The sequence below is a fragment of the Oryzias latipes genome, chromosome 14 (assembly GCF_053564925.1).
Source record: "Oryzias latipes strain Hd-rR chromosome 14, Olatipes_Hd-rR_3.1".
Taxonomy (NCBI): Eukaryota; Metazoa; Chordata; class Actinopteri; order Beloniformes; family Adrianichthyidae; genus Oryzias; species Oryzias latipes.
The window spans coordinates 15,707,864-15,770,228 of NC_136250.1; the positions used below are offsets into that span (position 1 = coordinate 15,707,864).

General features: G+C 39.8%; 2 protein-coding genes across 7 annotated transcripts; one reads left to right on the forward strand and one right to left on the reverse strand.

Annotated features, from left to right (window-relative positions):
• The first annotated feature begins 2,843 nt into the window (after window positions 1-2,843).
• On the forward strand, window positions 2,844-48,342 carry LOC101162700 (serine/threonine-protein kinase PAK 3). Of its 6 annotated transcripts, none has more exons than XM_004076343.5 (16): window positions 2,844-2,979; window positions 3,407-3,714; window positions 33,399-33,592; window positions 33,733-33,833; window positions 35,955-36,108; window positions 36,183-36,220; window positions 40,159-40,317; window positions 40,390-40,564; window positions 41,437-41,500; window positions 42,814-42,862; window positions 42,945-43,057; window positions 43,790-43,907; window positions 44,040-44,139; window positions 44,223-44,419; window positions 44,827-44,964; window positions 45,698-48,342. In XM_004076343.5, the coding sequence occupies exons 3-16, from the start codon at window positions 33,421-33,423 to the stop codon at window positions 45,785-45,787; spliced, it is 1,668 nt and encodes a 555-aa protein (XP_004076391.1). In that variant the 5' UTR covers window positions 2,844-2,979; window positions 3,407-3,714; window positions 33,399-33,420; the 3' UTR covers window positions 45,788-48,342. The 6 variants fall into 6 exon arrangements, with proteins under 6 accessions (XP_004076391.1, XP_078786774.1, XP_011481749.1 ...); XM_078930648.1 differs by lacking the exon at window positions 2,844-2,979 and adding an exon at window positions 3,005-3,092; XM_011483447.4 differs by lacking the exon at window positions 2,844-2,979 and adding an exon at window positions 38,891-38,953 and having other exon boundaries at window positions 3,490-3,714; window positions 41,431-41,500.
• On the reverse strand, window positions 48,223-60,428 carry LOC101158220 (calpain-5). Its single transcript, XM_004076410.5, has 13 exons — window positions 60,283-60,428; window positions 56,760-56,948; window positions 56,543-56,674; window positions 55,173-55,381; window positions 54,837-55,029; window positions 54,566-54,756; window positions 52,738-52,815; window positions 52,467-52,659; window positions 52,254-52,376; window positions 50,705-50,907; window positions 50,183-50,304; window positions 49,965-50,101; window positions 48,223-48,968 (listed from the first exon to the last, which is right to left on the reverse strand). Exons 2-13 carry the CDS (start codon window positions 56,922-56,924, stop codon window positions 48,786-48,788), a joined length of 1,929 nt encoding a protein of 642 aa, XP_004076458.1. The 5' UTR covers window positions 56,925-56,948; window positions 60,283-60,428; the 3' UTR covers window positions 48,223-48,785.
• Window positions 60,429-62,365: the final 1,937 nt, after the last annotated feature.

Below are 62,365 nucleotides of genomic sequence, written 5' to 3' on the forward strand. Positions count from 1 at the left end.
CTTTATATCAATACTATTAACAACACAGATCAGTTGTATTAGCACCATAATAGATGCATTTCAATTAAATTAGATACATTTGTTTAACATACAAAAAAGGTGAGAAATAAAAATTAAGAAGGTAAGTTGAATATGACTAAAATTGGCAATAAAAGAATTCTGCTAATGAATGGATGTTAGCTTGCAATAGCTGAACAGACATTGTGTTGTGTCTTTAAAGTTTTTTCTTTTGATACACTTATTTATCCCAAAAGTGGGTTAAACAGATATTTTTCATATGTCCAAGAAAACAAATATCCTCATTAACCAGGATCCAATGCAAAGGATTGCCTGACTAGGATAGCTGAACAAAGAATATAACATTTGAAAGGAGTTTCTAGGAGTTTGTGCATTCCTCAGTTTTCCCTTTTGATAGTTTGTTTTCCATTTTCTGTGATCAATTTCTATTTCTCCTTTGGGATAACACCATTGTAGTATTTTCATCACGTAGTTTAAAATCCTTTTTGTCGCAAAAAATGAAATAAAAGCCACACTTTGTGATTTGTGGTTATGAACAATCTTCAGTATTTTATTCTAAGTTTATCACCTTTGCAGTTTTAATTATTTAACCATTTTCACTTTTTCTGAAGTTAATTCTAAATAAAGAATCAACCCTGGTTTTCTAGCGTAATCATTAAATTGTTGATCAGGGGACAAATCTTAGCTCATATATGTATATATATTTTTTTACAAGAACAGTTTCTCAACACAGTCGTAAATTCCAAACAGAGCTCATTATTAAATGTTGGTGCAGATTTGTGCTTTGCCTCCAAGGAAATTTACAGGATTCATGATAAAAGCTTGATCACTGACTGCAGTAAATCATGCTGCTTTAAGATGCAGCAGCAAGATGTCCTGTCAGCGTTTACGGCCTTACAGTAGCAAAGGGTGGATGTAACTTGGCTTCTTTTGACTGCACCAGTTAGCAGAATCCTTCACGTTTTTTTTTCTTTAAGACGCTGGATGGAAAGATAATAATGATATGCATTTATGAATGCATTTCAGAGTTACTTTGTCTTCTGCATTTTCTCGCATGCCTCCCTTTAACAAGTACATACTTTTCACCATCACCAAAAGTGTGAAAATACACTTTTTTAGGTTGCGTAAAAACATTATGAAAATAGGTTTTTGACCAAATCTGAGAAAGAGAAGTACTGTCTATGGTATAATGCATCACTTATGTCAAAATCCTATTTTATATATAAAGGATTATAAAATTGTAGCATTGAATTAATCAGACATGCCTATCCAATATGGATCCCATAATTCAAAGTAGGGCCAATGTGGAGAGAAAGGGTTTCTTCCAAGGAGACAAAGATGGTGCAGTTCTGTGCCCAGATGCGTTTGGTTTTGTAAAACCATGTTGCATTGTGGCTTTGATCAAAGTTCTTTTGGTCCCACCTGTTCAAAGATCTATGGAACAAGTGCATGTACTCTTAGAAGTTACAAAAGCAGTATTTTGTTTCTTATTCATTCCCAAACTGCCTTTGCTTTCTCTTTCTGTTTTTTTTTTCTTTAAGATTGTCCATATTACATGTAATGTGTCCACATTCACTTGTGATTCTCCTCACCCTAATTTAGAACAGGTGTGGGACCAGATTTGAAATGATCCTGTGATACGTTTCAGTCTAAAACATGGAATTTAGGTTCTACTTTCATGTATGCCTGGATGGATGCTGGCTCACAGTAATGGAGCAGGATGAGCTTCAGGGCTGGTAAAGGGAGCAGCCAGCATGTCTGCTTGAGTTGACTGTGCGCCCTTTTAAAACCTGTTACCATCACAGTTTCTGCCTTTCAGGTCACAAAACAAATGCCCTTCCACATAAACCAAACTGAAGGGGTTTATTCAAATGAAAATATGCTTTTTCATTGGATTTATCCAACGAAACAAAGGAAAAGACATAGGTTTTTACACTGTTTGCTCTCTGGTGTCTCATTAGTAATGTGGGTTATTTCAGGGCAAGGACTCATAAATGTTGCAGGCAAACTTTGTAACTGCAGAACATTTCATTTGGTCATGGGTGCCATCCAGCCATACAGTTTTGAAGCAGATGTCAGCTTGAATGAGGAAAACAGAGTCTTGCGTGGATTTATTTGTCTGCAAGCAGATGCATTAAAATGGAGTGAAGCAGGGTATGAAGAAATACAATACAATGCGATTTTAAGGATAATTTTCTTTATACATGTCCTCTATCAGGAGGAAAATGCCGGAAGAACCTGTTAAAACACCAAACACGATTTTCATGGGAGAGGGTCTATATTGAGATAACAAAGCAGATGTTTTAAAGTTGTTTCTTTCTCGTTCTGCCATGGATCTCCCGTACAGTTTTTATAATTAATTTGCTGTCAAATGTAGGTCTTTATATAGGGAAGGAAAACATAGTTGTTGTTGTTATCTTTAACTTTTAAAGGAGTAGTAGGAATTATTATCTTAAAAAACAGTCTAGGAGAGACAAAGCAACTCCTTTTCTTTAAAGAAGTACCATGCTTGTCTGGCTTTCTGAGACACGTGAGCTTTCAATCTGCTTAAAAAAGGTCTTTAATTCTAAAGATAAACATTAGCAAAGCAAAAATAAAATAATACATTAATTAAAAATACAAAGTTTTAATGAAAAATACATTGATTTTTGGTGCTAACACCTAAGACTTATTTTAAAAATAAGGCTTGTTATCACATAGAATTTTAGAAACAATATTTTTAAAAAGCCACCATATTTTGTTAATAAACGCATCGTAAAGGACGTTTTTTTTCTCATATTCATGTTTTCCATCGGATTCATTGAGCTCTATCATAGAACAGAAATGTTTCTCTCGAGCAAAGAAATCGACATCACAAGGGTTGTCAGGACAACCAGCCCCAAATCAGGGAGCCTCAGAAAGACCACCTTGAAGCCCCAGCCGTGAGCCTTTGCAGGTGCTGCCGCAGGCAGCCAATCACAGGTGAGATACGGGTAAAAGATGACATCATAGGCAAATGAGGGCACATGCAGAAAATGTTTGGGTTGCTGTGTCCGAACGGGAGCCCTTTTGTATGAGGTAAACGGGGGAGAAAGGTAATAATAAATTTATGAAAGACACTAAACATTTAATAGAAAATTGCATTATGACTGTAGAATCTATGTGGTTCTATAATTATGATTATGTTTTTTTAATTAGGTGAAACTATAGAGAATGAAACGAAACAGTTTGAACACAATAATTCGTTTTTGTTAACAAATGCCATTTTTTTGTATTTTTACACGTGGCATAGTTATATAGAATTGTTTTCGTCAATCAAGTGCTCCCATGTTCAAAAAAATCTCTAAATCAACCTTTAATATCACTCTTCCAGTTAGTTTTTTCCCTGCATGTTTGGTCTGTGAAACAGAAAACCAACCGCTTCTGCCCGTTGGCTGTCCCCGCCCCTCGAGCGGCCGCCTGCATGAATATTCAGCCGCTCAGCCAATCAGCGGTGAAGGGTGGATGACATCACGGGCTAGGGAACAGTGAGCAGCCAGTGAAGCATCCAGCCTGCCGAACAAGCTTGCTTTTAGGGTCAGGAACTGGTCTGACAGGAGAATGGCAGTCCTGCCTTTAAACTGTCAGTAGGACTTTTACGGCTGACGATGAATCTACCAGGACTCCAGATCCACAGGAGAAAGCCCGCGCAAGAGAATGTGAAGATATATATTTCAGGTAATTCCCTCTCTGTAATGTTAAAAGGGATGTGGAAAGGGGAGGCAGAGGAAGGAGGAGAGGAGAGAAGAGGAGGAGGAGGAGGGGGGCTGTAAATGTAGGGGTGCTTTGTAGCCTTTCATTTTTTTTCTTCCTCCACTCTGCATTCTGCCCTTCTAAGGAGGCATCTGTTTCATCAGCAGTCTGCTCATGGGGGGAGGAATGGAAATGGATGCCTGCATCAGGCGGCTGCTTTATATCATCATATACCATCCTCTGTATCAGGCTGCATACACCCACTTGTGCTTCACAAATAGCCCCCTTATCAAATAAGGGGTGGGGGGTTGCAATCAATGATGACATTTGAATGGGATTCATGCGTAAATAGGAGAGCTGCAGTTTCACATCTGAAATACACACAATAAAAGGAGCTATTCTGAGGCTGTATATCCAGAGGTGGATTGAAGCCGTAGTCGCTGTGGATGTGGGAGGGTGATGGAGGAGCAATATGCCTGTAGATGCTCTTTTGTTATCTGTGCACCGCCTCATGGATGGCCTCCCTTGAGGTGGACTTCATAAGGGAAGGGCCAGCAGGGATCATGCAGGCTTCCTCGCCCACAGCAGGGACGTGCCTCTGTATCCTGGCACTGACATGGCTGTGCAGCCTCTTCATGGCGGTTGGAATGACAGGGAGATATACAACATCTGGTCACCTGACTTCACTGGGAATCAGAGTGGGGGTGGGGACCGGTTCTAGTGAAAGCTGAGCTACCTCCAATTCCTCCTACAGCCCTCAAGAACTGACTGCAGCAAAAGCTGATTTTTTTTTTTTAACTACTTGTGCTGGTTTCACCCGTGTCAGATCCAGCAGGGAGATCCCTCTCCCAGGAAGTGCAGTTATCCTGTAGAGTGCAAGGCCTGTTGGAAAACCTGTTGTCTGGCACAAAGGAGGGATTTTAGGGAGTCATGTCAACGACGGAGAGTGAAAAGGTTGACAACAGGGACTGGGGGATGGGTTACCAAAGATATAAACATTGTTCCGATGCAGATAGGATCAGTTTCCTCCTCCTCGTCACTCATACCTAAGGATCTGTCACAACCATGTCCTCTGAGGACCTTACGTATCAGTCATACTCAAAAAACAACCAAAACGTTCCTCGAGACTTCAGCACCACAAATTTCTGATCTAATCAAGTTCAAGTAAAGCTCATTATCCAGCTCTGGGCTTGACAGAACAGAGACCAGGGCTACAGCAGCTAATCCAACACGGCAACACAGTCAGGTGTTGGAGATAGAACCGCCCAGGGAAGCACGGTGACACTTGTCAAGAGTAGAGGCATTTGGTTCTTGAACATCTCACTATTCATCAAATCTGTGATGCTGACTGCTTCCCAGCTTCACACAGAATGCTAACATGCCTGGAAAGCTAAAAATATAAAAAATCCAACACACCTTTATCTACAAAGAGCTGTCGCAGGAATATGGGCTTGTTGTAGCTCTGTTTTTCTTAGTCTCTGCACACACTGATGTTCAGTTTCTTCAGTAAGCTGTCTGTGCTTCCTAATTGAGGCTCCTATAAAGCTAGTCATAATACACTTCTAACCACAGATACAAAAACTCTGCTAGCGTTAGGTTGTTTAGACAGCTAGCTCTGGCTTTATTTGTACTCAAAAAGCTACGGCAAATTTTGACTGACAGAAAGAATAAACAACTTGCATTACTTCCGTTTTATTTATTTCGGAATTTTAAAGATGTTTTATTTTGAAAAATTGCCCGATTCTCTGTTACATCCGTCTATGTCACTCTAGACGCAGGCCAAGGCGCTCTTCTCGGTCACATAATAGGTTACCGCTAAAATAAAACCCAGGAGCTAGCAAAATGACTAACAAACAAACGTCTTTGGAAAGTTTCTTGGGTAAGGGGAAAACGCCCAGCCAGGAGACGGAAGAGGAGCCTTCGACTTCCAAAAAAAGAAAGCTACGTTTAATAGACAGTACTTCTTTTTTGCATCATGAGTGTGAGAAGGGGAGAGGATGATGATACCTGTGCGATGTACAATGCTAAGCTAGTCAAAATAAAAGCCCAGGGTTCGTCCTGTCACGTCTCTGTTCCTATCAGCGTAGTATTACTATAATATTCATCCTACATTTGAAAGACCGGTTCGTGGAAGTTTTGTGTGACGTCATACCGGTCCGTGGCGTTTGAAAAGTTGGGGACCATTGCTTTACAGAACTGAAGTGTTTACACAATCAACGTAAATTAGCTGATGTCGTTGCGGAGAAAAGCGACTAACGTAAAGTGTTGCATTCCCTGCCAGCAAGGCCAAGTGTCTGCTGTTTCCGTGTTGGGACCCACCTGTTGGCCACCTTGGAAACTGTGGACAAACCCACTCAGAGCCCACATTTTCTGCCCACTTTTAAGCCATATGGGGCCCACATGGCCTTGCTGGCTGGGTTACGGCGCAAAGCCGATATAAAACAACGCTTTTTTCTGCGTCACAATCAACTGATTCACGTTGATGGCATGAATGGCTGAGGAGTTACGGTATGTCATAAAGCACGTTATTTAAGTGTTAAAGGGTTAAATTAGTCCCAGTTAGTGTGTTAGATTATTAGGTAAAACCATTATGACTAAATGTTTTAAGAAAATGGTTGTAATAGGATTTAAAACGGTTAAACATTGAAGAAAGTGACAGCATTTACTGTCCATGCTCTGCTAAGACATTGTGGTGTTTGTTTAAATCATAAATAATGTATCTCTAGCTTTGTTTGTGCAGTAGTGAAGTGACAGGACTTAATATGTGCTTTGTCGGTATCTTAAATAAATATAACAAATGATATAAGACCATTTCTTTCTTTCTTCTTTTTCATTTTTCTTATAATCCCAACTAAGTATTGGAGTGTGTTTCTGGGCTTCCCCCAGTTTTCCACTGGTGAGTGTAACCCAACACACGCAGCTTCTCTTACCTCGCCTCAGCCAACAAAAGCAGTAGACACAGAGGCTCATCTTGGCCCACAGCCTGCTAACCGGCCCGTCTGAAATATGATAGTAGGACACACAAAACACATAGAAAGAGGCCTCCTTCCATCTGTTGAGGACTTGGTTTGGGTAAGTTATGCTGCTTTTGTGAAGTGAAGTTATCGCGCTGGACCTATGTTGACAGACACTCATGACAGGGATGACCCCCCACCACCACCACCACCACATCTTAGCTTGTTTGCTGGAGGACCCTGAGCAAAAGCAGCAGTCTAGCAGTAGGTATGTCACAGCTACAATGTGTGTGTGTTGGGGATTAGCATTCAGGATTGGAAGCCATCTGGCCATTTTGTCTCAGATAGGGGAGGGGAGTGAGCGAGAGATGGATGGAGGAAGACAGAGGAAAGACTCACACACTGACACATTGACACAGCTCCCTCTCGTAATCTTCCTACTTGCTGTGTTGCTGCTTAGAGTAGGTTTACCTGCACGTGTGGGTAGATGTGTTTTGGTGTCGTCTGTGCACGCTAAAAATATTGTCGGCCCTCTTGACTTGTGTCGGGAGCAGCCCTTCAGAGTGTGACGGGGTGGTGGTGTCTTTGCAGGACAGAAGGCCGAAATGTTGCACAACAAAAAAGAGAGTGGGAATGAAAGAAGTCTCTTGCAGCCAAGAGTTGGTCTCAGGGAGGCGAGCTGGAGCTGTGAAAGGAAAACTGAAGAATGTCAAAATTTGAAGGTCACCGAGCAGGACGGGTTCCAGAAAATGAAAAGACTGCAGATGACTTGCAGATTTATAACGCTGTGTGTTTTACTGTACTGTACACGGCAGAATTCTCTCAGAAAATGTTGATCCTTTTACCAATCATGTTGCTTTTTTCCTTTTAAATTTGACACATGTAAAAATGAATTGCATTATCGTCTCCATTAAAAATAAATGTTGTTTTGTGTCTGAAATCAACATTTTATCAAACAGCCCAATCAAAGATATCCCAGTTGAAATGTGCAGACTCATAGAACAGCTGCTGATAGAAGTAACGCCTCTGGTGGTAAGATTAATCATTTGACAACGGTCAACACCTTCAAACTGGAGGTCAGTGTTGTGGCTCTTGGGTGACTGACAGTTGCTGGTACTGATATTTCAGATCGACAAGCTGTTTGCACTTTTGGTCTGATCTATGGCGGTGTCCCTTTAACCCTTTCAACTGGAGACTGAGCAGGTGCAACAGATGGCCTGGCAGAGGAGAATCCACTTCCCTCTCTGCTAGCAGCTGCTCTCAACCTTCCCCACTCTCGTAACTCCCCATTAGAAAAGATACGCTGTGAAACCTGTCAACTCAAAACTCGCAGTGGCAAAAAAGTTTAACCCCATTGGAAGAAACAGGTGTAGCTCAGTTGACCATATTTTCCGCACGGTGAAGTGCAAAGTTGGAAAAGACTTTGCGAATCTTGCTCCAGGCTTTTTCTTTCACACCTCTATTCGGATATATGAAAGTCTTAGTGTCATGTAAGCCCGGCCGAGCACAAACCGCAATTATTAATGATCACTTCACTTCATGATCACTTTTCAAGCGGTTGGCACTTCTGCGTTTTAAAAAAGGACGCTGCCCATACATCACTACCAAATCTGACTCCCTGATTGGTCACACTTCAACTAGTTTAACTTTTGATTCGCGTTCAACATGCATTTAGCTTAGTGCCCAAAAATGGACTTAAAAACGTGAGTATCGATGCGTGAACACAGAAGCCACTTTGGGAAGTGGCCGCTGGTACGCAAGTTTCCAAGCCCAGTATGAACATAGCATGAGAGGTACACAATGATCTGTCAAAATGTTTGTTTTTTTACGAGTTGCAAACAAGGTTGGGTGTTATTGTAAATACGCTACCTAATGTGTAGCAGTGTTGGACTGTTGTTGTTTTTTTTTACGTTACTAACAAGGTTGGGAGTTAGCATAGTCACAGTAACTTTTGTTTTAGCGATATCAGTCTGTTTTTCAGTTGGCTTGGTGGAAGACTGCCATGCAGGAAACCTTGGTTCGATCCACAGGGCGTGTGCAATGAGCCTAAAATTCCAGCTGCCTAGCTGGGTCTTCCTGTGCCTTGAAAATACAGGGCTGAGTCAGGACGGGCATCCAACGTAATAACTCTCTTCCAAACCACCTGTGCAGATTAGTGAAAGCCGATTTTCCATGGCAACCCCTAACAGCCAAAACATGAACAACAAGAAGTATGGTTTTTTTTACATGTTGTAAACATGGAGGGAAGTTTCAGGTATTGTGAATACTCCAACAAGGCTAACGTTTAGCGTGAACAAAATTAATCAAGTCTGACGACTTTATCTCTGAATATTCTGTCTGTCTTAATGCGCATTATAGTTGGGTGTGCCTTATATGACAAAATTTCAAAACTAATTTAGGGTTCGCCTTATACTGTGGAAAATATGTAACCTGTTGACTTCTGTTTGGAATAAATTGTGATTGCCCAAAATTTCGCGTTTATTTAGTTTGTTTTAGTTTATCTAATTCAACAGGCTGCATCTGAATTAGGACTTGCTGGTGAGGGCATTGACCTCTTTAAAGTTAATTAAATGTGACTTTTACTGTGGCGACCCCGGTAGGGATATGCTGAAAGGTGAAGAAAAACTTTTGAATACACCAATTTGTTAGTGAATATGAAGACAGAGGTTATTTTAGTTGACTGAATATAATTAAAGTGACCCTAATGACCCAAGTCTATGTTAGATCCTAAAAAATAAAATAAAAAAGAAATATTGTGTTCTGAATGTAATTCATCTTCTCTGCCCTCTTGTAGAGATTGAGTGATGACCATTCTTGGTAGCATCTTTGCATGGCACCTCCTGCGCTCATTTTTGCACAGACACAGGAAATGTCTTATTCATGATTTCAGCTGCTCTGTCTGCAGCTGCTCTCGCCATTTACCCCATTAAATACAGTTCCAGCTATATTAAGAAGAGTGTAGAAGTCAAACTTTTAGCAAGTCACAACATTTGCATAACAAAAAATAATTTCAGCTAAAACTAGGCTTTAAAATACAGACGGGCATCATGTCAGGGCTTGAAATGCATTAAATGAAGCTTCTGGCAGCTGAGCTAACAAATCTGGATAATGTGATTGGTTGAATGAAACCTCTGTATCTAACCAAACCCAACCTAGTTAAGGAGCTCTGGCAGGGGTCAATACTTTTGTTTGTGGAAATTTACCCAGAAAAAGACTATGAGCAACAAAAACATTGCATAATTCAGTCAAATTCACCAATATCCATTGTATCAGTTGTCTGTAAAAGTGTATTTATACATAAACTGCTTTGAAAAAGCAAACCAATTCAATCCTTGCTATGCTATTATACCAAATAGTAAGTCATCCAAATTCATATTTGGGATTTTTTTTCATTTTGTGCATCTAAAGTATCAGTTTAAAGATGAATTTATTTTGGAAGAGTGAAATTAGGACGTTTACTTCATGATGTCAGGAATCTGAAATGTATTTGTCACAAAGAAAGAATCTCTCCACATTCAGCAGGCGACACGCTATTGTTCTAGTTCTACTCTACTGATGTAAGTGAACGCTGGTCACTTCGGATGCACTCTGCAGCATTGCAACGTTGACACAAAAATCTGGATTTAAGAAATGAGAATGTGTGTGTGCGTGTGCACATAAAAGCGCATTAGCAAGCAGCAATGGAGCAGGTTGGCCAGAACTAAATATTAAATGACAGAGCGAGCTCTCAGGCTTCCCCCGGTGGGGGACTATCGGAAGGGATGATGCCTGATAAAATGAGAGTCACTGCTGAGTGCAGGCAGCAGGGATTAAATAGGTCTCCATTGTAGCATAACCTGCTTTTATTTGGCTTTGAATAGTAGAGAATGTTAGCACACACTGTGTATGAGCTGATTTTGATATTTGATAGAATTCAGTCAGGGAAATGAGTGACAGAAACAGTTCTGCAAAAGCGAGTAAGAAATTAGCCATCAGTGAGAAATCAAAGCAGGTAATTATGCCTCCATAATCTCTTGCTGATTAATTAGCTTTGGAATTAAGAATCAGGTTTAAAATCTAAACAAGCAAACATAAAAGAGCAATGCAGCAACCTAACTGATTTATATAAATGAATAAATTTTTAAAAAGTGCTTTGGGACCCTCTATAAAAAGTTGTTCATTGCTTATAAAATTAGGGTAATCGCGTGAAAACCGCCTATTTTTATCAGGGGTTCTTTGTAAAATATTCAAATTAAAAGGAATATACGTGGCACACTTGATATTTGTCAGCAAATGACTTACCTTTATAATACACAATAAACCCATAAGGGATCTGCGTTTCAATCTGTAACACTTTTTGGAAAACCTGTCATGCAAGACAAACCATGAAGAAGGTGGAAAAGTCTAAACTCTAACTATGAAATTCACTTAAACATAACTGAAAATAAATAGCATTTAGGAAAAAAAAGCTTCTCTGACTGGTTTGATTAGAAAAAGAGGAAAAAAACAATGCTATAATTTAATGAAATCAACAGATTGTTGTTTTTAAAAAAAACAGCCGTAATAGGACAATAATTAGTAGATTTATTCTTACAGTGTTTTTATAGGGCCGCCCCCCCATGGTTGAATGAAACCTCTGTATCTAACCAAACCTAACCTAGTTAAGGAGCTCTGGCAGGGGTCAATACTTTTGTTTGTGAATGGAAATTTACCCAGAAAAAAACCACGAGCAACAAAAACATTGCATGATTCAGTCAAATTCACCAATATCAAAACAGCTCAGTGTTTCGATTAAAAGCAGAACAAGGTCTTGCTTCGTTTTGCCTTTATTATGATGTAATCATGTTCTAGTTGGCATCCTGGGAATGGGTGTGAGGCTTTTAAATCAGTGTGATTACAAGACATTCTTGGTTTTCCCATAAGGGATAGCAATCATCTAAAAATACCAAAAAAGGTTTTTTCTTAATTCTTTTTTTTTAGATACATAATCTAAAAGACGTTAAGCAATGAAAGGGGCATGATTATTAAAGTAACACATGTGAATTATGATTTTTAATGTTTCTGTTTTCCTCAGTATTTACATACATGTGATGTGTGCTTTACTAGTGTTTAAAAACACAGATAATCATTGTGTGTGTGTTTCTCTCTTCCTTCTCCCAACTGTTGCAGGTGTACTGACAACACAATGCTTTGAATTTTCCATTTTCATTACCCAAACAGTATCAGCTCTTTTGCAAAAGGGAAAACTAACTGGTGGAGCTTTTTTTAGAAGTTGCTGCAACAGAAACCTACAGTCTTCCAGCAGAGATCCAGCTAGTTTTATGCAAAGTTAGCAGCTGTGTGATTGGATCAGCTTCATAATATTGACTGTTTGGTATAGCTACCAAAGGAAATATAATATGACCCGCTGTTACCCTTTGAAAAGGGATATTGTGTAAATACAGGTACCTGTCCACTGAAACGGCTGAACATCTTCATTGCTTGTGCAGCTAAATAAATGACATAGTTATTATTTCAGACATGGAGACCAACCACGGCGATTTTATGGAATAAAAGTAGCAAACAGTTTAGTGAGACTGAGACAAGGATGAGACCTAACGATTAGCAATATAAGGCAATACCTAATCAACATGTCTATTGTTAAAGTGGGACAGTTGAATTTAGGTCAGAACGGCTCGTTTCTTAGCCGTAAGCCCTCACTTAGCTTATGTTTCCAACAGCTTTGTTAGCTGAAAAAGAGTTGCTTCAGTGTAACTCGGTGTCCCTCATTGATTAATACGAATCAGATGACATTTGTGACAGGCCGTTTAAAAATATGACTATTTTTATATGTTTTATAACATCAATGTAAATTGACAGGTCTTACTTTTTACCTTAGTTTGTATAAATCATGAAAAGGAAAATGGCCATAGTTTTACCATTCACTGTAGTTTATATTAGGCGTTTTGGAAGTTTACTCTGACCCTGCGACAGACTGGTGTTCTGGACCCTGACTTTGCCCAATAGTACCTGGGATAGGCTCCAGCAACCTCGTGACCCCAAAAGGGATTTAGCAGGCGTGAAAATAGATAAATCAAAGTTAGACTGGAACACAAATCCAAAACCCTCGAGTAAACAAAGTAGGAAACAAAGCCATCTTGATCATATTTAATTATGGATGTGGTTACCAGTCAAAATGTGAAAATAATGCAAAATTCTCTTTGAATGTTATGGTTAAAGCCTTGTAAAAACTAAGGTTGTATTTCCACCAGGAAAGTCAGTTGACCCACTTCATCCTTTTAAATCCATTTCAGTACATTATGCTAGTTATATTGCAGCATAAAATGTGACAACATGGAAGCTCTTCTGTAGGGTTGTTGATTTATAGTATGGCAATGGTAAACATCTCATCTCTTTGTGAGTATTTTACAGTTTGTCAAACCATGAGCCTTCGTCTTTTTCTTCATCAGAACATACATTCTTGCTTAATGCATATCATGTACCTTTGCTTGGGGTTTTCAAATTTTTCCCTATAATTTGGCACTGTTCTGGAGCACAAACCTCCACTCTTTTCAGGCTTTTGCTACATTTAAAATGCCACTGCATTGTATTTATGAGTCAGTTTTCCGAAATGTGAAGGAAGCACTCTAAGCCTTGTTGCTTTAAGTTTTGCCCAAAGCTCATGGTTTATAAGGTGAGTGCCCTAGTACAATACACAATGTATTTGGAAATGGACCTAGACCATCACTTTAGACAGGTGTAGGTCTGCCCGTTTGAGATCAGGGGGGTGTTCCAGAAAGCAGGTTATGCTAGCTCCCACGGTAAATTTGAGGCTAAGGAAGTTGATAACCTCAGCTTTCGGTCCCAGAAATGGAGGTATGTTTCAGGATATGTCAAGTTGCTATAGCAACTCATGCTCTGAACATAACCTGGTCTGGAGCAGGTTTAATTGAAGGTTAGTTTGTTTTCAGAGAGGTGAAGCAGCATGGCGTGTCCATTTGAAGAGGATTTAGTGGATGAAGAAGCTCAGATAATACTTTTTCCACCATGAGAGGGTGATAAGACCACATATGGATGTTGGAAGAATAAACTTTTTTACATTGTTGATCTAACTTAATTATTTGCTTCAGTTAAGATAAATCATTTTTTTATTTAGTCAGTTTAAAAATAACACGTAGTTTTCAGACAGTTATTTTACTTTCATTCAAATTAATTCAATTAAGTAGGTATAACTTTGGTGTTGCTGTTAGATCGGCACCGCAAGGGATTGTGGGATACCATTCCCTTTGCCTGTCTGGACGGATTTGGGTTTAAGTGTGGCTTTTTGACCAAATGTGTTTAGTTGTTTAGCTGTTTTACTGTGTTTCACCGTGTTTTGTTGAGTTATATTGTCCTACTAAGCTTATGTCTCTGCACCATAAGTGAGAGGAAGGGAAAGGATGATGAGTTTATATAGCACCCCTACAATCAACTACCAGAAGGAAAATTATGGAAATTCCTAAACTAATTGTATGCCCTTTGTGCATAGCGTTTCATTTTTTTTTTTTAATAAAAATGAGAACATCTGCCGGCTCAAACTTAGACATATGAGAGTTCAAGAATTATAATTAATTAAGATGGAAATAAGATTAATTGAATTGGAGTAATATGACATTTAGTTACATAAATATGTAAATTTGAGTTGTATAAACAATTATTGAGTTTTATAGACGTAAGAAATTAGGTTGAATAAATTTAACTCAATTAAATGTTACCAATAGAAGTAATTCATTTACGGTAAGTTGGCAAAATTGGATAAGTTTTATATATATATATATATATATATATATATATATATATATATATATGCGTCACAAGGAAAATGGAAATAAGATCAGAAACTCGTGTGTTTAGCTTGTCTATTCTTCTACTACAAGCAGAAACTCTTTCTTTAGCTGACGATGCAGCCGTATTACTTTTTTGATGGACGTATAATCTTTATACGCCTTCATTAAAAGCTCAGACTCCGTCTCACTGAAGTGTTGCGCTCTCTTTTTTTCTCCATGCGTTTCCATGGTGACTCCGTAAATCGGCGATCCATTGAGAATGTCTTTATGTACATGCCGTGCACGTGCGTTAACCCAGGGTTACCAAGTCGAGCGTAATTACGCCAACTCATATCTGGTCTTTTGGAACCGACATACCCCGAGTAAGTTCAGGCGGATTTCAGCCAGAGTTCAGGCTTAAAGTCAGGGTAGTTTGAACATGCTTCCTGGAATACCCCTCAGGGCTCGCATTAGTGCATTCACACCTACACACTTGATCTGGTCCAACTGAACCAAAACACATAAAAGTAGGTGTGAATAAACCTACTATACAATGTCCTACTATACACTGTATAGTCCATTGCCATCTTGGAATATATTTTATGGAATTTATTATTTAAATTAATGTTTTGTATTTGGCTTGTCAACAAATCCTCATTTTTAATCCAAAACAATGTTGACATTCAACCTGACAAACTAAAGATACCATTTTATCATACTGCCACCACAGACTGTATAGAAAAGAACCACAGCTGAAACGTCACTTCCTTCCCTACCGTTCTTGCTCAATAGCTTCCTATTTCTCATAAACTTGGTTGGTCTAAATTCTTTAAACACCCCTTCTTAAGAGTTCAATCTCCATGCTTAGTTTAGGCCTTTTTACATTACAATTTGCCCAAACATGAAGGACTTTATTAATCACACCTATTTAAGAAAGTTATATATATATATATATATATATATATATATATATATATATATATATATATATATATATATATATATATATATATATATATATATATATATATATATATATACACAGCACAACATAACCCATTTCAAGAGATAAAAATCAATGATAAAACTCTTTTTCTGAAAAGAGCTTCTTATCTGTTTGGTTTAAACATTAATGGGGGCTTTTCTGTGCCAGGAAACACATTTTCTTTGCAAATGCCCATTCAAAGTACTCACATACCATTGTAGCCTATTTAATCTCATGCGTGACAGAAAAGTCGAGACCTCGATCTGAAGTCGCACCCTGCTGCCACATTTCTCTAACCGATGAGACTCTGCAGTTTCATGTGACTTTGTCAGAACAGACAGCTGAAACTGTAACAGTGGCGGCTATGGTGGCTTCAGGCATCGTTTAAAACCCTTCAATAAATAAAGAGCTCAACTGGGTCATCTGTGCACCAAGCTAGGTGGCACACAGATGAAAGGATAGGCAAATGACTAAGCCTCACATACACTGCACTGCTTACCAGTTGGTTCAAGAAAGAGTCATATCATTTCGAACTCATTTTTGCACAATTACTGTTCACCATCTTTCGTTGTGTCTTTTCCAATTTTTTTTTTTACTTTTGCATTTATCACCAAATAACACATACGATAATGTTGTTCCTTACCAAACTTGAAACAGCAAGAGGAAAATGTTGAAAATTGTGTGACTTTTGATTTTTAGGGGTTCTGGGTTCCCACGAGGTCTTAAAAAGTCTTAAAAGCCTTGAATTAAAAAAATTGGAAATAAGGTATTAAAAAGCATTAAAAAAAGTCTTACATTTTGATATCTTGGTCTTAAAAATTATGCTGTTTAAAACTTTTTCAAATGATTTTTGTGGTCTAAAGTTTTGTTTTTAACAACAATTGTGCAAAAAAAGTGCGTCATGCACAATTACACTGGATGCAAACTGCTAATAAATCTTTTTTTATTTTAAAAAAGACGGTAAAGAGGAGAAAAAAAAGAAGGACCCGCTTCAGCTAGATGTGACCAGGGCTGAAAGTAAGCCGGCCGGTACTGTGCACCGGTAAAAGATATGGCGGAGGTACGCACAGCTGTGTGTTTGGTATATGCTGCTTTAACACTCATACAAAAGCAGACTAAAACTGCCACTAATGCAGCTAAAACTGTAAATCAGGCTGTGTTTTATCTAACCATTTTAGCGTTTCTGTGGTTTTTAGTGTCTTATAATTGCAACAACTTGTAGCGTCCCTCTGTCTTCTCACGTTTTATGCTAATTCTGTTGCTTCCCCAAAACAAAGACACTGAGCATGTACGTGTTACAGCCAGGAAACGTTCAATTTGTTGTTCGAGGACACTCAATTCATTCACAGTCAAATTGGCATATTTTAATGGAAAGTGGAGGTTGGTTAGTTTGCAACGGGACAAGAAAAAGTCCATCTGAACTGTAAGTTTTGATAGTTCAAGATAAAACTCAGTGAAATGGTAGAGGTGAAACATGCAGCAAAAAAAATATTTATATTTGAAAATGTCATTTAAAATAGAACAATGCAGGGAAGATTGTTCAAGAGGAAGATTGCAAGTGAGGTTGAAGATGTAAAAGCTCAAAATAGCAGAGGAGAAGAAAAAATCAGAAAGGAGGTGCATTTCCTGCATTTATCAAGGTCTTTAGTACAATAATCAATTCAAATATTTTTTCCACAAAGCCCTGTCTACATTTTTACTTAAAGTCAAGATTACAGTCAACCACATTTGACTGCATTAGGGATGTAATGACTCATTTAAAAAAAAACAACAATTTGATTTATCATATTTTGTGGCTGACTATTCATAGTGGATATTGATTCATTTTGAACGATCCGATTCACATACCTAAAATGGAACCAAACTTTAACCAGTGTGACTCTGACAGAAATACCAGGATACTGAACAGTGCAGGTGAAGTTTTCCACATTCCTTGTATTTCTTGCAAGTAATTGTGTGTAATTTAAATATGTGTACAAACAAGTAAACAAGAATCACTGTTTGGTAAATTACTTGTACAGAGTAATTGATTACTTTGCTTTATTTACTGAATGAAATAGTAATGAACGACCTTGGGAGTTTTTCAGGCAGGCAACTCGAGCAGTGCGTTTACCTGGTTACTCCTCCCTGCGGGCGGTTCAGTCTAATCAACTTACCTGTTCAGCGTCCTACTTAAGTTCCGGGTGTACTGTCCAATCCCTCTTCATCCATTTCCACGAGGCCTGGGTTCGTCACCCCCCCCCCCTCCACCTGTGAGCTCCGTCAGGGGTTGTTTATTACCCTAAGTTTTCTATGGAGAACTTTGTTTTAAGTATCTGAACGGAGCCTTATGCCAAACTAAAAGAATTATGGAAATAAATCTTCTTTACTGCATGAGTTTTCTGACTGAAATTAAACTATTTTACTAATTCTCTAACTTAAAAAGTATTTCACTACTCATACTTTTTTCCACTCACATACAAATTCTCAAGGGAATAAAGCTAGCACAAATAAGATACCCTTTAAATAAAAACATAGAGGCACAAGGGCAATCAGGTGTTTTATAGCAAAATACTATATAGCTCATTGACACTAGTGCAGTGGAAAGCAGTTCATCTTCAGGACAAAACTTGCACTTAACTGAAATATTTTTGCCTTTGTTTTCAGCAAATTGGAAATAATATGAATATCTCCAGTTGCTGAATAACCGTACGCTTTTGTCAAGTCCATATTTATCAATCACTTTGATCAATCTCCAACTCTGCATTAGTGCACAGGCGTGCAAGCATGCATCAGTTTTTCATCAGTATTGGTTTTGTTTCATTTAACCTTTGTGCTATCTTAGATGACCCCACCCTTACATTGACGTGTTCTTCCTACCATGACAAAGGTGGATAAAGGTAAAAAGATTTCATGTAATGCACCAGTGAAGATCACATATCATTGAAGAAAATAGCTTTAGCACACTGACTAGTGGGTCTATATGACCCAACTCCCAATGTTAAAATGCCTAGGATAGCACAAGGGTTACCCAAGAGACAATGTCAGAGACAACTGTTTACGGACATTTTTTGATCAGTCACCTATGGTTTCACTGCATAGATGAAACCATAGGTGACTTCATAAGGCTGGGAAGTAGGAAGAGAAATTGGTCCTAATTTTTCATATGCAAGGTCTTAAATTTAACATGAAGAAATGTTTAGGAGCCCTGGGATAATAGTCTCCCTTTTCCTGTTTCACAATCAACAGCAAAGAATGGACTTAACAATACCACAATCTGTGATACAGTATAATGCTAGGGAGTTATCTTTGGCTTATGGATTTCAATTTTTTTCTCCAACAATTAAAATGATATGGTTTTTATAACTCTCTTAGCTTGATGGTCTATTTGTCCCTGATTCCCACTGAAAACAGCATTTCTGTTCCTGGATTCACATTCTCATGAGGCCGAAATTATCCAAATCTTCCACCTGTAGCTTGCTGGCTTGAGTGAAATGAAACACCAGTGATGGGCACTTGTGAGCACATTGTGCCAGCCATTTTATACACGCGATACATGTTTTACTAGTTTTTGACACTTTCTCCTTTGCTTCCAAGCTATAGTGCAAGTTAGATCTTCAGTCTAAAAATCCTCCCTCAAGGTTTCTCAGGCTGATAACTGGATGTCTTCAGGTTCTTCAAACAACATGTCAATTGCAAATCTCAAATTTCTTTGGTTAAGGTTGAAATTACAGTGTGTTGCATAACAGAAACAGCTTTGCTGTCTGACAGAATCACGCAGTTCTCTTATTGGACCTTCGTTCTGCTTTGATACAGTCAGCAACTTTATTCTGTTATATCTTCTTTCAGACATGATGTCTCTGAAAAAGCACAGTTTAAATCATACTTGACTGGGCAAACCTTCAAAGATTTACATCAAATAATGTTGTCATTCCATAGTTTCTTCACAAAATACCAATGTCTCTGTGTCGAGTTAAATCATTCGTACCACTCTTTGGACTAAATCTTTAGCATTAACGTCCCACTCAGATCATCTTTTAATCTATTTTAAAAGCTTTCCTAGTGGTCTTTTAATTATGATTATGCTGTTTCTAGGCAAAATCAGAAAAACATCTTCTAGGACATAGTTTCTGCAGAGCAGCAGTAGTTCATTAGAAATTCATCCCTGAGTTGTGGGTGTGGGACTGTTTGCACTGAGTAAGCCTTCCCCCATTTCCCATCATCCCTTTATTTGCACACTCTCCCACTAGCTTAGAGCTGCTCTCACCTCTGACTTCACATTAGCAGTGCAACAAAAATGGTGAGCTAATGGGAGCTATCCAGCCGTACTATTTTGAACCACATGCCTGCATGGATGAGGATAAAAAAAACATAAATCTAGTCTGCAAGTGGATGCATGAGAATGGAGCAGAGCAGGGATAAAATGCAACTTTCATATAAACATGGCCAAGCTGATGACTTGAGCTAGAATGATTTCAAAATACATGACATGATTTTAACTAACCACCCAGCTAGTTGCACCTCACGTGAAACTGGAAGTCATTTAGAATGTGGCCACACTTGTGGTTTTAATGAATGCAGAGTGGCTCATGTTTCTTCATAATGTAGTATGCTTTTCTGTCCACCTATGACCACTCAAATCACTTACAGTGTACGTTGCCTCACAAAATTACAACTTGGTTTTCTCCAGTCCATTAAGACTTAAATTTCCCCCATTGTAGGGGAGTCCAATGACAGTAAAACCTTTATCTCACTAAGACACCCTGATTTGCTCAGTTTCACATTAATATCTGGAAGTTGCCCAGATCCACAGTTCTTTGTTGAACCTAAAGACCTACTCTGATGAAAATTGTGAAAAGTTTTGCAATAATAGAAGACATATATTAAGAAAATTAAGCTCAAATTGCATTTCTGAGTATTTCTTTATGCAAGTCATTGTGAATCAGATTCAAATGAAAAAATGTCATTTGAAAAAGAGTTTATTTATGGTGAAAATACAATGGGCAAGCTCTCAACAATAGGAGGGGAAGGGGGGCGGGATCGCTCCATCCCAAGGGTCCTGCCCACAACTGGGTCAAATGTTTAATGAACTACTAATGAACTATTAATGCTCTGCAGAACCTTTGTCCTGGAAAACGACATCGTTTTTTTATTTTTTTCACAAAAACGGCGTGATCATAATTTTAAAAAAGATTTAAAAAAAGATTGGAGTAGGTCTTTGAATCTTTGGACAATGTTTTTAATGTTATTCTTGTACTAAATTACCTGATTAAAGCCTTTTTAAATCTGAAAAAGAGCAGATGGGATTAGATTATTATTTTTGCACTGAAACAAGCACATCCAAGTGTATCTGGATTTTCTTTCGGTCAGTATGTTGGTTTAATTTAGTCATTTTACAGTCATCTGTACTCCCTAGGGTGGGTAAACTGCGGCCCGGATCCGGCCCGCCTCCATGTTTGGTCCGGCCCACTGAACATTATCAGAGACCCATGTTTTTTTAATCTGGCCACACAATCAAGACGTGACATTTTATTCCACCCTTCTGCAGTCTGTGTCCCAATCTAAAACCCTCTAAAAATCTCAGTCAAATAGAACAGAAGACAGTCTTCCTTTTCTTCGTCGCAGTTCATCTTTCCTGGTTTAGCTCATTGTTTTAGAGCGATTATGCAGCTTTTTTTAAACAGCGCATCCTGTTCTGTGTCCTGATTGGCTGGAGATCTTGTCAATCACTCCCCTACGTGCCCTGTCTCCTGTACAGAAACGCGGAGCTCTTCAGATCTACAGAAATCTTTGATCGATCAGATCTTTGTTTTCATTCTAAGATCCTGGACCTAATTGCTAGGAGGGTTTGGGATTTTAAACCATAGAAAATGGTGATAATGTTCATGTGTGTTCGGGCGGCAGTGGCTCAGGCGGTTGAGCGGGTCATCCAATGATCGAAGGGTTGGCGGTTTGATCCCCACTCCCCCCAGTCAACTGTCGTGTCCTTGGGCAAGACACTTCACCCTCTTTGCCTCCAGTGTGGCTCCACTGGTGTGTGAATGTGTATGAATGCCCCGGTGATGGTCAGAGGGGCCGTAGGCGTGAACTGGCAGCCACGCCTCTGTCAGTCTGCCCTAGGGCAGCTGTGGCTACAACAGTAGCTTACCATCACCAAGTATGAATGAGGAGTGACTGAATAATGGACACAATGTAAGCGCTTTGAGTGACTTGAAAAGCACAGATAAATCCAATCCATTATTATTATTATGTCTGTGAGGAGTTTTACTTCCATAAACGTCTGTAATCAGACTCCGTGGATTTCACGATCACGGTTATTTTTAGAATGAAACTCCTGTAACAAACGAGGGAACTCTGTTCTGGTGAAAAGGTAACGCAGATGCGTAGCTGCAGCAGAAACTGCAATTTGCTTTTTTCTGTTATGGTGAGCGGTAGGACCCCAAAGCAGAATCTGACTCCGAGGGCAGTTAAACAGTTTTTATTCCTCACAGGACAAGGAACAGAATTGGACAGGCAGCAGAATCAGGGAGCTAAACTGGAAAACCACAGATATGTAGAGCAATGGAAAAGTGATAATCCGGCATGGAGAAGCAACAGGCTCAGGCATTTAAAGACCTTGATGAGATGAGGATCAGGTGTGCCATGTAGGGAGGCACCAGGGAAAAAGTCAGCCACGCCCACCTGGTCACACTGATCACAACAGTGCCCCCCCCTCAAGGGACGCCACCCGGCGGCCGACCAGGCCTGTCGGGATGACGGGCATAGAAGTCATCAAAGAGAGCAGGGGACAGGATAAAGGAGCGGGGAACCCAGGAACGCTCCTCCGGGCCATAACCCTCCCAGTCCACGAGATACTGCAGACCGCGACCCCGTCGCCGGACATCCAGAAGGCAGGAAACGCCGGATGATCATCCACGACCAGGGCGGGAGGAGGGGGCTCGGCCGGAGGGCTGAGAACACTGCAGGAGACAGGCTTCAGGAGAGACACATGGAAGGAAGGGTGGATGTGCATTGAGGCAGGCAACTTAAGACGGACCACCGAGGGGTTGATGACCCGGTCGATCTCAAAAGGGCCAATGAACCTCGGAGACAACTTCCTGGACTCGCACTGCAGGGGAATGTCTCGTGTACTACAAACCTTCTGACCCGGTTTGTAGTCCGGGGCTGGGACCCTGCGGCGGTCCGCCAGAGCACGGTTCCGAGAGGCAGTGCGGGAGAGGGCTGCCCGGGCCTCGTGCCAAACACGACGGGCCCTGCGGAGATGGTCCTGGACAGAAGGGACGGCCACGGCTCTTTCCTGAGAGGGGAAGAGGGGAGGCTGATAGCCATTGGACGCCATGAATGGAGAGAGACCTGTTGCAGAGGAGACCAAGGAATTGTGTGAATACTCAATCCAGGGAAGATGAGTTGACCACGAAGCAGGATGAGTAGCTGCCACACAGCGCAAAGCCGCCTCCAGGTCCTGGTTAGCCCGCTCAGTCTGGCCATTGGTTTGGGGGTGGTATCCAGAGGACAGGCTAGCTGTGGCCCCAATGGCCCGACAGAAAGCGTTCCACACCCTGGAGGTGAACTGGGGGCCTCGGTCTGACACAATGTCCTGGGGCAGACCATGCAAACCGAATACCTGCTGGACCAGGAGGTTGGCTGTCTCGAGGGCAGAAGGGAGCTTGGGAAGTGGCACAAAATGGACGGACTTTGAAAAACGGTCGACGATTGTCAAGACTGCTGTGTTACCTTCAGAAGGTGGAAGGCCAGTGATGAAATCCACAGCTATGTGGGACCAGGGTCGATGAGGAACTGGGAGTGGTCGCAGAAGACCTGCTGGTGCTCGATGAGAAGCTTTTCCACGAGCACAGACAGAGCAAGCCTGGACAAACTCCCGTGTGTCCGCAGATATGGAGGGCCACCAGAACCGCTGTTTAAGCAACGTCAAAGTCCGGTGTATTCCAGGATGGCAAGCCACCTTGGAGTTGTGGCCCCACTGCAGCACAGAGGAACGAGCAGATGGGGGAACAAACAGAAGACCTGTGGGACATTCAGGTGGAGAGGGAAGGTCCTTCAGAGCTCTCTCAACCTCACGCTCCACCTCCCAGATGGCAGCACCGACAACACAGGAGCGAGGTAGGATTGTGTCCTGAGTAGTATCACAGGAGGCTGGCAGCTCGAATTGCCTGGACAGGGCATCAGGCTTTAGGTTGCGGGACCCTGGGCGGTAAGTGAGGGTGAAATTGAAGCGTCCCAGAAAAAGGGACCACCGAGCTTGACGGGGATTCAGTCTGCGGGCAGAACGGAGGTACGACAAGTTCTTATGATCTGTCCATACCAGGAAAGGTTGAGATGTTCCTTCCAGCCAGTGGCGCCATTCCTTCAAGGCCAGCACAACTGCCAACAGCTCACGATTCCCCACGTCATAATTCCTCTCCGCAGGAGACAGCTGTCGGGAGAAGAAAGCGCAGGGGTGCATCTTCCGATCTGAGGATGAACGCTGAGAGAGCACCGCCCCAACTCCAGATTCTGAGGCGTCCACTTCCACCATGAACTGAGCTGTAGGATCAGGATGAGACAGTACAGGAGCAGAACAAAAAAGATTTTTCAACTTAATAAAGGCTGCCTCAGCTCCTGAGGACCAGGAGAAGGGTTCTCGTACAGAGGTCAGCTTGGTCAAGGGAGAAGCCACAGAGCTGTAGTTTCTGATGAACCTCCGATAAAAGTTGGCAAACCCCAAAAACCTTTGGAGTTGCTTCCTGGTTGTGGGTGTAGGCCACCCTTCTACAGCTTTGATCTTGGCAGGATCTGGCTTGAGTTGGCCCTTCTCAATCACAAACCCAAGAAAACTGACACTGGAGGCATGAAAGTCACATTTCTCACCTTTAGCATAGAGCCTGTTTGCTAACAGCCTCTGTAACACAAGCCTGACATGTTGAACGTGCTCATCAAGAGTCCGTGAAAAAAATCAGAATATCATCAAGATAAACAAACACAAATCTATTCAACATGTCACGCAGAACGTCATTGATGAGACATTGAAAAACAGCTGGAGCATTAGTCAGTCCAAACGGCATCACTAAATACTCAAAATGTCCCAGAGGAGTATTGAAGGCCGTCTTCCACTCATCACCCTCCTTTATTCTCACTAAATGGTAAGCGTTTCGGAGGTCGAGCTTGGTGAAGATGGTTGCAGTCTGGAGGGAGCTGAAAGCAGAGTCCATGAGTGGGAGAGGATACTTGTTTTTGACTGTTATATTGTTTAGACCTGTGTAATCAATACATGGGCGAAGGGACCCATCCTTCTTATCAACAAAGAAAAATCCCGCTCCAACAGGGGAAGAGGATGGACGGATAAGTCCAGCAGCCAAACTCTCAGTTATATATGTCTCCATTGCATCCTTCTCAGGCTTGGAGAGGTTGTACAGTTTACTGGAGGGTAGAGAAGCACCAGGTAACAACTCAATCTCACAGTCATAGGGTCGATGAGGGGGCAGAGAGGAAGCACGGTCCTTAGAAAAAACTTCCTTGAGGTCATGATAATCCGATGGTACACAAGAAAGGTCAATAAGTTTAGGAGGCTCAGGAGAGGTGGAAACAGGTGGTACAGCAGCATGTAAACAGTGAGAGTGGCAAAAAAGACTCCAATTAACTATGGATTGAGAAGACCAGTCTATGTGTGGATTATGGAGTGAAAGCCAGGGCAGACCCAACACCAGCAGAGAGGATGGAGATGAAATGATGTTAAAACTAATCAGTTCTCTGTGGTTGCCAGAAACCAGCAGGGACACAGGACGTGTTCGGTGAGTGACACAGGATAACAGTCTACCATCCAGAGCAAACACTTTTTTAGGGTTTGGTAGAAGTTCAGTGGGGATGTTGGATTGGGACACAAACTGAGAGTCAATAAAATTGTCATCTGCACCGGAATCCATTAAAGCCTGGATCTGTAATGTTGTGGTGTCATATGAGATCGTACCTTGAAGATGGATGCGTCTGGAGGAGGGATCCACAGGGGTTCGGCTCACCAGTGCCCCTCCTGAGCCTGATGAGCCCGGTCTTTTGGCCGTACGGGGCAGTTGGGCCGGAAATGGCCAGACTGGCCGCAGTAGAGGCAGAGCCGCTGGTAGATGCGGCGCTGACGTTCCTCAGGAGTGAGAGTCATCCTGCCGAGCTGCATAGGCTCCTCGCTGCAGCGCGGCGTGCTCTGTTCCTGGGGAGGCGTGGTCGCGGAGTCCCGCTGAGTTGCAGGTGGAGGGAACACCGGCAGATGAAGGGGCGTGACCGGCAAGGAGCTGGCGGGACGAGAGGGTCGAGCTGCTCTTTCCCTTCGTCTCTCCCGAAGGCGGTTATCCAGCCTTATGGAGAGGGAAATTAACTCCTCTAGGTTGGAAGTTTCGTCACGAGCAGCTAGTAGTTCGTCTTTGATCTCCTCTCTAACCCCGGTAAAATATTCCGGTGAGGGCCTTTTCATCCCAGCCACACTCCGCAGCGGAGATGCGGAAGTCAATGGAGTACTCCGAAACTGAAGCGGGACCTTGGCGTAAGGAGAGCAGGCGATTTCCAGTCTCTTTTTCCTGGAGAGGATGATCAAAAACTTTGAGCATTTCAGCCGTGAATAAAGCCAAAGAGTCGCAGTGGGGAGAATTACTGCCGGCTAATGCAACAGCCCAGGCAGAGGCTTTGCCTGACAGTAAACTCATGATGAACGCCACTTTGGATCTTTCAGAGGAATAAGTGAGAGGTTGCTGATCCAACACGAGTCTACAGTGATGGATAAATGATTTGCATAGACCTATCTCTCCGGAGTACCTGCTGGGAGTGGGGATGAAGGGCTCACGGGGAGATGATGCAAGAACGTGAGGAGCAAGTGACGGGGCTGGATCCGATACTGCGGCTTGAACTGGATCCGGGGATCTTCCTGAGGTGAGTTGAGACGAGACCTCCTCCAGGCGACCGCCGAGACGATTTATTCCGGTGGAAAGATGTTGAAGGGTGTTCATGATTTCCTGGAGAGCTTGATCATGCCGTCCAACAAGGGCCCCTTGGGACGAAAGGGCATGTTTAACCTCTTCAAACGCTGCGGGGTCCATATTTTGGCTGGATTATTCTGTTATGGTGAGCGGTAGGACCCCAAAGCAGAATCTGACTCCGAGGGCAGTTAAACAGTTTTTATTCCTCACAGGACAAGGAACAGAATTGGACAGGCAGCAGAATCAGGGAGCTAAACTGGAAAACCACAGATATGTAGAGCAATGGAAAAGTGATAATCCGGCATGGAGAAGCAACAGGCTCAGGCATTTAAAGACCTTGATGAGATGAGGATCAGGTGTGCCATGTAGGGAGGCACCAGGGAAAAAGTCAGCCACGCCCACCTGGTCACACTGATCACAACATTTTCATTATTACTGGATGAGAAACAGACGCGCAGAACACAGCGCAGCTGCGCAAACTGTGAGACGTGAGGAGCTGCAGCCCTCAAAGTCTTTATTAGGATTATGACGGGAGAGGATTGACTATTTGTTGGGTTTTTTTGTTCGTTTTTTTTTTAAATGTCATATTCTGTTTTAGAATATAATTTTCAAGCAGTTTCATATCCACCTGTTATCAGCGCATATCCAATTATAAAATCTAGCAATAAGACAATTTTAAAAAAATGCTTTTGGTCTCTCTTTCTAAAAAAACCCCAAATGTTTTGTGCCAAAGTGCCCCCGCCGCCACAGGTTACTTCTTATGTTAATGCACCAATCTTAGAGAACTGCAGCACGATTACTTTTCAGCACATCAGCAAGCTTTTTATTTTCTTCTTTTTTGTCAAGTAGAACATTAGTCAGCCATTACATGCACAGACCCTCGGGCCTCCAGATTTGTTTGTTTATTCTTATGCAAAAACCCCAAGAAAGCAGTCCACTGAAAATTTTCTCTAGTTCTGCTTGGGGTACCCCAAGGTGCTCTCAGGCCACTCGAGAAACATAGACTCTTCAGGGACAACTCTTTGTGAGACAGCCCCCATAATACCTCCCCAGGAAGGTACCCAGGAGATATCTGAAAGACATTCTTAAGCCACGTCAACTGGCTTCTCTTGATGCCAGAGCATGCCCAGCATGCCCAGCAAAGAAGTTTGACTTGCTGCCAGTAATAAGAACCGGACAGCCTTCGATAGAGTCCATACTCCATATTCCAAGAATACCTCCTCATAGAACACGGCAAATGGCAAGATTGAAACTTTTCTGAAAATTCACAAAATGTCTCCCTTCCACTACTGAATCAGAGGTTTGACCATTGGCCTAATTCTCCTCTCCATGAGAAGACTTTATCAGAGAGGCTGAGTAGTGTGACCTTCCCATTTGGAGGCTGCATTCTGCCCTCTCGTCCCTCTTATTTTAAAGACCCCACCCCAGTCACTCCTCCATCAACCACCACCTTATCATGGTGGGGGTTGGATTTAAGCACTTGACTGATTCTAAGGGCCAGTCAATCGCCCTTGATCTCCTGGTTCAGATGCCCCTTATAGAAACTTTAAAAGCAAGGTCCACTATATTGTCCCTACTGACATGCTGTGTCTTCCCTCAGGACCTGCCCAAGCTCAGCTCAAGAAGGATAATAAAACAAGTTATATAGTAGAAGTGGCGAAAAGAAAAAATAACAGCTTTGGTTCACCTTGTCATAAGTCTACCACCCACAAGAAAGACCACAAGAGGCCAGTGCCATGTGTTTAAGGCTGCGGTTATGGACCTAGATGGCCCAAGCAGTAGACCAAGTTAGTGAAATGTACTCTATATACCACCTGTCTTAAGAAATGTATATGGAACTTAAAACATATAAGTGTTACAAGTTGTATGGTCATATAGACATACAATGAATATATTTCCTTTTTAGCTAAACTTTACATCCTTGAAGTCTTTTTGTTCTATCAAAAAGTGCATTACTTTTGAAAGTTATAAAAACCACAGGTGTCACTACAATTAAAACACAACTAATAGACAACATCTGTTAAATTTGCTTCTGATTAACAACTTACACAAAATGTAAATATATGAATAAAAAGGAGACCTCTGTGGTTTTATGATGATATTTAGCTATAGGAACAAGTCTTGTTTTCTCCCCAGCAAGAGCTAAATCAATGAACTAAAAATCTTTAGACCAGCAGCTTGTGCTTTTTGGTGAATTCAATAAATACACCATCAATTAAATTCATATTCATTCCCTTTTAGATAAGCTCTCCTTGATAGGAATGAATGCATCCTTCCTCCTGTCAGCATTTAGTTGAAATTAAACAGGATTGTGTTGCTGCTTCACTGTAGCTTGGAGTATTTTACTCTGAACTTAAGTGCATGTGAGCTGGAAGTGGCATCTGTGTGTCATCACTGAGCCCTGTTATAATATCTGTGCGCGTTGTTTTGTCCGGCTTTGTTTGTAAAAAGACTCAACTGGAAAAAGTTGTTGTAAAGACAATGACAGTCATAAACTGCAGCAGCAGAGTATCCCTCCTCTCTCAGTGTGCTTTGGATGTCCTCGAACTGTCTATCCCATCCCAGTAATCAGCATCCTTCAAAGAAGCAGAACTGAAGCTGAAGCAAAGTCAAACAGAGAGCGTGTCCTAATCAGGGGCATGAAGCACCAAGCTTATGGAGTCCTCCCCCCACATCTCTGGGCCATTACTCAGCTGCCATGGGCTGAAGATTAGTTTCTTTCTGTTAGCCATCCAAATTCAGCATTAATGTTTGAAAGAGTGGGGAAAAAAGCCTTGCTTTTTATGGAAGCTTTAATGTTTTATGTAAGAGAGATATGGGAACATTCTCAGAAATATTTGGGCTGAGCTGGAGTGTCTCTGTTACTGTCAACTATCGCACCAAAGAAACTTTGGTTGGGATTTCTTTTAATATGAATATTGTGGATCAGGTTTTTTAACATCAGAGCACATTGAGGACTTTATTGAAACCTTGTTTCTGTTTAATATTTGCCTGAGTTGATTAGTCTGTAAGTACGTTTCCTGTCTGACGTCCAGACACTCGGCTATAGTATCTGTGTTTCAAAAAGAGGAGCTGCTTGTTTCAGGGACAGAGTGACACTGACTGCTTTCCTGCCTGTCAGTGGTTCATGGCGTAAATAGGTCAGTGTTTTATGTGAGTAAAGAATCAGTAATGTCTGGGCCTTCATGAATTGGCTGTTTTTAGCCAGTAGCCAGCAGGCAGGTGAGCAGGGATCTGCACAACTACTACTATGACCACAGTTTGTTTAGAACACCCACTGTCACTGTCAATAGCAATATATATATTATATATATTATATATATATATATATATATATATATATATATATATATATATATATATATATATATATATATATATATATATATATATATATATATATATATATATATATATATATATATATTGCAAATGTGAACTATAGTGGTTCCCTTATTCAGATATATATTTTAGTGTTTTTGAGCCTGGAAAATAATCTGATGTCATTTTTTCATTCTGGTATCTTTTACCACTTGTATCCTGATGACTGTAAGATGACTGTCAGTCTTTTCCACTGTAACAAAAAACACATTTCACACATAGGCGGAAAAACAGTTAAGGGTGTTGTAATGTGTCTGACCACAAAGATATTAAAGATCGGAGTTATAGCAATGGCCGACTGCTCAGGTTTTAGCTCACTGAGGTGCTTTGGCACTTAGGTATCTGTGTTGGTGATATTTTTAACTATACTGTGGCAAATTAAGACAGTTTTAACCCAAATTTAGATTTTTTTAAAAATAAATAATGTCACCATCAGAATTTTGAGGCACAGTGAGAAGGATGGTCTTTCCAGTTTTGACAGCATTGTATTTCTTTTTGTTTTTTTTTGTTTTTTTTTTTTTTTTGCTGACAATGGGTTCCTGCAGAGTTCATTGAGTGGACCTTAATAGGCAGTTGAAAAAGTTAGATTCAAGTGTAAATAAGTTGGGTTACAGTATTTTTAAACCAGGAAAAAGTGTATTGTCTTACGTTCACCCTTTCTGATCCCTTCTTTTAATGCATTTATGACCCCTTTTTTCTGCATTTGCTAAATAAATCATGTTGTATTTAACACCTGACGGTCGCTTTATTAGGTTACACAGTGCAACTTTGTAAACAGAAGAGTTTTGCTGGGTTTTTGTCACAGATACGCCCAGACTACAAACTGAGAAAACCGGTTTTTTGCTGTTGTCTGGACTCTAATTGGGATCTTGCCCAACAGAAACTGCTGACACAGTTCACTGCCACCACTCACTATATCTCACGAGATCTTGGCAGCAAACTGGGAAAATAATCAAGTTAACACAAGAACATTTGAAGCCATTATGTTCTTCGATTGGGCACTTATTTCTATTTATTTATTTAGAAATATTACATCAAAAGGTACTTGTGAGTATTAATGATGTTTGAAAGCTTTTCTGTGTTTGTTGTCTCATATTTGGCTCTCTTTTTGAAAGGTTAAATTGCCTTCACAATTAGGCTTTACAAGTCACTTATTAACCATCAGTTTTTCTAACTGAAAAGGTCAGCAAATTAGTTTCACAGTCAGTCTTCTCCTAAAAACATATTTATTTGGAATGGTATATTCCATTAAAATGTATCAAGTTTGTACCATGTAAATCATGCAGTGATTTGCATGAAAACAGCATTTACGTGTTCTGTGAAAACTTTTCTCGTCATAAATAAACATCAATGGTGTCTATGATTTGCCTGGACAGGAAGCAACACATAACTGGAACATTTATGTTGCAAGAATTTTTTTGTTAAACATATTATGGTATGGTAGAATCCAGATAAGTATTGTGTAATAATCCTGTTAGGTAGATTATGGCTTCTTATCAACCCATCTTTCCAGTGATCTAATTCCTTTGTTGAAAAAAAAATCTTTTGTTTTTAAAAGCTGACAGAAGTCTGTTGAAACCACAGCCAGACTTGTATCCTGCATTCATGGCGGCTGCATAAATTGCTAATGCCACCATGAAGACAGATGAGTAATTTGTCAGGGGGAGGTGCATGCGTGCTGTGTAAGGGCAGTGGAGGGGCAGCTTTCTTTGTTTGCTAATGTAGGTCTCCGCTGAGGGGGGGCAGCATGGATGTCCCGCTTACTGCAGTAGCGGCGCTGCACATCACATGATGGGCTTGGCCTCGGGGTGAGGCAGAGAAGGAGCTGAAGATGGTACTGGGGTGGTTACATGGTGGGTAGGCGTGATGGAATGGGTTCCCTGTGCCAGATTCGCTTCAAGTTAAATCCTGGTACCTGTTTCTAAAGATGATGGAAACATCAGACTCGTTCTCATCTCGTGGTTACACCAGTCCAGTCCCAGTGCTGGATTGACTCTCCCAGCTGGGTTAGACTTATTTAATGATCATTTATCTACAATTACATTCGATTTGATTGTAAACAGTATTACATATAGATTGCTATTTTCATACGTTTTTTTTAAATGCAAGACTCATAAATGCAACAGTTTGTTAACAAACATAAAAAAAATACGAATAATAGATAAATTATGTTCTTTTTTAATTTTGGCACACCATTAGAAACAATTTTGCAGCTTTTTTTTTTAATATGTCGAGATAGCTGTCAGCTAAAGCAAATATAGCAAAAAACAAGAAGATTCTTGATTCTGTGTAAAAAAAAATTTTGTTGCAATGTCAACCAGGCCTAGTTATACAGTAAGTCCAAATTCAGATTTGAATTATCTTAAGAAAATGCTTTGAAAGTACAAAAGGTTGTCTATTTGTCTCTATATTTAGGTTTCTTTGTGAAGAACACTAATAATGAAAGTTTCTGCAAATCCCAAAATCCATTAAAATGATGCAGAAACGAAATATAGACAGAGAAACAAACAACAATAGAGATACATTTTTTGGGACTAACAAATCCAATTTCTCTCTTCAGTGCTTTGAGGCATGAAATTACAGCTCATCCATCCTCTTGCAAATATCTGGAAATATACAGTGTTTTTTTTTTTCACAAACACAAACTTTGTAGTATAAAAGCAGTTTTTTTTGGTGTTTTACTGAGACTTTATTTTTTATCTCTGTATTTGTTTTCTAAGTGTTTGCAGATTGCATTTTCAAAGTAATAAAGTGTGTTTTCTATTTTGGAGATATTTTATGTATGATCTGTATGTTTTTTGATGTGTGTTTGGCTTCTCCAGTCACCATATAATCCACTACAGCCCATAATTGTCTAGGTCAGTCTTGTTAAATCAATCAGAGCATGACGCAAGTGACACATGTGCATTATAACTGCATAATGGCTAAATAATAGCTGACTTTTCTACATCAGTCCAAAAAGGCTTTGGTGACATTGCACATGTTTATATGCTACTAATGGTAAATGTGTGGTATTTGTGAAAAAACACAATTTCTTTTTTTCCACATATCACCCTAAGAAAATCCTAATTTTCTAGATCTTTACTCTAGAAAAGTCAGATTAATGGAATATATCTTGTAGCTGTAGCTGTTTTTTGTATTCTACAGGCATTTATGAAGATTAGTCAAGTCCACATTGACCAAAAGCCAAGCTCCTAGTTTTAAGGTTTGAAGCAAACTGCACCATACCAAATGTTGCAGTTCCTCAAATGACCATTGGGGGCTGTTTTCAAAAAGGAGCATTTTTTCATTGACCCTGATGTTTTTTCAGCACAGGAATAAAAGGTCCAACTTTATACCAAAACCATTTATAGTACAATACGGAAGAGGATTAGGGCCACGGAGAAAGAAAGAAAAAAAGGCCATATAAAATTCTGAATTTTTTCTCAAAATTCTCACTTTAATCTCAGAATTTTGAGATTAAAGTCAGAATTCTGAGAATAAATCCAGAATTTTCTATGCCTCTTTTTCCTTTCTCCATTCTGTCCAACAATAATAAATAATAATAAATAAGTCGAGTGTGTGGACCTTGATGTCCTGCTTCTTCCAAGTTCACAGTTCATTAACAGTTACCACACACAGATTTTCTTTCTCTCTTTCTCATTCCCAGGATTTTGTGAGCGTTGCTAAAAATGTCTGATAGTGTCGATATTGAAGAGAAACCGCCGGCCCCCCCCTTGAGAATGAACAGTAGTTCCCGAGATTCTTCATCAGTGAATCACGCATCCAAACCGCTACCAATGGCTCCAGAAGAGAAAAACAAGAAAGTCCGCCTGCGATCCATCTTTCCTGGAGGAGATAAGAGTGAGCATCCATCCCCAGCTTCAGTCATTTCTGCATCCTCACACAAGTTGTTCTTTGTTGAGGATTGAGGTTTAAAACAATTTAACAATTTGGAGCCAGTCTATAATCTGATTTCCTTCTTTTTTTTGTTTCCTCTGTAGCAAACAAGAAAAAGGAGAAGGAACGTCCTGAGATATCCCTACCCTCAGACTTTGAGCACACCATTCACGTTGGCTTTGATGCTGTAACAGGAGAATTCACAGTGAGTATAGCCACAGATTGTTACGTCCCTGATCCGGGGGAAAATGGGTAACAAAACAAACTTTTTGAAACTGTGAGGGTTAAGATGGCAGCAATAAGACAAAACAAACTAATAATAAACACAAATGACTGAACACTACAAAGTGTTACAATGTCTGAAATAATTAGCAGAAATTCTCAGGTTTTTTTTAGCAGCAGACCTAAAACTAATACCAGAATTCTAAGCCCAAAACACAACAACTACTGAAGTAGTACATGATAAAATGACAGCTAAAAGCAGAAACTAAACCGAAGGATCAAAAAAAAGAAGCCTGACTATAGGGCTAGAACCAAAAACAGAGGAAAACTGGACTTCAACAAGCGTCCTATAGGCCTAAGAGACAGTATGGGGAAAGGCTGAGGAACAGATTCCACCCAGGCATTCAGCTACCACTACAGCAGAGGTTTCTGGAAGGTTTTAAAGTCCCACTCCAGTCATCTTTTGATCTATTTTCAAAGAGTTCCCAGCGGTCTTTCAATTATGATGATGCTGTTTTTAGGAAAAATCAAAAAGCCTGTTTCGTTTTGAGCCAGAAGCCAGCTGGGATAAGAAAACAAAGACTTAGAGGATTTAGTCGTCTACAAGTGGATGCATCTGAATAGAGCAGAGCAGGGACCTTGTGACTTGCCGTAGTAACTTATACGCCACACTTACAAACTTCTTACATTAGCATTTTTTTCCATCTGCTCCTGATTCACACGCATTTCGTTAAAGAAATACTCAGAAATGTGATTTTAAGGTATTCATTTTCTTGCCCTCCATCATGAGAAAAGTGTTACAAGAACACGTTAAAAACATCTTAAACGTGATTTTCATCAGAATGAGTCTTCAAATCTCTCTCTCTCTCCCACCCTGGTGATTGGTGGAGTTGGAAGCCTCAATCAGCTCTGCAAGAGGTGGAGTTTGTAGCAATTGTAAAGCTGAACCTCTGCTGGAGCTAAAATATGCAGAATAAGTCATATTAAACATTTAAAGACAAACCAAATATTAACAGAACAAAATCAGATGATTCCGTCAAATTGTTTTAGTTATTTGTTGTGAAGTTGTGTGAAGCTGGATACAAATGTAGGAGGCAGAAGATAACAGAGAGCAGCACTGAGTTCATGAAATGGAATAGAGCAAAAGGGTCATTAATAAAAAAGTGAAACCTCCGGTGAACTCATCAGACAGACCTACGTGGAAACCCAGGCAAAAAGGCAGAGAGACAACAGGCTGGCAGAACAGATGGGCCGACGAGAAGCAAATACGCCACTACTTAAACACTCGCGGGCTGATGAGACGCAGGTGGCAAAAACCGCAGAAGATCAGGCAGAAGCAGGTGGGAAGGGCAAGTTCAATCAAATGTGACAAGGCTGGCATCCAGTTATTACACAAGACACTGAAATTAGGTCTTTCAAACATAACAACCGCAAGTAAATTAGTCCGAAAGTAAACAAAGCTCACGCAATGGATAAAAAAAGAAGACCTAATAAGAAACAAAGCATGGGACAAAGAGATCTTTGACAAAACGGGCCCTGAACCAAAGATAGAGTTCAAATGTGAATCAGAGAATCAAAAACATCCCACCAACTATGATGTTTTCTACCTGTTTTGATTGTTTTGGCTCATTTAATGAACCCTAATAGTTTCAACAGTCAGGCGCACAAACTCTCTCTTACCAGAAGCCATCCTCATTTTCCCTCACCGGGTAATAGACGGTTCATGCGTTATAGTTTAGCTTTACACGACATGCACTATTTATCATAGTGGTCAGACGGATTTTTTTATTACAAACTTTAACTTAAAAAGAGTCGTCTGCAGCAGAGAAATCAAAGGAGGCAGGCTCCCTTTCTAACATAAAATGAACCAACTTTATATTATTATTATTTTCAATAGTAATAATATATGAGGAATAGACGTTCAAAAAATCTATGTGGCTGTTCGTAAAGTCTATTCAGCCTCGTCGAAAAACCTCTGTAGAATGTCTTTTCTGCCTCTTAGGAGGCTGATATAGGTCATGGGCGAAATAATTTCATAAATCAGTTTTATGTGGATTGTTAGGAATTGCATGCAAAAGCATGTGACCTCTGTCTGCTTTTGCAGGGTATCCCAGAGCAATGGGCCCGCCTCCTGCAAACCTCCAACATTACCAAGCTGGAGCAGAAGAAGAACCCACAGGCCGTCATAGATGTCCTGAAGTTCTACGACTCCAAAGAGACTGTCAACAACCAGAAGTACATGAGCTTCACTTCAGGAGGTGAGGTTACTCATCAACCCCTTCGGACAATCTTAAGGAGCAATATTCTTAAGTATTTCTTTTTTCCATTTCAGACAAGACGGCACATGGCTACATTGCAGCAAACACTTTGGTGAGTTTGGGTGATATTGTTGTTGTTAGCATTATTTTTCTTTATTGGCCAGTGTTTGATCAGTCAGTCAGTGCAGGTTTGTTGCAGCAATTTGCATAAAAAACAAATAGTAAGGCAGACGTATCAAAAGATATTTATAGAAAAAAAGCTGGAACAGGTAAGTTGCAAAGCTGAATACATTCCTTATGTTGCCTTTAACTTGTGATCAACCTTCTTATCAGGGGGGTTTATGGGATAAAACATGTTTCACTTAGTTATTGTTCAGTCAACATGTGCCTTTGTGGGGGTCATATAGTGCACTGACTTTTGAACTTTTTTTTATGACCATTGCTCTGCAGCTTATTGTGCATTTTTGTCAATCTACTTTGAGTTTTATCAAAGGCAGCTGCATCCTGAAGGACTCCCGCTGTGTTGACCTCAATGCTGGCTTTGACCAGAGTAATCTATGCACTAGCCGAAGACAAAGTGGAGAGGGGGTGGGGGGGTTGTTCCCTTTAGGGAGGCTATGCTGGGATCCCTACATCCCTTCCCTTTGATGAGCCAATGCGATCCAAATGGGTGGGTTAACATAGGCTGCGCTGGTCCAGAAAAGGGCATTCAGAAGCATCTCGGCCTTTCAGAGGAGACTTAGCCACATTTAATGACTTCATCAAGGAAGATGTTCCAGTGGCTGGTGTGCAGAAGAGAATGATCTGTTCTCTGAGGGAAAAAAAGGTTGCATCATGATATCACTGTGAGGAACTGCTGGGCGGGTAAATGTTTGCAGACTAATTTTTTCTGTAAAAAGTCCCTGCTGCAGTCCACTTCACTAATACAAAGTACATAGTGCTTTATATTCCAGATTTGTATTTGACCCTTAAGTTGCTTACTTTAATAATTGCTCAGTGTAAAATTGTAACAGCAAAGCTATATAATCTATATTTTGAACCAACAAAGACAGGCAGATTAGGTCACCTCTAATTAAAGAAACTTGTTAGGACATAAAAACTTAACGTCTTTTTCCTATTTGCTAATTATGAGCGTGTAAGTCTCTTTTTGCAGAATATGATTCCGCTGTGTTTTGAGAAACACTCAAAGAGTAAATAATTTTTTTATCCCTCAAGTCACTTGTGTAATGATTTAGCTATAGAAATCCATTCCATGTGTGGGGTTTGTCCTGCATACACAAATCCACATTCACAGCACTGACACCATGACAGTGCTGACAAATAATCAGCCTCTGCTGGTGCCCGAAGCTGTTTGTTAAAATGATTTTCTTATGTATTTCAAATACATTTAATAAAGTTTGAGGCCTGCTTGCCTCTCATGGCACTTCATGTTTGGTAAGGTAAAAAGCAGGAAAAAAGAATTAGTGAAAGGTGACCTTTTTATTTTTTTAACCTTGACTAAAGGCACAAGCAGGCGCAACAGTTTAGTTCTGTCTGCAGCTTTAAATGTGCATTTGTCAGAAGCAGCTCTACATGCTGTAAATTTGGCAACTCTTGTGAGATCATAGTTGCAGTAGTTTTTTTTAAATTGGGATTATTGGGGAGCTGCCAGTGGCATTTTATTTTGAAAACCTTCAGTTTATCTTAGTTTTGCTTTATATCTTAGTCGTGGAGACTTTCTGTCGGTTCGATTAATTTTATGCATAGACTCCAGATCCATCTCCAGCATGCAGTGCTGCTGGTGTTGCTGCATCCATTGACTGAAACAAGTAGTATTTTACATGTTTCGTACTATTCAATGGAATTATGACCACCTTAACCAGTATATACGTTCTTTTAATAGCTGAGGTATATCTTTGATTTTATATAATATTTCCCCTAAGACATGTTTTGCTTTAAATGTTAAATGCAAAGCAAGATAATTAAAAAAAACACACATGTAGAAAAGTGTAGCACAACACAAGAGGCATATGAAACACATTATTTAAAACTTCCTTATAAATTCATGGTAATTTCTGGATGCAGGAAAATTAATCTAAAATTCAAGGTCAGTAAAAGTCTCTCATAAATATAGTACCATCATTTAGATAAATAATTTACATGTTTTTCAGCAAAGTTTTACAAACGGGGTAAAAAGAAGAAAGGTTTTGTTTTGCCTCAATATTTCTATAACAGTTGAAATGGTTGAGCACAAATGTGACGGAAGCTTTCACTCATACAAGCATGGTGGTGGACAGGTTATGGTCTGGGCTAATTTTTTTTTTTTTTAATCGTCTGAAGACCTGAACATTTTTCTGTCTTTGAGTTGATTATGAAATCCTAAGCATATCAGAAAATCAGGATTTAAATGTATGGTCAGCTTAAGATGTAGCAAGTGTTACTATCCCGAAAATTCTACGTCTCATTTACTTAAGCTTACTTAGTTTATTGACCTAATTAAGATAATTATAAGTGCATGAGCTGAATGAGATCGTATGGCCAGAATTTTATAAATGGCGTAAGGTTCAAAGGCTTACATCTCGTGAAAAGCACACAGATGCAGGGGTGTCGGCTGTGAACAGGACAGCCCGTAGGTGGCATGAATAGTCCTTGTGATGTCCCGTCATGGTGTGTATATAGAGACAATGTACAGATATAGTGCCCCTCCTAGCAATACCACCCCTGCACCCTCCCCCTCCCTGGTCTGACATACTGTGTGGGTTTGTTTTGAGTAAATCCTCCCGTTTTCAACCTTCACATTCAGAACCGACTGCTGTCTTCTGGGCCTCCTGTCAGCCTTAGAACCTGCAGCGCATTATTTGACAAGGTAACTCCTCCATATTACTTTATACATAATGTATCGCTACATTGGCTTTAAAGCTAAATTAAACTATTTGATCAATAACTATTGATTATGCCATCTGACTAATGCAGAAAAACATTCGATTTCAGAGGTGTCATCACTCTCTGGGTTGGTTATTTTATGGGGGGAAAATTAGGTCTGTTAGCTTTTGGAGGTGTATTTTTGCATCTACAAGAAGATCAAATATACAGTATATGATCATATATGTGTGTGTATATATAAATACATATTTTTTCCAGACTGTCCAAAAGTGCAGGGTTGTGTCGGCTGTCAAAATTTATGCATGAGCTTTTATTCCCAATAGTTTCCTCCACAATCACATGTCTGTATCATCACCATTTTTAACATTCTGCATGGCTCTTCAAAATAAATAAATAAGTAAATAAAAGAATTGCTGCAGGCTCTCAGCTCTGCAATACAGTCTTGGCCTCATCAGAGCCCAGGAAGTCGATGGAGGGCTGGAATTTTCCTCCAGACAGACCATATCCCTTTAAACACCAACGCTAAGCTGCAGCGCTTCATTAATGCATGACGAGAGTGGAAATAGATGAAGGTTTTTCATTCCTTAAGAGACGGATGTTCCACGTTTTAGATGATGAAGTAAGGAGGGGCATAATAAATGGGACTGAGGATTATTAATCAGGTCTGTTAAAAGTTATCAACTTCTGCACATACTAGAGATGCAACTTTAGAGAGCACAGGTAAACGGATGACCTTTGGAATGAATTCTTACAAACTGGTTTGTGTACACCCACCGCATCTTACACCTTTAACTCTACCAAAGGAATTGCACTGAATGATCCCTCATTTTTGCCTCTTTAGCTTTCACTTGACTCATTATGCTACTTCTTAGCTGAAATTGCTTTTTGTACATGTTCCTTTTAAGGCATTTAAATACTTTTTTTTCATATGCTTCTGATCACACATTTGCTGGGATTCACGCAGCTTAAACAAACAAAGAAAACCTTTTTTTACATAGTGCACCAAAGTTTCTGCGGGACACATCTCGAACTGTCGCCAATTTGGGGTTTGCTGACTGTTTGCTGGTAACCCGCCACAGCAGTGCCTTTGTCTTGTCAAACTATTTAAGGACTCTGCCCAGACCTTTTCCATTCCATTTCCAACACAAGGCTCGGTCATGAACACTCACTCTGATCTCCTCTGTCCAGGGTGCAAAAACGTCCTCTTCAACAGATCCCCCAATCGCTCCGCCAGTGTCCGAAGAGGAAGATGAGGAAGAAGAGGAAGAGGAGGAGGAGGAAGAGGAAGAAGAGGACGATGATGAGTTGCCACCAGTCATTGCTCCACGACCTGAACATACCAAATCTGTGAGATCATCCGTTTTTCTAAAAACTCTTCTGTTTTTTCCCACATCTAATCTTCTTTTGCCCCCCCTCCAGATCTACACACGCTCTGTCATGGATCCACCAAAGCCCCCCAGCCCCGTGAAGGAGGTGGTGACTCCCCCAGAGTCGCAGGTGCAGCCAGAGAATACCTCCAACACCATGTACCGCCACACTGACCGGCAGAGGAAGAAGTCAAAGATGACTGATGAGGAAATTCTGGAGAAACTCAGTAAGTTACTTAAAAATGTATGTATTTAAGATAGATAGATAGACAGACGGACGGACGGACGGACGGACGGACGGATAGACAGACAGACAGACAGACAGACAGACAGAAAGATAGATGACTTTATTAATCCCACAATGGGGAAATTTCATTTCTGTGGCAGCAACACGACATTCAGAAATAATCTATATAATATAACATCAATAAAGGACATCACAAATGACATTTATATTAGATAATTAAAAATATTACTAAAATTATTATGAAAAATTATTATCAAAAATGAGATTCTTATTAAATAAAGACATAAATATTAAATATTAAATAAATACAGCTGCAAAAGTGTAAAAAACATGCGATCTGCAAAACATGTAAACTGTAAAAAAAACATTACAAATTTTTTCAATTTGTATTTATGCCAGCTTATTTATTGATATGCTCCATCTCCATGCTTTAATGAAAAAAACAATAAACAAATGTCATTTATTGAATGCTCTGATCTGTCTTTTCCAAGTAATGATCTGGGTTTTGAACTTGTGTCCTGATATGATCCTTTGTCGACATTTTTATTGTGTCAGTGTGTGTGTCTTTAATAATTCAGTATGTTATGCAAAAGCCAGACAGGCTATTAGTTTCCTGTGGTTGATTTCCATGTGGACTCTGCGTTTGGAAGAATTCTTTAAATACAAAATGATTGGATTTTTGTTTTAAAAAAGTCCTTTTTTTTCTCATCTGTGTTCTTTATTGAGCAAATATTCTCTGTCTCTGCAATGTCGCTTAAACTCGAATCATCTGTAAAGAACAGCCTCGTGCACTAACACGCATTTTTCAACAGCAGGCACAATCATTATATGTATGTTTTCTCTCTGACTCAGGAAGTATCGTGAGCGTGGGAGATCCCAAAAAGAAGTACACGCGCTTCGAGAAAATAGGACAAGGGTAAGTAACTGGGCGATCACTAAAAAATGGAGCAGTTTGAGGAAAAGTCAGTCTTTGCAGGAGATACAGACCGGCTGTTTTGAAACAGCCGAGGCAGGGTTAAGATTGAATGACTGAGGGCAAAAAGAAGAAGACAGGAAATGAAACTCAAATCCCAAAAAGGCCAAAAGCCAGATTGGCTCAAACGTCCCTTGCTCTGCAGCTCTTTGCTCATCTCTGTCTCGCTTTAAGGCTGTTTTTTTAGACTCCCTGGTCACGGCACATCATACATAAATTCTTCTGCTCTGATTTGATCACTTTTCCATGATCTGTTTTGGATACAACAGTATCTGTCTGTCTGTTGCAATGTTCGAAACTACTTTGCTTTTTTCAAGTTTCTAACATATGCCTCAGAAATTGATTATAAAACAAAACAAAACAAAGGATAAACCGTTTTTTGAAGCTTTGTGAACCAAAGCTTTACGTGTCTCTCTGACTAATAATTTGAAACAATGAAATATTTTTCACACTCAATTTAATTTAACATAGTACTTGTCAAAATATGAATCTCAAAAAACTAAACTTCTCAAAACATTAAAGCTGTTTTACACTTTGGTGCTGGAGTGATTTAATCTTATCAATGAAGCATTATTCAAAATATTTGAAAAAAATTTTAGACATTAATGTAAATTAATACTTCAAAAAGGAGCATCTAGAGCAAAACAAAAGGAGCACAAAAAATAACTCTAACCACAATCACATCACCCAGAGTAACTTAAATATACTTAATAATAAGTTGATAAATCAAATTAAATCAAATCAAACAAACAGAACAATAATTATAACAATCAGCAGCCAAAACCCAAACAGCAGCTAACCGCTTTTAGACTTTTTTTTAATAAGATCTTAAGTAAAATTTTGAAATGAGTAGTTTTTAAAAGAATAGACCAGATTTTTTTTCTTTCAAAGTGAGGCTCAAGAATTATTTACTTCATTTTAAAAACCAAGACAGCTTTCTAAAATAATGTTGTGTAAAATGTTTGAGTCAAAAAACCATGGGATGATGTCTAAGGCCCTGTTGGGCTATAACATGACAGATGACTTTGAGTGACAACAGATAAAAAAACACTTAATTGTGTGACCTTTATGACTTCACTACATAAGGTCCTGGACATTTCGTAAAAACTGTTCAAATTTCTTTGCAATTTGTTGAAATAAATGTTTAATTTTGGTTTCTACCCAACATGAAAAGTTTGATTCTACTCATCAATGGGTAAAAAAAAAAGTCTCAGTAGTACAATATTGATGTTCCTGTGATTCTTGTGTTTTGTTAGAGCATCTGGGACTGTTTACACCGCCATCGATGTAGCAACTGGCCAAGAGGTATCCCGGAGTCTTTTCTTAACCATTTCTTTATGATTATTTGGATTTGACTAAGCTTCACCTATTCTCTCTGCTCTGTCAGGTGGCCATCAAGCAGATGAACCTGCAGCAGCAACCCAAGAAAGAACTGATCATAAACGAGATCTTGGTGATGAGGGAAAACAAAAACTCCAACATTGTGAACTACCTGGACAGGTGGGTTTTAACTCTGTATATGAGAAATAAATCCAGCTTCAAACACTGTTCTAAGACAAAAATAAATACAATAAAAAGAAACTTCTTTAAGCTTCTAATTACGTCAAGGCCATGAGATAAAGTTAGGGTGACTGTTGTCTGTTTGATCTGACGTAAAATCAAAATAATTTTTTACCTTTAGAAAATGCTTTATGTCTTGTTAATATTCCAGTAGACTGTTGATGATGCATGTAAAAAACTGCTAAACCTTGTTTAGGTTCTTGGCCAAAAACTTGGTTGAGGGATCCAAACCCACCAAATAAGTTTGGTACCAAAAACAAAATGTTTCACAAAAAAACAAAACATTTTGATTTTTTTGCTTAAGGGAACCAAGGATCTAGATAATATACAGAAACAGCTGAGAAACAGCTCTGAACCTCCTCTTCAAATCTTCTTTTTTTTTAGTGGCATTCTAAACCTATCCAAAAGTGCAGTGTTGCCACCTACTGGCTCAAATGAAAGTCCACTTTTGAAAATATATATATATATCATTTGTCAGCTCTGATTGCATTACATTTCTGCATCGTTCATGACTTTTTCAAAGTACAAGTGTTGCATTTTGAGCTTTTTCAGTTAGTTTTAGCCAACATGAAGCAGGCCTGAATGAGTCAAAGCAGTCAACTGTTTGCTGGAGCACAACAAAACTACAGACGGTGTTTCTTCTCTGTTCCTTAACTCTCACCTGGTTCTTAGTTACTTGGTAGGAGATGAGCTGTGGGTGGTGATGGAGTATTTGGCAGGAGGCTCTTTGACAGATGTGGTGACTGAGACCTGCATGGATGAGGGCCAGATTGCTGCAGTCTGCAGAGAGGTAAGAAGCCAAGTTTAGACATCAGCAGAAACACCCACTGCATATCTGTAATTGAGCCACACACTGAGACGAAAGTTGAGGAAAATCATAATTTTCTTTAAAAAACAAACATTTTTGTTTCTGTCTTCATAGTGTCTCCAAGCACTAGACTTTTTACACTCCAACCAGGTGATCCACAGAGACATAAAAAGTGACAATATTCTCTTGGGCATGGATGGATCGGTCAAGCTCAGTACGTCTTTTTCTATTTAGTGCAGTTTAAAAACGCACAGACATGAATCTGACTGAGTTTTTTCTGTCTCCCTTTCTCTGTAGCCGACTTCGGCTTTTGTGCTCAGATCACCCCAGAGCAGAACAAGCGCAGCACAATGGTAGGAACGCCGTACTGGATGGCGCCAGAGGTGGTGACTCGGAAAGCTTATGGCCCAAAAGTGGATATTTGGTCTCTAGGGATCATGGCCATAGAAATGGTGGAGGGAGAACCGCCTTACCTGAATGAGAATCCTCTCAGGGTAAGGCTAAACGCACCTAGAAACAACAAAAAAGCAACACTTTTCTGTCAAACCTTTATTTAACAGACACAAAAAGACTAAAGTACTTATTTTGTTGCATTGTCTGACCTTTCGAAAGTGAAGTTTTTCTATTTAAAATCACAAAGGTTAATTTAGTTTCCATTTTTTAATAATTGATCATTAAAGAGAGCTTAATGGAACCTGATGTGAACACATTTCTCTTTCGGCTTCTTCAGAATCACTATGGCAGAAATTGGCTCTAGTTACTTTGTGTCTGTTAAATAAATGTGTGAATAAGTTGTGAAACCACCAACCATTTTAGTTGTGAAACTTTCTATTTAGCAAATCAAGAAAAACAGTTTCGATGAAAACCTGTTTTTATGTTTAAACTGTTCTCATCTTGTTAGGCACTTTACCTGATTGCCACCAATGGGACCCCAGAGCTGCAGAACCCTGAAAGGCTGTCGTCGGTCTTCAGAGACTTCCTCAACCGCTGTCTGGAGATGGACGTGGACCGCAGAGGCTCTGCCAAGGATTTGCTTCAGGTTACACTGAAAATGAATTTATACTCTGCTAAAACATGCAAGTACAAAACATTGGATATTTGTATGGTATGTGGAGCTTTAACAACAATGCTGGAAAGACTAGAAAAGGGGCAAAAAGGACAACTGTGTCAGACAGTTATTGGAGCACGCCCAGTGAAGTTAATCTGTAGCTGGGGCTTTGACAGTGTCAGATGACCATGCCCCTATTTCTGTTCAATTCTGATCCTTCATCGCCTAAACCGGCTTAATCCCTTGTGAGATCATGGGGTTGCTGGAGCCTATCCCAGCAACCGTTAGGCAAAGGCAGGGTACGCCCTGGACATGTTGCCAGTCTGTCTCACATTCACACCTGGGGACAATTTAGAATCATCACTTAACCTATGAAGTCTGTTTCTGGACTGTGGGAGGAAGCTCGGAGAAAAACCACACATGCACAACACTAGGAGAACATGCAAGCTCCACACAGAAATCCAGCTGAGATTTGAGCCTGAGCCTGGGCCTTCCTGCTGCGAGACAAGGGTGCCAACCACTACCCCACCATGCAGCCTTCCAGTTTTGATCCTAATATATATTCAACAGGTAGTAATTGGAAGAAATGACCTGACTCTAGATCGTGTTTTTTAAACTAGTCCCACCTGAAGCTGTAATGTTACCTTTTTGTAATGCTCAGTTGCGATGTGCAGCTCTGCTCAGTTTCTTCCACCCACTGATTCTGTTTTTTTTTTGTCTGCAGCACTCCTTCCTCAAATTGGCAAAGCCTCTCTCCAGCCTGACGCCTCTAATTTTAGCTGCAAAGGAAGCCATCAAGAACAGCAGTCGTTAAGGGGTGGCTCCCTGTTCGCGCCCGAGGCTGACGCCCTGCCTGGGATGTGCCGGCTCATAGCAGCAGGAGTTTTGAGAGTAGGGACAGCAAAAGGGGGAGGTGTGTGACTTACAAAGACAGCACAAGGACAGAAAACCTCCCCAGGCCTCAGATGGAGGACTGACATCTGGCCTTGCAGCCTCTAGGTTTGTGCTGCTGAAAAAAAGACAGTATCTCCTCGTTTCTCTGTCCAGCACTCTGTACATGTAGAGCAGTTCATCACAAGTATGTGTGAAGGAGTGTGTGTTTGTTTGCACTTCTGTTTGTGTTGCATCTTTCCGGAAAGTAGTTGGACAATAAAATAAGATAAAATAAAAAGAAAAGAGGATCATTCACAGGAAAAAACCCTGCAGGAGTGAAACAAAGATGCTGGCCTGCGCTTTAGGATTGGTTCCCTTTCCTCTGGTCCCTCCATGGAGCACGACTTCGGCTTCACCTTACCTGCAGCAGCGAGCCGACGTGGAACAGCGACTCCATAACCCAGCGTTTGGCTGCATGACCATGGCTCTGTGGACAAATCTGCAAACCTTCTGCCGACTGTCACATCATAAGGTGGCATATCTGTGTGTTTTACTGTGTACATATGTGTGCGAGTGAGTGCAGGGATGTGGCTACTGGGGTATAAGTCAGGAATCAGTTGACATGATCAATTACAGCCTAAACTCCCTTCTAGGATCCATTTCATATCTCTCAGGAGGTGCAGATCTAAAAAATGGATCCTTGTCATCAAGCTGAAATCATCCAACCTCAGGACAATTACCTGCGGTTGTCCCTAAAACAGACTCTGTACAAAAGTGTTCAATGTGATTATCACCTACTATATAATTTATAATCCATATTTATATCAGATGAATCATCCAAGATAAAAGTATCTACACATTTTGGGTTTACTTTGTGTAAAGTAAACAGAACTGAATGAGCAATTTAGATATTTTTCATTGTGTGTGAACTTAAAGTAACAGGAGAAAAAAATTCAAAAGTCAACGAGCAATGCATTGATAAGGTGCTGCTAAACAACAAACTTGAACCCCCTCCTCGCTAAAGATAGGTTTTGGATTCTTTTACTGCTCCAGCTCCTAGAGCAGAAAATATCGATGGCCTAATTTAAGGATTCGGAAGGAAAACGTCATCACGTCATGGCCGTAGATAAATCCTAACTGTTATCCTGGAGGTGTTCGGATAATTTGCTGCCTTCTCAGGTGGAAACGCTCAGGCACTGACCACCACCTGTCCCCTTCCACCAAACATGCTGTTAACAATGCTGCTCATGCTTTAGTTTTTCGTGTCTTATAGAAGTTCTTTTTGTCTTAGAGTTTTTAAATGAGGAGTACCTTTTTTGGAAAGCTTTTGGAGAGCAGGAGCAGTTTTATCCACTGAGCGAGTGCCATTCCATGATTGTACCATTACCCCGGAGGTTTACGGTTTCCCGACATTCCTTGCATTTCTGGTTCAGAGTCCATTCTTGTACGCAGGTTGTCTTTTGTATCTGTGACAGGTAGCTTCGTCATTCATCCCCATTGTAGCATCCCTCTGCACTTGAGTGTGCGTGGTAGGGGGCTACCTCAGTCTACAAAACAAAACGCCTCACTCGAGCATTCCACCTTAACGCCGAGGTGCAGGGTAGCTGCTTTGGTCACATTGTACCTCTTTTTATGGCAGCTGTTCAAAAGAAAAGAGGTGTAACAAATTTCCTGCATGTAAAACAAATATACACTGTAACTCCAGATAGGTTAAGATTGTTAGGCAATGTCTGTATGTACTGTATATACAACAGGAAACCCCTCCTTTTTCCAAAACTGTGTAACTTAAACTGACAATATTAAGGTTGCTATATAGTGTGTAATAAATGTTTTGCACCCTGGAAATGGAATAGAGAGCTTCTGCACTTCTGGATCCTCCTCTTCTGTTTGGACTTCATTGGCCCCTCTGTCATTCGAACCGAGATGCGTCAGGCTGTGCGCGGGCCCACACAGTCTGAACAACCACTGCTGTCCTGTGATGCTTTGTATGTGTGCAGCAGGTGTATGCGGCCTGCTGGGAGCCTTCACCGGCCCCCAACCCATGTACAGAAACTTATGAGCACAAAAGGTGAAGTTTGGGACAAGACACACTACTGATGTGGCCCCTTTTTCTGTGGTTGCTCCTGTACATTCTTCTGTTATGAATGTGTAAACCTGTACACGTGGTGTTAAAATTCTTCTATTAATGTCTATCAAGAGAATGGAACAAAGACAGTTACTTTTTAAATTATTATCTTTATTATTATTATTATAACTCTTATTCTTGTCTAGCTTTGTAAAACTGCTGATCCATCTGACATACCTCAGCAGCGACCCCCCACCACCACCCTTACCCCACCCCATCTTTAAAAAGAGGACAAATGAGTGACGGGGAAGTGAGGTTTTGGATAAACTATTTTTAATTGTGTTTGAAGCAATAGACTTTTTGAACTTTAAATTGTGCATGGCTGTGTCTTGAGTGTATAAAAAAAAAAACAATAAAAAAATAAATAAAAACAGTTTGGGAACTCAAATAATATTTAAAAAAAAAGGAGAGGAAAAGATAAGAGCTGCTGGAGAAATTGATCTTTGGAAAAAGTTTACTGAAATCACTATGTTCTAATCACTATATAAATATGTGTATATATATATATATATATATATATATATATATATATATATATATATATATATATATATATATATATATATATATATATTCCAAATTATTATCCATATTTGCAATTAACGTAGCTCTAGATTATTGAAAGATAATAAATGTACAAAAGGGTTTTTAAAAAGCTTTTCAGGTAAACAAGGAAAGTTGCCAAAAGAGGTAGGACAAAAAAAACTGTTCACAACTTCTCTAACATTTTAACATTTCTATAAAGAAATGAGGCTCTGACTGGTTTTAGCTACAGCATCAATGGTGTAATCTCATATAACTACTCTGATATGCATTATATGGCTGTCAATTCAGTGTCAGTAGCAATACAAAGGATGATGCTGCCGGGCATCTCGTCTGCCATGTTACTGCCCCTCTTCCTGAGCTGGAGCTTCAGCTTTTGCTGAGAGTCCTTTGGTGATCCAGGCAACACCACCTGGCCCATGAATTCATCCGCCACTGCATTGCTGTTCCACACCTGAAAAAAAAACAATTGATAGTCAGGTGAAGATAAAAATGTCTTCCCCCAGTATGCAGGAGCTAAAGTGCCCTTTGGCAACGTAATGACTTTTTTTTCAAGTGAATTAAGTATATTTGCTTTCATTAAGACACTAGATTAGGTTTAGCCTTAAAACAGCATATTTAAGACTAATGTGAGTTACCTTGTACAGTACAGTATAGGTCTACCATGCTATACATTGGACTATAGGCCCTCAATATTAATTATTCCAGAACCGCTCATTGTTGGTCGGCTGGATCAGGTGGTTCAAAGCTGTGGTTCAACAAATACATTACAGCAGGTAGGACATCGATGCTTGAAAAAAAAAAGAGGTTAAAATGTAGATTTGGACCAGATTTGATGACAACTGCATGACTGTTACTACTATGATGATGCAATATGCTCAATTACTGACTTCAAGTCTCTCCTTATTCTGACTTTTCTTGTCTCCTTTTTGTCACTTTCCCTTTCTTTTTGTGAATAGGACTAGTTCTGCCTCTGATTTTGTCAGGCATGTAGGTTTCACACAAGCTTAAAAAGGGTAACTGATCTGAAAGATATGTTTACAACATTCGTTTCCATTTTTCTACCAAGGCTTACCTTAAGCCTTTATGAAATAAAGGTAGTTCACATACTTGTACTGACTTACAAGTGGTTAAAAAAAGAAAATTAAATGTAACTTAAAGTGAGGTTTTTATACATTTTTCATGTATTAATTTTTTAGTAAATCTTTTTAAATTAAAATAAATTAGACATTCTTTGAGCTGTCTGTTATGCTGCCAGGTTCTGTAAAAGAATTTCAAAGCAAATTTCAATTTCATACCTATTGACACAAGATGCAAAATTCTTTAACTAGTAATGTTAAATGATTGAATAATACTGGATTGCTGGATTCTTAGAGTAAGAACAGAATTTCCTTAGAGATGTCTTACATTGATTTGTATTGGTCAGGAAAAAACAAAAGAGCCTTCTTACCTCCACAGTTATGGGCTTGCTAGGCTTCTTCCTATAGAAAACAGCGCTTGTATCGAACTGTGGATTTAGAGTGTCTTTGTGGACAATGGATTTCACAGACTTGCCCTCACAAGAAATGATCACATAAGGGTCAGCACCTGCATGTTAAGACATAACAATTATTCTTCTGCTCTGAATTGGTTGTAATTAAAGTTTAACTTTGCAAAAAGCTCTCTAACCTGCCGTCCTGTCCTGGTTTTCCAGTCTCTCAGCTTTTTCAACAAAGACATGAGTCACTGCTTGAGGATACCCAAAAAGTGGAGTCCAGCATTTCACTTTGGGTTTGTCTTCAGTCAGTTCACTAGGAAAATGGAGACAGAATTTTTTTTTTAAATTGAACATTTAGTTAACAAAGGTAAGCTATTAAGAACATGTTCTCATTTACAACAATGACATATTTTAGCTTGTTCTTTGGCCTTGATGTTGTAAACTGGAGTTTTAGTTTGGCAAATCGGTTTTGATCCAAAATGATGACATAGAAATAACTTAATAGATTTTTTAATATTGTAAATAATTCCACCTGGCAACTATTACACACTTTTGCATATTCCTCTGATAAATCAGTCTGTGTCTAGATCTAATAGGTAAAGAAATGTATTTTTCACTAAGATGTTACAAAATCTGCTCTTTTTAACCTTAAGAGGTTTAGCCAAACTTGGGATTTTAGACTCCGCTTCACAACAAGATAATGGCTGTCATACCGGCAGCCTGAGTCCACATCGGTAAAAATTCGCAGCATGAACTCTCCCAGTTCACCAGCTTGGAAGGTGGATGGGATGATGATGTATCGGCCCTGAGGCAGGATGCATCTCACGAAAACTGACCGAGCGTTGATAAAAACCGAGCTTTCCATGGATTTCTGACTCAGCAGTCGGTGTATTCTGTACTTTCTGTTCAATTCCACCTGAAAACAAAGTTTACATTTTACATGAGTGAAACCAATCTTATGCTTTATTAAATTTTTTGTTGCACACGAAGTAACTCTTTAACTTAAATATATCAAAAGACAATACCCAATAAAATGCAAAACTATAGAAACAAAATGTAGAAAATATAACTAATGTAATTTATTGTTAGACACAAGTGTTTATTTTTTTATTTTTCTATATTACTAATAACACATTGCTAAATGCAATCAATTTTATGTCCTAACTGTCATGCTTTGCAGATCACCTATTGGTAATATGCTAACTTCCTGGTTCTGGCAGACTTTGTTGTCTTAACAGAGACCCTCTGAAATGTGTAAGTCTGCTGTATGAGCTGCTTAGAAGGCATTTTTGTAAGGATTCAGTGGTTTTGTTCTTGGTCATGTTTTTGGTTTTCTTTGTCAGTCACTCCACCTTCAGGTTCATGATCCACAGCTGTCTTCAGTTCAGTTAATTATCCTCAGCCTATTTGAGTGTCTTGGTTTCTGTTCTTCCTGGTCAGGTCATCTGCTCTGTTTTGTCACAGTTTTGTTTCTCCTCATAGTTTTTTCATGTTTCAGTTTGCTAATTAAAGGTTTTATTTCCTGTCACCAATCCTGGTCTCCTGCATTTTGGGTCCTCCACCACCAGTTCGTGACAATTTTACCACATAAAGATTGTGTTTCAATGGCTGTAAAGGATGTTTTCTAATTTTCCACCAGACAAATTTCCAAATTAAAGTTTAATTTATTCCTTAGACTGTTCCAATTAACCAGGGGTCTGCTGACAAGGCAACATAAAAAGGTATGCAAGCCCTAAAGAAAAGTGTTGTCTCCTTTATCACAGGGGAATAACATGTGATAGGTGAAATCTAAGATGTAGGATTCTACGTGTTTTAAGGCAGTAAAAACCCTCACTACACCCTTTAACTCTTGTTTCAGACAGGGCTATAAATGTTCACACTTTTCTCTTGTTTAAACTCTCAAAACAAGTCCAGTATTATGGAATGAAAAAAAGAGATCTGCTCTTGATTGGAGATTTAAGTAAATTTGGCAAGCTGAATACTTTCTGTACAGGAGACACAACACGGAGGAAAATGACTGACAGTGTTCTGTGGCCAATCAGGAAACAGAAAACAGTGTACTGTAAAAAGAAAAATAAAGCTTGCAAATTTCACTGAAAAAAAACCCAGCGAAACAGCAAGACCACAAAAGGTGAACAGGGTTACAGCAAGAGACCACTGTATGGGTAATATCACCTAGTCATAAAACATCCCAATATTACCCATTTAAATAGCGTGGAATTCCCCAAACCTTGATTGTGAGTAAAGTAACATGGATGTTACCTTCAAAACACTAAAGCCAATGGATAAATTTTCTCCTTGACCGGTTTTTTTAAAGGTCCTCCGGTCTTTTTGTTGCAAGGTGATCAGCACTTCTTCTATTTCCTTTGTTACATCAAACATATACTGGAAAAGGGAGTTCAAAAGACAGTTTAAATGTAATTTTCTTATGTGTTAACAAAAAAAGCAGACACATGTTTCCACGAAATGCTCCACCTGAGGGTTCTGCAGAAATGTATTGTTATTACCACAACCACCGCAGCGGTTTAGGAGTGGATCGCCATGTTTGGTCCAGCTCCCAAAATGCAAAACCTCGCTCCATGTCTTATGGATGCTGACAAGTGAGGTGTTGATAATGCTGCAAACATCAGCATCAGTGAATTTTTTGCACCAGTCTTCAAATGACATCCTGTGGATGAGATTAAACGTTGTATGTTAATGCACTTCAGAAATGGACTGCAGTGATTTAGAGATCTTTTTTGTTTACCAGAACTCCCCATCATCTTCTACTGTGAGACCAAGATTGTGCCTCTCTGTATCACCAATCTTGGACCATTCCTCAGAGCTACAAAACACAAGCAAAGGTGGTGAGTGATGTACTCCAAAATGTCAACCACATGTAAAAATGACTGATAATAATTTCAGTAAAATCCATCATTTGAGGCTTTTCTGACAATTGTTCATTACTGTCTTTAAGACAAAAATATTTTATTTCAGGCGTATGCTAATGTTGTTCACCTTTGGGCATATCACGTCATGGATCACCACAGCTTTCACTGATTTGCACATTTGGACACGTGACACATGGGGAGGCAAGGTGGGAACTGAACCTATAAATTAGAGGTTGACCACTCTGACCTTGCACTAGCCTGAGAAACCCCTGCCATTTTGTCCTTATTTTTGCTTTTATCATTTTGTTTTGAAACATAGTCATTGAATAATTGAATCAGACTGTATTTTATTTTGAAAGACAGTTTTATGCTTATTACTGGAAACAGGAAGTCAACATCAGCCTCATTGTTTGGGTTCACATCAATTCCAGGTGCATCTTGAATCTATTGTCATTGTCCTGCTGCTTGTGTGTGTTCAGCGCAGTGTCAGAGTTTTGATTTAGTTTAATAATTTTATTTTGAAAATATCTTTTCTATAAATTGTTATTTTAGCAAATTGAGATGATAACAGCTTTATTGTTATACATGATGGCTCCCCACTAATTTTGTGTCACTTAAATTTCGTGGTAGGATTTTTGTGTGTCTACAGTTTTCTTTCAAACAGATGGACGCAACAAAGCAAATCAGAGGCTTGGATGCTATATCCTGACTTGTGATCTTTTAATGGGAGTTAGGAAGTTAGTTATAGCTAAAGCTGTGTTTACACTGAACGTGATTTGCACAGCAGAAGTGTCCAATGTTAAGTCAATGTCCAGATGCAATCAGAGGCCCTGCAGTGCGATTTGAGTATCAGGCGCAGTGCGTCGGTCCGGCAGCAGCGCCATGTGAGCGATGCAGCGTGATCTGGCACAAAACGATTTTTAAAAATATTTATATGCTATTTAAAAATATTCTTTTTTCTTATTTTCATTGAGAAAAAGTTCCTCTGCTTTTGTTCTTATTTTTAATTTTCCCTCCTCTTACTCATTTGGGACAGCAACATGTTAAACTGGGTCACAGAGAGACAGAAACAGCGCAGTAAGCTACCGTCATTCACATACAGCTACTGCTGCAGGAGTACACTTCACCATATTAGTCTATGAATGATCTCATGACACGTGATTACTGACTCATTTGTAGGGCTCTTTGAAATAAATTAACCTGATCTCTAAACATCCTCCGAGTCTACCATGCATTGTAAATGAGATTTACAAACACTGCTACCCTGGGTGTGCAATGTGCCAAAAGTCCTGCTAACTAGCCTAACTGGGTTTCCCTGTGCCTTGAAAATACAGGGTTGTGTCAGGAAGGGCATCTGGCGTAAAAATTCTTTGCCAAACCACCTTTGCGTATCAGTGAAAGCTGACTTACTGTCGTGCCCCCAACGGGAAAAGCTGAAAGGTAAACAACAACTGATCCGTGTAGCGATCAGGCTGAAAACATTCAGCGATAACTCCTCCCACACATGTCTGAGGTGTTAATCTTATGAAGACATTTTTGGACAGACGTCGAGCTGCAGAACGTCCAAATAGAGGTGGCTGACGCAAATTGGACGTATGAGTCGCTTTCAGTGTGAGCGTTGCACAAGTCTTTGCATTATTGTTGTCAGTGTCACAACAACTGCACTGAGGTTTTTGAATCTTCTTCAACATGCCTCCAGCTTACCTGTCACTCCAGGATCCATTCCACTCCATTCTTCCCCAGGGGTTTCTCATTCGGATCATAGGAATAGTTTCATTCTTGAAGTACGCCACCAGCCCATGACCTAAACGTATTCTCTTCACTGCCGTCACAGAGTATGCATGACCCTTCACCAGACCGTTTGCCATCTTAAACTCAAGTTCATGCGGTTCTGCCTGTAAAATACAGAAAGTAGGTAAGTACAGTCAAAGTATCTAAAGAGCAGAGATCAGAAATCTTAGGGGACATTCCACACCTTGATGGAACAGCTAATGATTCCTCCGCGTTCATAAACTTTGAGTAGGTTTTCAAATAGTGTGTTTTGTTTTTCTGGATCTTTGTAGAAAGCCCCTTCCTGTAGGTTGATGGGTTCATATACAGCACCACTGAAATCCACCACAGCATCTCCAGTGTTTCCTCCCTTTAAGGACTCATAGCAGCCATAGAGTCTGAGATAAAAACACAAAAGTTTAGTTGGAACAAAAGATGTCCCTCTCACTCTTATAAAACACCTTTCATGTAACACTATTCAATATTCTTGTTTCTCAAAAAAGAAGCGTAATGTATTGGTACATAAATCAAGTGGACTGACTTGGCATAAGCCTTCTCCAGCAAAGCACTCCAGAATTCATTTTTGCTGTTTGATTGACAGTAGATCAGTTCTCCATTAATAGTAGGCAGCCGGTCGTCCACGACCACATCTGTCCACTGACCAAAGACCCAGAACTGAAAGTGGAAGATCCCGGCATAGTTTTCTGGATGTTTGGGATCCCACTCCTGCTCCTGCCAATCAGGAATCACCTGGAAGCATGCAAATGAAAATTAAACTCATTCAAATGTTTTTAAATATAAAATGTCATTCACTTATAAAAACATTTCATGTTGTTTTACTTGTTGCAAGGATATTCAAAGTTGTTTTGCCACTGGCTGTTGCATACTTAACTACACAACGCTTTATGTTTGATTCAACAACTGCAAACTTACTCTCCCAGGGGAACAAGCTACTGAATAGTTGAAAGTTCAACCCACATTTTTAGTGTCAAGCAGAAAGTTCCCATAGGTGAAGTCCTTGCCAAGATTTTAACCCACAACCTTACAGATTTACAGTATAAAAGACACTACCACTCAGTTATTGAGATAGTTGAAATTGAGCTCCAAATCTGACAAAGAATTATCACTGTTTATTTCCAAATCTAAAGTTTTTTATGTTGCAAGTTTTTTCCCCCCACTAGATATGGTTAATTACCCAGTACTCTAAAACATGATCTGATTATGTCACCCAGACTGGCATCACCAGGGCCCTACTCTGGAGGCAGGCCTGGGGTAGTTGCTCACAAGCTTTGTGGCTGGGGCTCCTGCCACTGCTCCCCTGGGGCAGTTTGCACTTGAGTGTGAAGCAGCTGGACTGAGAGTCAGCACCGCCAAGTCTGTGGCTTGTTGACCAGAAATAGGTATTTAATTACTTCTGAGTGTGTAGAGTGCTCCTGCCCAAAGGTGGAGGAGTTCAAGTATCTTGGCATCTTGTTCATAAGTAAGAGAAATTGAGAGAATCCTGCAGAGGTGGCATGGACATCTGGTCCAAATGTCTTCAGGACAGAATCCTCTGAAGATGTTCTAGATGACTTACTGGGTGATGACCCTGGGGAAGATATGCTAAAGAGACTGTATCTCTTGGCTGGTATATGAACATCTCGGGATTCCCCCAAAGGAGTTTGATAGATTTTTTATTTAGCAATCATTTTTACCCTTAGACAGGGTTGAAGGTTTGTGACATTTGGTTGACATTTTGGGAAATTTCAAAAGATTTAATGTATTTAAAACAGAAAGTACCAACAGTGATGTAGGTTGTAAAGTTAAAAAAAGCACACTATTCAAGATTGATAGAGGTCTCTTCATCATTTTGTGCATAAATGAACCAACACTTCAGTTTTGGCTATGTAGTCTTTATTATAGTTGACTCACCTTTTTCCAGAGGTGTGGCTTCAACGCAAGGCATGAGCTCGCAGCAACAAACCAGCAGTTTCCTACATTTCCTTGATTCAAGTCATGGGAATTAATACCTTCCACAAACAGATGGGGATCTGAGCTTATTTCCTACATCAAAAAAATTAAGTTAATGATCATGTTTTTAACAGAATTCAATTTCCTTTTCATGATCTTTTTTTTTACTGACACTCACCCCTGGTCGTTTCCATTGGACTGTACCAGGAGGGGGTTCCCTATAAAACACAGATGAATTGTTTGCAGGGAACTCTGGATCTTCAAACAGCTTCTTGTTTTGGAGGCAGTCCCTCTTCAGGTCAGCATAATGTTGATTTTTGAACGCCTCAACAGATGAGAACATGGCTGAGTTGCTGAAACCTTATGGCTGGAGATAGTGGAGAAACAGATAAGATCAGTTGTAGATTTGGTCTGAAACTTGATTCAAACTGTGATGACTTTTGTTTCGGTGCCCCCTAAAGTGCAAACAAATCACTTATTGTAAGTACATACTGTATTAAAGTTCACAACGACAATAAATTTTGAAAGGAGAAAATCTATTTGGCAGATATCAAACACAACTGAGCTTAAATCCAAAGTCTCTTTTGAGTCACCGTAATGTGAAATAAATAAAAAAAGGTAATTTGTGTAATTCAGAAGACTTATTACCAGAATGTCAAACATTGTGTCCCCCACAGACCAGGCACAGGGGGATGAGAGTGCTTGAGCACCCGCCCCTTTTGCTCGTATGCCCAAAGTGCCCTTTTTGTCACAGGGTTTATATGTGTGAACGCCTGTTTGTGACATTCATTAACCAACATCATCATAAATTAATAAAATAATTCAGCCATATAAAGTGATAAGTGTGGAAATCATTAAGAACATGTCCCTCCCTGACATGTACCTGGATGCCCCTCCTCACATGCTCTGCCCACCTCACATGCCCAGAGGAATGTTGTGGAGCTGAAGATCTGTCCCTTAGTCTCTTAGTTCTTGGGGTGGTTGCCCCCACCCAATTTGACGTGACCGAGGTGTCAGCTGACGCACACGGCATTGACGTGAGCCCAGTTGACGTGAGCTGGGTGTTCCATGGCTGATTGTTGTGTTTGGGTTTCAAGTGAGCCGATGGAGAATATTTTCCAGGTATCTGCTCCACCATTATTTTACGTGCATCGCATTTTTTTTATTATCAGGTTATTTCATTGTGCTGACCAGTCATTTGTGTTGTTTAAGACCTCTGTGTTTTTTTTTTTTATTTAAATCACCATTTAATGTTCATTTGCGCAGTTAGACATAGTCTTGTATTTTTCCATAACTTTTTAATTTTTGTTTTTTAACTTAACTTTTGTTTTTAATTTATTTTAGTTTTATTTAGTGTCCAGTGTGGATTTACTAGATTTCAGTTAAATTAAATGTTTTATCCCATTTGGCTATAGTTTTTTTTGAGTAACTATAATAACCTTGGTGTCATCGAGTATGTCTAATGATGAACAGTTGAATTTAAAATCATAATTGTGCCATGTTTTCAGATGTACTGAAAGAGGTGAGTGAAAGGTCAGGCGAGGTAGGAGAAAATGAGGAGATAGAAGATACTGTCCACTGAAAACAGGGAGATTGATGGAAACTGCAAGCCAGAAGGAAAGTGAGGCTAAAAAGAAAGAAACAGAGATGGAGTTAAAGCCCAAGGAGAACATAAAAGAAACAGCTAGACAGGAGATAGAGACAGAGGTCAGTGAGAGTCCACAACCAAACCCTCTTGAACAAACACACCTAACTAACACCTGCCCATGCCCTGCGATGTCACTTATAATATGACAAAGCTGTTTTTCAAATAAATACACAGATGTGTCACTGAACATGTTTCATGCCTAATCAGTGACAAACACAACATGGAAACAAAAGAATGCTTCTTTCAGTTGCATAATGACAAGTGCAGAGGCTCTTGAAAACATTGTGATGTCTCTTCTGGAAGAAACTGAACTGAAGATAGACCACATCAGGGGTCATTGCTCCAATGGGGCTGCAAATGTGGGTGCAAATGCTAAGAGGGGTTTCAGTCAAGAATCCAAAGAAGAAATCTAAAGGCCTTGTATGTGCAATGTCAGGCACATTTTCTTAAACTGGTGTTGGTGTTGCAAAGTCCAAAACTGAAACTGAATAGCTTTGAATTTGTCCTGTGTCTGGATATGACCTGTACAATTGTTGAGGTGACTGAATTGCAGCAGAAAAATGTGAGTCCGTAGCGACATTATAAATTGTAGATGTGGTTTTGCATAGGTCTGCCCTTAGCAGCAGAGAAGAAGAGTTTAGGTATGAACAGGACACAGGGGAAGAAGCATCAGCAGGCCCTGACTCCCCACGTTAGGTACTAGAACAAGCCAGAGGAAGGGAAGGTTGAAGCTTGTATCCACAGCAGATGTGAGCAATCATGCTTTTGCAACCTAGAAGGACTACAGAGATTTTTTAATACGGGTTGATACAATATAGGTTTTTATCCTTAAAGTTGTCATTGTAAAGTGGTACATTCGTGTTCCTTGTGCCCCTTTTTAATTTCTGCACCACGTCCCAGCCAGACAACCTGCATCAAACCTATCATATAAGGTGAGGACATGTGTATTTCAAAGTGTTTCTTTTTGCTTCATGGCAACTAATCTTATACTATTTTAAAAGTCTGTGTATCACTCTTTAAACTGTGCTGCAGGTGTTTGTGGAATGAGCAGTAGAGCTCAACATGTTGGTTGTTCCAATGAAAATGTTGTGCCCTTGGAGGTACCATAAGCTCAAAAACAACAACAACATAAAAATAAAGACGCATGGAGTTAGGAAAAAAAGATTTGGCACCAAACGACACTAATGCATGTTCCTCAAAAATATTCACCTTTAAATTGGGTTATGATTCCACCACATAGAAAATGCTAAGCACACATTTGTTTTTAATGCTAATTTTAAAAGTGTTTATGAAATAACTTTTATCTGAAAAACAAAACAGAAATCAAATATGGTGATTCCGTGTTCAGTGTGTGTTAAACTAATTTTTATTTGAAGGAAATGTTCAAATTCTTCTGGAATTTAGTTGGCGGAAGCAAACGCCCAGAGCAGTGTTTTCACATTGCTCATGAAACCATACAAACTTTTAACAAAATAAACTGTTTCCTAAATCAAATCTGTTTAAGAAAGAAATATTTTAATTTTAAGAAAAGAGGGGGAAAAAATAAACAAATGAAATGGATAATAGCTCTCATCTAACAGCAAAACACTGAATAGTTTCCTGTTTTGAGGAAGTCCCAGGTCTTTTACCTTTCTTCCAGGGTAGGGCTAAAAGCCACATACTAGCTGTGTTGATTTTTTAGACAGCAATTTTACTTTCACTAAACCTACTAATACTTAAAAAAAAGAAGAAGGAAAAAAAAAACCTTGTTGAGGATTTTTAACTCTGCCTGATTTCTGATGCATGTTCCTGCCATGGCAGCCAGCTTTCTCCCATTTCCAGCGTGCACAACATTCTTGTTGTGCGTTCAAATATCCCACCTGCTATCAACACACTTCACAGCTGAGATACTGAGCAGCTTTCAACACAGAAGCCAAGAAACCTCAGTTTCAGTTTGATCTGTGTCAAACTGAAAGGAAGAACCCCAGCAAACAAACAAACAAACAAAAACCACACTTGATAATAAGCATTTTACAGCAAATAGTCAGAAAAATTATATTAGAATCATACTTACACTGAAAAGTGAAGTTCTGACAGCATTAAGTTTAAACACGTTCAAATGTCTGGTAGTTTCTTGTTTAGATCTGTCAACTGAGAGAGCTTTAACAATAGTAGCTTCACAAACTCAGCGCCAAAACTGGTCTGTCAAGAAGGGCGTCTCTACAGCAAAAGGTGTTGCGCAAAGGCTGATATGATTAAAACAAACCTCTGCAACAACGTCTGTGTCCGTCAGCCCCCTAAAGGTAAAGACAAGTTAAAACCTGCCCTTCCTGCATGCAAGATTCTGGGTTTTTCCACACAAACACAAACATTCCTCTCTTGTTCTGCTCTATCTATCTCTATTTATGGGCTGCCACTGTGAGTGAAAATACAGCCACTAATAAGCTATTTCCTTAGGCTGTCAGAGAGAGCTGTGGGAATAAAAAGCTGTTGGATAGTTAAATTGTCAAAACACAATGACTACCACATTGCCAAGACAGAAACAGGTCAAACTGAAAACAGAAAAGTTCAAAACAACATGAAATATCTCCGATCAGTTCAAGAGAAAGGGTTAATTTACACTAAGTAGGAAGGAAATATTTAGATATACAATGACTGCATGTAATAAGTTCCTGTGTTACAATGCAGAAAGACCATCTGTAAATGGAATTATTGGCAAGCAAATTAAAAGGCAGTGTGATACTGGTCAGGAAAGAGGTCAAGAGGTCATTTCAGAAGACATTTCTTGTTTTTTGGAACATGCTTTTATGCTTTCCTATAGGACAGCATGCTAAGTTACGAGCAGTATCTGATTTTTTCCATTTAGGCCTCTGATATGACTGTTTTCCTATTTTCACATATTGGTCACAAATTGCTTGAAGTTAAAAAGAAAGTGTCAGTATGATAGATGGGTTTTGGTGATTTGTTGATAAAAAAGTCAATAAAGTGTGAGATGAACATTTTGGTCTGTATATAACAATGACAAACTTTTTTCGAACTGCTGGATCTTACAGGCTCACTTCATTTAAAAAAAGAAATGTTAACAATTTAGTTTCCCAGCTAATAATTTTGAAGGAGGTCTTTGGCTCGCCGTGGAATACATGACATACACATCTGCACTCAGTAATCTGGTAGTAAGCTACCACAGCCATTAATACATCTTAGAGTCAGCAGGGGGCTATGAAGGTAAATATGATCCAAAAAGAACGCACTTGTAGATTTGATGTGAGAACTTGTAATTTAGAATGTGAGAACTCGCACCAAAAACCTGCATCTGTGTGTAAAAATCTTATGCTGTGAACTGACAAATTTCCATTTGCATGTGTTCATTTAGAGTTACAACCTCCAATCTGTGATTACAACTGCTCAAATGTGCTTCTGGGTGTGCTCGAATCTGCTGGCGCAAATCACAAGAGCACTATAACTGCGCTCTGACTTCGGTCACATTCCTTGCGAGAAATTTGTGTCAAAACTGATCTGTGTCCGGGGTGAGGGAGGGTTAGAGGAAGGTGGAGTCAACCAATCAGAGTGCAGGATATCAACTATTAGAATAGATCAACGCGTTCCCCGCGGCTGCCGCAGCCACAGCAGCTGTGCTACACTGAGGAAAGGAGAGGCGAGGAGCCCGCTGGGCGGCGGCAGAGCGCGGCTGTCGTGGACCCAAACACTGGGGCTGTCGCGCAGGCTCCTCTCCTTTCCTGCGCGGAGCGCGGCTTCGGGGTCCGCGACAGCTGTGCTCCGCCCCCGCCAGCGGGCTCCATGATCTAATCTAATATATTTTTTCAAATGTTACTACATATGATTTATAATAAAAGTGCTCAATAGCCCTGGCCCTGTTGTCCTGCTACAACAAAGATGATTTTCCTTCTGACGGTCCGTTGGCAGCCGTCTCGCTGCATGTCTGCATTTAAAGCACGAAAAGATCTTTTCTCATTAAAATGCAGGAAAAAAAGGGTTTTTTTCTTTAGAAATGCATTTGTAGTTCACATTTTGCTAATACAAAATGATTGAGATACTCTGTCACATTTGAACATTTATCAGAAGAGTTATTGAAGCAGGAAGTCCGAATCTGTGAAGATCTTTTTAACTTTACCAAGTCCTCTGAATCCTGCACTCTG

Coding starts and splice junctions, on each gene's coding strand:
- LOC101162700 (XM_011483447.4), top strand. CDS start 33,421: ATGTCTGATAGTGTCGATATTGAAGAGAAACCGCCGGCCCCCCCCTTG. Junction 41,501..42,813: donor TTCGAGAAAATAGGACAAGG/GTAAGTAACTGG, acceptor GTGTTTTGTTAG/AGCATCTGGGACTGTTTACA. Junction 44,420..44,826: donor TGAATGAGAATCCTCTCAGG/GTAAGGCTAAAC, acceptor TCATCTTGTTAG/GCACTTTACCTGATTGCCAC.
- LOC101158220 (XM_004076410.5), bottom strand. CDS start 56,924: ATGTTCTCATCTGTTGAGGCGTTCAAAAATCAACATTATGCTGACCTG. Junction 52,816..54,565: donor AATGGATCCTGGAGTGACAG/GTAAGCTGGAGG, acceptor TGTGTTTTGTAG/CTCTGAGGAATGGTCCAAGA. Junction 50,305..50,704: donor GATGTGGACTCAGGCTGCCG/GTATGACAGCCA, acceptor CCATTTTCCTAG/TGAACTGACTGAAGACAAAC.